We start from the raw sequence: 72,089 nt of genomic DNA on the forward strand, positions 1-72,089 counted from the left end.
GGAGTGCTGGCAGCCCCAGAAGCTGCAAGAGGCCAGGAGGGTTCTTTCCTAGTGCCTCCAGGCCGGCTGAAACCTTGACTTCAGACATCCGGGCTCTGGAGCTGTGAGAGAATACATTCCCATTCGTTGAAGCCACCCAGTTTGTGGCCATTTTTTCACGCAGTCTCAGGAAACTAGTACAAGTGCCTGCATCTGAAATTTATGGTCAGGATGCAAATTCGTTGGTCCCACGTCTGACATGGAGTAAGTGCTCAGTCTAGTTGAGCTGTCATTGTTCTTTCAACGATGGCCTTCTGTAGTGAGGTGTGCTCTCTTTGTGCCCGACATTCACGCTTGTAACTTTTTAACATCACCTTGACCTTCCTTGGGGGAACTTCTGATTTTTAATCTTGAATGAATGACACATGGGCACAAAATGATTGATACCAATTCCTCTAGGTGTCCTAAAGGGACCGTTCCTTTTCTCCTGACATCAGGCCTTGAGATGCCCCATTTCTTGGCCTTTTATTCCAGTTGGTGGGCTGCATGGTAGCCTGTTTTCCTCTTAAGTTATACCTGTGTACAGTATATAGGTAATCTCTGGAAAGTACTTAACCAGTTATCGGCACATGCTAACAGCTAAATAAAATAAGATCTATTAGTATTACTTCCAATCTTGCTCTCCAATTTTGAGTCTCTTTTTGAATTTCTTGTTGGGTATTTCGACTTGGTTGTTTTGAGATGATTTCACTCCCAGTATGTGTAAAATAAAACTGTTTATCTTCCTCAAAAGCTCTATTTTTAGATTCCCCTTTCTCTGAGAATTACATTATTTTCTTATTCAGGCTTCATTTGACTCATCTTTAACTTACTTCTTTTGTTTGTTTTCAGTGTTATTTGAGTACACTACTTCTCTTGTTATTAAGCCTTCCTTATATATTTCCTTGGCTTTCTCAGCATTAATACCTGTTGATGCCCATATGGTAATCTGCATATCTTTTTTTTAATTGTTTTTTTTAATTGAGGTATAGTTTTTGTTGTTGTTTTGTTTCCTTTTTTTGTTTTGTTTTTTGTTTTTTGGCTGGGTCATGCGGCTTGCAGGATCTTAGTTCCCCGACCAGGGATTGAACCTGGGCTCTGGCAGTGAAAGCCCAGAGTCCTAACCACTGGATCACTAGGGAATTCCCCAAAGTTGAGGTATAGTAGACTTACGATATTATATTGATTTCAGGTGATCTTTAACTTATTTCTATCTATCATGACTAATAACCTACTAAAGCCATGTAATATTATTCAGAACTCCTCAACAGTTTTTCTTTTTTTTCCCAATACTCAGCCTAGTTCCAACTCACAATTGTTCATACTGAGATTATTGACAAATATTAGCTGAATCTAAGATTTTTCTCCACCTCATATTTAGAATTCAGACTCCTGAAGATAAGCCTTTCTTAAATACAGTTTTTATTCACAATATTTTCCACTAAAAATTATAATTCCACTTATCTAACAATAGAAAAATCCACAAAAGCACATGTAAAATAATTTGTCAAAATTATGGTACAAATTAGAAATAGTTTAAATTTTATGCAAGTCTTCAAACTCCTTCTCCAGTGTTTTATTTAAGCCTTAATACTTGTTGCCAAATTCAAAGAAACTATTATTAAATGATAAATACTAGAAAGTTTTTCATGTTCAATTTCTGTTTTTTAATAGGTAATCTTTTGAAAAGATTAACATATCAAAAATTACTATATTATCACCTATAATCGTCATAGAATAATATTGGTTTTGGGGCGTCACATTTACATCTGTGCACTTACCACAATATCAAGAAACATTTGGGATGAGATAGAAAACCCAGGAATTTGTGGTCTAAAATGAGCTTATTGGAAAAGAAATTCTCTCTCAGAAATAATAAAGATCGCTTTTAACTGGACAAAGTTCAATTTCCATATTTTAACTTCTATGCTGTTGTCTTTCCTCTTTTTTTCTTTCAGTGTTAGCATGATACTAGAGACTCCATATTGATGAATTCTTGGTTTAGATCTTTTTTATTTTCTGTGACAGCCAAGTCCTGAGGGATACAGTGTAACTGACAAAAAAAAAAAAAAAAAAAAAGAAGGGATGCTGGATGGTGCAGCATCCCTGCCAGGCAGAGCGTGGTTGAGACCAGAGGCCCCAGCAGGAAAGCAGGGTCTCCAAAGCAGGATGAAACAATTCTCAGCGGATCTTATTCTGGACTGCAGAGACTATTTGGCCAGCAAGTTCCTCTTTTAGACTTAAAAAACCCCAAGATTGATTAAATCCATTAACATACAGCTCTTATCAGCTGTAACATAGGACTATGGATGGACATTTTGCAGCAGGAGTGCAAGTCTGAGAATATAGAAAATTTTATCACCACCTGGGGTACTTGGTGTGCTGGGAACCTGGGAGTGAAAGCATCCAGAGGATGGAGGTCTCGAAAAAGAGGGGAAGGGGCAGGAATTCCCTGGCGGTCCAGTGGTTAGGACTCTGCGCTTTCACTGCTGAGGGCATGGGTTAAGTCCCTGGTCAGGGAACTAACATCCTGCAAGATGCACCAAAAAATAAATAAATAAATAAAAGAAAAGAAAAAAAGAAAAAGAAAAAAAAAATGAGAAAGTAGGGAAGGAGCAACAGCCCAGGGGAGGAATTGGGGCAGCCCCTAGTAGCTGATTATAGGTAACTTTCCAGGTAAGAAAAGGATGAGCTCTGCCTTGTATAGGGTGAGTGAGGGAGGTGATCATCCTTGGGTTGCTGTGCTGTCAGGGGTTCTTGGGTATAAGGGGAACAGGACATCACAGAGTCCCGGGTCAAAGTGACACTGCTTTTAACCTTTATGGTGAAGAAGGATGCATTTCCCCATAGCTTGTTATCCTAAAAGGGATTCAGAAACAGCTGTGCCTTCTTCAGGGTCTGGGATGAAAGGGTAGAAAATACTGGAGCAAGTCCTATCCACCCACCTGAATGCACGGAGCTCCCGGGGCTGTGATGGGGAAAGAAAGCACAGGAAGAAGAAGCTTTGTGCGGTGAAGGAGGAAAATGGTATAGAATCTGGCTGGAGTGGGAAAGCAAAGAGAAGCAGACACAATAGCGGAGGGTAAATAAGAGGTTGCTCCCCGAGAGCAGCGAGGAAAAGAGAGATGGAGAGCCCTTCAGGAGATGGAGCTTTTTGTCTGAGGGCAGGACGCAAGCACAGGGGAGGCATCATTGTTGTAGGACTGAACTGAGAAGAGCAAAGCAAGTGGGAATAATAGGTCTGTAGATGGGACCTAGGCACGGGCAGAGAGCGAGGGAGTGGGTGCACCTCCCCTCAACCCGGGGAGAGCTTCATGCCTAAGAAGTAGAAAGGAAATGAGCCTTCAAAGAATTGGACCCAACATTTTATCAATATGGAGCTAGGAGAGCATAAAGTAGAAATATAATCTAATACTTCAGAAGATGGCAACCAGTGAAACAGCCTCTGAAATTCGGGAAGCAGAAAATGTAATATCTTAATGTAATATCAATCCAAAGGCTGGATACGAGGAGTAAGATTTATTTTAAACTGAGGTCTTGATTTAGGATTTCTAAGTGGCCAAAATATAGGAGGTCCCTTCTGGTCAGGATTACCAGCTGAAGAAGGATTTTTCAGACTCTGCACGCAGAAGACATTTAAGGGCTGGTGGAGTGGACATCCTGGTGTCCAACACTGAATCCTCCCAGCTGTGGTAGCAGGAGGGAAGAGTCTCTAGTTGTTCCAGTTTTTTCTAAAGGAGAAAAGTGAAATTGCAAGGTCATGGAGCCGTTTTGGTGATGTTTTGCAGAATTACACACATTCAGGCTTGCATCCCAGTTACTGGCTCTGTGACTTTGAACAAACTGCTCAACCTCTCTGAGGTTTAGTTTTGTCACCTCTATAATGGGGAGACTGGCACTTTCGAGCTATGTTTGTGACAAAGACTGAAAATACTGATGTGTAGAAAGAACCCGCTTCTGTGGCTGCAAATGCTCAGTGCTGCGTGGGAGGGTGACATTTTTGTTGCTGCTGCTTTATGTGTTGTTGAGAATGTGAGGTCGGTCAGTCCAGGACCGGAACCCGACTCCACTCCAGAGGGCTTCCTTCCACACCGGGCAGTTAAATATGAGAGTGGGATTGAAAATGCATTTATGAGTGTGACTTAGATGAGCAGACACAGGACTCTGGGATGTGGGACGTAGTGTTTGGAAAAGTGTGGGAAGGTTTTTCAACTGGACACAGGAGACAGTGATAGGAAGAGTCCAGAAGTAGTCAAAGGTGATCCGTGGATTTAAATATTTCCAAGGGTATGAAGCAGGGTTGGTCACTACTTATTTACACACAATCTGGTGCTGTAATTGTTCCAAATCATTCAGCCTATTTCATGTTTGTGTTTACTAAAACAAGCCAAGGTTGTGTGTGTGTGTGTGTGTGTGTGTGTGTGTGTGTCTGTGTGTGTTGTGTGTCTCTGTGTGTGTTGGTGGGGACATTTGCAAAGTACAACCTAATTGTTATAAATAGGCAATGCCGTTTTGCCCAGATTGTCAAAATTTTAAGAACAAAGCAAAACCCAACCACTATTTAAGATGTGAGCAGTTATGACAGGGTAGATGTAGATTTTTAACCTCTAAGCACCTCCACATGTCAGGAAGTTAATAATATTAATTTTGTTTTAACACTCGGAGTATTTGGAACCTCCAGCATTTTTCTAATTCATCTCAACTTTCTTCTGGACAAGCTTCACATTTTCAAAATGCGTCTTTTAATCCTGAATCTAAACATCCCTAATTCATCTTTTTAGTTATGTTTGTAGGAAGACCTAAAAGACAAGACAACCTCTGACACCTCTGTGTCCCAGATCATAGAAATCACAGTTGAACACTCAAAGCCAAACTTGTGATGCATCATGGGACTTCCCTGGTGGCCCAGTGGTAAAGAATTCACTTTCCAATTCAGGGGATGTGGGTTTGACCCCTGGTCGGGGAACTAAGATCCCACATATGGTGGGGCAAATAAGCCCGTGCGCCTCAACTAGAGAAGAGCAAATCCGCATGCCACAACAAGAGAGAAGCCCTCGCGCCCCAATGAAAAGCCCGCACATCGCACCAAAAGATCCCACGTGCTTCAGCGAAGATCCTGTGTGTGGCAACTAAGACCCGAGTCAGCGAACAAAATACAAAAATAAATAATAAATATTAAAAAGAAAACAAACTTGTGATGCATCAGATGTACACAGCACCACCCATGTTATTAGTTTCATTGTGACTCACGAGAGACTTTAAGGGAATGTTTAGGTTAAACCATTGCACAAAAATGAAACCATATTTCAGGACATTTTGAATAAAATATTATTTTATTTTATTTTTTAACATCTTTATTGGAGTATAATTACTTTACAATGGTGTGTTAGTTTCTGCTGTATAACAAAGTGAATCAGCTATACATATACATATATCCCCATATCTCTTCCCTCTTGTGTCTCCCTCCCACCCTCCCTATCCCACCCCTCTAGGTGGTCACAAAGCACAGAGCTGATTTCCCTGTGCTATGCAGCTGCTTCCCACTAGCTATCTGTTTTACATCTGGTAGTGTATATATGTCCATGCCACTCTCTCACTTCATCCTAACTTACCCTTCCCCCTGCCCGGGTCCTCAAGTCCATTCTCTATTAAACCATTATTTTAAAGTGAAATGTTCAGATTAAAGGAAAACTTGACATGATGGTGTCCTGAAGAAATATACCATATCTTCTTTATCCATTCATCTGTCGATGGACATTTAGGTTGTTTTCTTGTCTTGGCTATTGTGAATAGTGTTGCTATGAACATAGGGGTGCATGTATATTTTCAAATTATGGTTTTCTCAGGAGATATGCCCAGGAGTGGAATTGTAGGAACATATGGTAGATCTATTTTTAGTTTTCAAGGAACCTCCATACTGTTTTCCATGTGGCTGTATCAATTTACATTCCCACCAACACGGCAGGAGGGTTCCCTTTTCTCCACACCCTGTGAAGTAAGACAGACAGAGAAAGACAAATATCATATGATATTGCTTATATGTGGAATATAAAAAAAAGGTACAAATGAACCTATTTCCAAAACAGAAAGAGACTCACAGACATAGAAAACAAACTTATGGTTACTAAAGAGGACAGGGGAGGAAGAGGGATAAATTAGGAGTTTGGAATTAACATATACACACTACTATATGTAAAACAGATAATCAACATGAACCTACTGTATAGCACAGGGAACTATACTTGATACTTTGTAATAACCTATAAAGGAAAGGAATCTGAAAAGAATATGTATATATATATATATTTATATATAACTGAATCACTGCGCTGTACACCTGAAACTAACATGGTATTGTAAATCAACTATACTTCAATTTTAAAAAATATATTGCTTTAAAAAAAAAAAGAAAAAGAAAAGTATCCTGGCTCTCAGACTGAACTCAGTAAATGAATGACCTCTAAGATAAGGTGAAGGGCACTCTTCCCTGTGCCACAGACCTTAGGAACTCTCCTGGGAGCAGCTTCCTCTTTCTTGCACCCCAGGCTTGCTGCAGGTGGAGCTCCATGTCTGAAGCTGTCTGCATCATGGGTACTGAGTTATGAAATCAATAGGTGTGCATTTAAATTCTTGCTCTGCAAATCGAACAGTTATGCAACCTTGTGGGCAATATTTAATCTTTTGGAGCCTCAATTTTTTCATCTGTAAAATAGAGAGACTAATAACTTCCTGAATAAAAGATGGCATTTCTTCAGCAAAAATAGGGGATGAGGAACAAACATGTAAAGTTGTCAAGGGGAATACAAATTCAGGAAAAGTATAAAAAAGTGAAATGAATGATGAAAAATGAAATATTATTAAAGTTATGCTTGGTTATTAAAGTTATCTATTACATTATTACAGCCATAAAAATGAGAAGAAATAGAAGTATGATGCTATTAGATAAATCAGTAGAGGCTTTTAGTGAGACTGTTCAAATTAGGGAGGAATAAGATGCAAAAGGAAATTAGGAAATTAACATAAGGGAAGAATATATTACTTTTGTAACAGAGATTTAAGAACAATATCGGATGAATACAGTAAAAAAAAGAAGAAGAAATAAAAAGAAAACAAGATGAACCAAAAACAGAGACTTTCATTTATCATAAGAAACTAAAATGAGTGTTCTTTTTTTAAAAAACAAATTTCCCTGCACATTTCTTTGTAGCTGGCTTCTGCTATTTTTCCGTATTTTGTACTGACGGGGACATTTTGGTGGTCCAACAGGGCACATGTGTGGTAGGGATGCTGAGAGTTACTAATATACAACTGCTTTATAGTGTAATGGGATTCTTCTCTAAGAAAAGAGAGACTCCCACAAACCAAGGTCAAGTTTTGCATTCCATTTCCTACATAATCAGATGTTGGAAATCGAATACTCTGCTCAGAAGAAAAGAATGTTTTGAAAAGAAAAGGGCACTTGGCGACCCAAGAAAAGGACATGGCAAAGAAGATGGCAGAGTGGAGGATAGAAGTCAACAACTTGAAAAAGAAGACCTGGATTGCTACAGAGAATGATCAAGGAACTTGATACTGTAAAAATAAAATGTATGTAAGACTTGAGGATAAGGACATTTAGAAGAGATTTGAAAGGTTTGCAGAAGTAGAACTCAGAGAAAGCAGAGATGTCATGTGGGACATTCTACATAAACTGCTGGTTAAAACCAGCAGAGCCCTGAGGTAGGAGAGGGGCTGCCCCCTTTCTCCCACAACAGAAGGTGAGATCCAGGGGCGTCATCTCTCCTTGGAGCTTCTACTGTGAACCAGGTTCTGGAGGAGGATCTTTATTCCCTTTTCACTTTAATGTTTACAGCAAATTTGTGAGTTGGGCATCATGCGTTCTTAAGATGAGCACACTGAGTCTTGGAGAACTTGCAGAGGGCTAATCTGGTGGGACAAAGCTGGGTTTCAACTAAGAAGTGTCCAACTTAGTGTCTACTTTGCTGCCTGGTCCTTGGTCACGCCCTGTCAGAGACCACAGCAAAGGCTACTGGAGCCACTGGGAATGGAAAGAAAAACTATTGGCAAATATATCCCAAGGAAAGATGTAAAGGATCTGTGAAAGAGGAAAAAATGAGAAAGACTGAGAATATTAACAATAAAGTCATGGAAAAAAAGAAAAATACACATACATCCTCACATACAAATGAATAACAGACAAAAGAATAAAAACTTACTGTGGAAGAAGAAGAGAAATCAAAAAGTAGGCAAGTCCTGTGAAAATTTTATTGGTTTTGTTTGGTGAGGAAAGAAACACATATTAATATATTTTATAATAAATCTTGGCAGGACATTTTTTAATAATAGAAAGAGTTCAAGCCCTAAAAAATCAACATGTGCTAGGTATTTTATAATTAATAATTCAGTACATTAATAAAGAATATACAACCAAGCATCATCTCAATTTCTTCCTTATTCAATTTTCCCTTCTCAATGTCCCACATTTAACACACTCACACCTGGACTGAATCACATGTACTTTTTTTCTCTCTCTAAATCTACCAAAAGTATCATCCTTCACAAAAGTGTCTTAGGTTGTTGTTTTTTTATTGTGGTAAAAATACACATAACATGAAATCTATCCTCAGCAAAAATTTAAGTGTATAGTATTGTTACCTACATGCACATTGGTGTACAGCAAAGCTCTAGAACATTTTCAGCTTAACGACTGACACTCTACCCATTAAACAATAACACCCACTTACTTCCACCCCAGCTGCTGGCAGCCATGATTCTACTTCCTGCTTTCAAGTTTGACTGCTTCAGATGCCTCACATAAGCAAAATCACACAGTGTCTGTCCTGTGACTGGCTTATTTCATTTAGCATAGTTTTCTCAAGGTTCATCCATGTTGCAGCATATGACAGGATTTTCTTCTTTTTTAAGACTGAATAATATTTCGTTGTATGTATATATCACACTTTCTTTATTCATTTATCTATCTTTGGACATTTGGTTGTTTCTATGTCTTGGATATTGTGAATAATCCTGCAATGAACATGAGAGTGCAGATATCTCTTTGAGATACTGTTGAATACCTTAAGATAAATACCCAGAAGTTGTGTTGTGGGATCATGTGGTAGTTCATATTTTATTTTTTTGAGGAACCTCTATACTATTTTTCATATCAACTGCACCATTTTACATTCCTATTAACAATGTATAAAGCTTCCAATTTCTCCACATCCTTGCCGACACTGTTTTTCTTTCTTTCTTTCTTTCTTTTTTTTAAATTAATGGCCATCCTAGTAAGTGTGAGATAAAAACTCATTGTGGATTTGATTTTTATTTCCCTAATGATTGGTGATGTTGAACATCTTTTTCATATATTTGTTGACCATTTGTATATCTTCTTGGGAGAAGTATCTATTCAAGTTTTTTGCCCATTTTTGAATTGGGTTCTTTGTGTTTCTGTTGTTGAGCTTTAGAAATTTTCTATATATTTTGGATATTAATCCTTATCACATATATGATTTACAAATATTTTCTCCCATTCTGTGGACTGACTTTTTACTTCTTTGATAGTGTCTTTTGATGCACTAATTTTTCTAATTTTCATGAAGACCAATTAGTCTAATTTTTCTTTTGTTAATAGAGAAAGCCCATGTATTAGAGTCCATATATTCTATTGATCTAAAATGATACAGGATCCAAATATTCCATTGGTCTATATATCTGTCTTTATGCCAGTACCACACTGTTTTGATAACTGTAATTTGGTATTTAGTTTTGAGAGCAGAAATTGGGAGTCCTCTGATTTTATTCTTTTTCAGCATTGTTTTGGCTATTTGAGGTCCCTTGAGATCTCATATACATTTTAATATGGGTTTTTCTATTTCTGCAAAAACCATCATTGGGCTTTTAATAAGAATTGAATAAATTTGTAGATCTTTCGGTAGAATTGACATCTTAACAATATTAAGTCTTCCAATTCATGCACATGAGATGTCTTTCCACTTATTTATATCTTTAATTTTTTTCATAAATGTTTGTTTCCATTGCACAAGCCTCTTTCACCTCATTGGTTAAGGCAATTCCTAAGTATTTTATTCTCTTTGATGCTATTGTAAATGAGACTGTTTCCTTAACTTCCTTTTTGGACTGTTCATTTTTAGTGTATAGAAAGACAATTTATTTTTGTATGTTGATTTCATGTCTTGCAACTTTACTGAATTTGCTTATTAGTTCCAAGTTTTTTATCGGTGGGGTCTTTAGGGTTTGCTTACATATGAGACCATCTACAAACAGAGATAATTTTACTTCTTTCTTTCAGATTTGGATGACTTATATTCATTTTTCTTGCCTAATTTCTGTATCTAGGACTTCCAGTACTATGTTGAATAGAAGTGGTAAGAGTGGACATCTTTGCCTTGTTCCTGATCATAGAGAAAATGCTTTCAGTTTACAACATTAAGTATGATTTAGCTGTGGGCTTGTTACATATGGCCTTTATTAAACTGAGGTAATTTCCTTCTATTCCTAGTTTATTGAGTGTTTTTATCGTAAAAGGAAACTGAATTTGGTTGAATGATTTTTCTGTACAGTATCTGTTGAGATGATTATATGATTTCTGTTCTTCACTTTGTTAATGTGGTGTGTCACTTTTATTGATTTGCATATGTGGAACAATCCTTGCATTCCAAAGAAATCCCAATTGATCATGTTGTATGATCCTTTTTGTGTGCTATTGAATTCAGTTTGAAACTATTTTGTTGAGAATTTTTGCATCTATATTCATCAGGGATATTAGCCTATATTTTTCTTGCAGTATCCTTGTCTGACTTCAGTATCAGGGTGATGCTGGCTTCATAAAATGAGTTTGGGAATGTTCCCTTCCTCTAATTTTTTGGAAGCATTTGAGAAGGATTGGCATTAATTCTTCTTTAAATATTTGGTGGAATTCATGTGTGAAGCCATCTGGTCCTGGGATTTTTGTTGTTGTTGGCAGGATTTTGATTACTGGTTCAATCTCCTTATTATCTATAGGTTAATTAAGATTTTCTGTTTCTTCATGACTCAGGTGAATAGGTTGTATGTTTCTAGGAATTTATCCATTTCTTCTATGTTGTCCAATTTGTTGGTATATAATTGTTTATAGTAGTCTCTTAGGATCCTTTGTATTTCTGTGGTATCAGTTGTAATGATTCCTCTTTCATTTATAATTTTATGTATTTCAGTCCTTTCTCTTTTTGTCTTGTTAAGTCTAGCTAAAGATTTGTCAATTTATTTGTCTTTTCAAAAAAACAGCTTTTAGTTCAATATCAAAAAATCAAACAACCCAATCTAAAAATGGGCAGAAGACCTAAATAGACATTTCTCCAAAGAAGATATACAGATTGCCAACAAACACATGAAAGGATGCTCAACATCATTAATCATTAGAGAAATGCAAATCAAAACTACAATGAGGTATCACCTCACACCAGTCAGAATGGCCATCATCAAAAAATCTACAAACAATAAATGCTGGAGAGGGTGTGGAGAAAAGGGAACCCTCTTGTACTGTTGGTGGGAATGTAAATTGATACAGCTACTATGGAGAACAATAAGGATGTTCCTTAAAAAACCAAAAATAGAACTACCATACGACCCAGCAATCCCACTACTGGGCATATACACAGAGAAAACCATAATTCAAAAAGAATCATGTACCACAATGTTCATTGCAGCTCTATTTACAATAGCCAGGACATGGAAGCAACCTAAGTGTCCATTAACAGATGAAAGGGTAAAGAAGATGTGGCACATATATACAATGGAATATTACTCAGTCATAAAAAGAAACTAAATTGAGTTATTTGTAGTGAGGTGGATGGACCTAGAGTCTGTCATACAGAGTGAAGTAAGTCAGAAAGACAAAAATAAATACTGTATGCTAACACAAATATATGGAATCTAAAAAAAAAGAAAAAAGGTTCTGCAGAACTTAGGGGCAGGACAGGAATAAAGATGCAGATGTAGAGAATGGACTTGAGGACATGGAGAAGGGGAAGTGTAAGATGGGACAAAGTGAGAGAGTGGCATGGACATATATACACTACCAAATATAAAATAGATAGCTAGTGGGAAGCAGCCACATAGCACAGGGTGATCAGCTCGGTGCTTTGTGACCACCTAGAGCAGTGGGATAGAGAGGGTGGGAGGGAGACGTAGAGGGAGGATATATATATATATATATATATATATATATATATATATATATATAGCTGATTCAGTTTGTTATAAAGCAGAAACTAACACACAATTGTAAAGCAATTATACTTCAATAAAGATGTTAAAAAAGTAAACAAAATATAAAAAATTAATAAAGTTTGAAATAAAAATAAAGCAGATCTAATTTTTAAAAAACAGCTTTTAGTTTTGTTGGTCTTTTCTGTTGTTTTTTATTCTCTATTTCATTTATTTCTGCTTTGATCTTTGTTATTTCTTTCCTTCTGCTAATTTTGGGCTTAGTTTGTTCTTTTTATAGTTCCTTGAGATGTAAAGTTAGGTTGTTTATTTGAAATCTTTCTCTTTTTTAAAAAATGTAAGCATTTATTTCTGTAAACTTCTCTCTTAAGACTTCTTTTGCTGCATCTTATAAGTTTTGGTATCTTGTGTTTCCATTTTCATTTATTTCAAGGTATTTTTAAATTTCCCTTTTGGTTTCTTCTTTGAACCATTGGATGTTCAGGAGTGTGTTGTTTAATTTCCACATATTTGTGAATTTTCCAGATTTTCTTCTGCTCTTGATTTCTAGTTTCATTCTGTTGTGGTCAGAAAGGATAGTTGGTATGATTTCAGTCTTACATATTTTAGGGCTTGTTTTGTGACCTAACATGTGATCTATCCTAGAGAATGTTTTATGTGCACTTGAGAAGGATGTGCATTCTACTGCTATTGGGTGGAATGTTCTGTATATGTTAGGTCCATTTGATCTATAGTGTTGCTCAAGTTTTCTGTTGCCTTATTGATCTTCTTTTTGGATGTTCTGTGCATTATTGAAATTGGGTATTGAAATTTCCTGTTAATTTTTGTTGCTGTCCATTTCCCCCTTCAATTCCATGAATGTTTGCTTCATATATTTGGGTGCTTTGATCATGGGTGCATATGTATTTATATTTGTTACATATTCCTGATGAATTTACTCTTTTATCATTATAGAATATTTTTCTTTGTTTCTTGTGATCATTTTTGACCTAAAGTCTATTTTGTCTGATATAAGTATGGCCACCTCTGCTCTCTTTTGACTACTATTTGCATGGAATATGTTTTTTCCATCCTTTTATTCTCAACCTGTGTGTGTCCTTTTGTCTAAAGTCAATCTCTTGGAGACAGTGCAGCATCAGAACTACCAAGTGTGCCTGTTAAACAAGCAGATTCTTGGAGTTCATCCCAGACCTACTGAATTAAACTCTCTATGATGGTATTGCCATATTCACATTTTTAAGAAGATAAATTTAAAACCCAGTATTCCCATTTCTTCCTGGAATTTAAGATTAGCTGTGTCCACCAGAAGGAGTTTTGTGGATTATCTGGGAAATTGTTTACTGTAACTAATTTAAGATTGGAGTTTGTTATTTAAACTTTCCCATTGCCTTATTAGAGGTTGGATTCCAGTAGCTGGATGATTCTTTGTTTGCCAAGCAAAGTGACGGATGTGGGAATATCCATTTTGGGGATAGAAGCTGATGCTGGATTTAGTTATTCTTTTTTTCCCCCCAGTGATTATATAAGGGAGTGTGCAGGGAAAGAGAGAAAGGAAGACAACGTAAGAAAGAAAACTTCACGAGGAAAGAGACTAGGTGGCTGGTTTCCATGTTTTTGAGGTTGGCGAAGCATGACTGCTTGAAAGAATGGCTGGAGAGACCTTGGGGGAGAGGCAGGAGCAAAAGAAAATTTTCAAGTGAAATGCTACATGCTAGGGCATGAACAATCCCTTTGACCCCATCAATGTTCAGGAAAAGTATAAAACCCATAATATGCTTGGAGAGATGAGCTTGGAGAGATGAGCTCTCTTGAGAAAGCCTATGATGACATGAGATGGACTCCAGGTCATTGCGACTCAGAATAGAGTGCACTTGCCTGCATGAACAGCTGTACATCCTGCACAATGATGAGTGTAGAGTAGCTCCTAGGATATTTCACACACCCACCAATCCTCCCAGATCTCCAGGCCCTCTATATTGTTTTGTGTTGTTACTGGATGGGAGGAGAAGGAGGCAATGGTGGGGGTTGGATGATATAAGGGGATTGAGATGGAGAGAGCGGGACAAAATCTGAGAGTCAAGATTCTGGTGGGGAGAAGGGGTGTCAGTAGTGGCAGGTAGATGTAGAGAAATGTAGAACTCAACAGGATTTCAGGTATGTTATTTTGATTTAACCTCGGTTTCTGCATAAGATGACAACTGTGAGAATGAAAGAGGGAGCTCTCAGTAGTCTACCAGGAAAACAGGTATAAACTGAGTCTGTGTGTCTGGCAGGAACTAGCCAGGATATGTGCTCAGTCTCCTTCTGCAGGACTGTTAACATCTGGGTCTCCCCTTTGTCCTCAGAGGACTGTTTCTTCTCAGTGTCCGCAGTCTTTATGTCCCTTGAATTCTCCTTAAGTTTCTTTTTTTTTTTTTTAAGAACTCTATCATGTTTCCTTTTCATATCCATTGAGTTCTCAGGTCAGTTCTACCTCTTTATTGTCTCTCTTTCTATCCTCTTGTCTCTTTTCCTGCTATAGACAAGGACCTACTTATCACCCACTTGGATTCCAACAATAGCCTCCTAACAGATGCCTTGGTGTCCAGTCCGGTCCCCCTTTCTAATCCACTGGAGGCACTCTGATCAATACATGTGCAGTTCTCATTATTTCACTTTACTGCTTACAGCTGCTCAATGGCTCCTGATCCATTTCAGGTAAAGAACAAACTTCTTAGCACGGCCTCGAAGCCCTTCATAAGCCACCCTTCTAGCCTCTCCAACAGCAATTTAAGCCTTCTCCCAAATGCAATTCTCTAGCTTTCTACATCTCCTTGTCTTTGTGGGTGCTCTTTTTCTAGCAGAAAAATAGATTCTAAGAAATATTCTAAGTTCTAATTCTGTGAAATTCCTGTTGAAGTGTTCATGAGGATCTATTATCATATCATAATAAGAACAATTGATTACTGTGAACTTTAAATTTATTAATTAATCACTAACCAATCCAGGGCCAAACACTGAGTTAGGCCTTAGGAGATGAAGATTAGTAAGACATAGCTTTTGACCTGGACGAATCACAGTTAGGGGATGGGGAGAGACCAATAGACTATGTCCTACAACATGGGAAGTGTTATAATAGAGCTATAAAATCACCAATGTGGTAATGGCCACCTTTCCTAGGGGAGTTGAGTAAGACTTCACAAATGAAACAAACCTTTAACCCTAGTGAAACCGAGCTGAACCCTGTGGAGCTCCTGGGCATGGAAGCCTTTCTGTACCCCATTTTCTTGTTTGTAAGGAACGGACCCCAGATTCCATGACCTTCCCTGAGTTCCAAAGGGCATATTCGAAGAGTTGCTAATCAGGGAAGGGAGGGGATGCAAAGACAAGGGAGTAGCAGCCAAGAAACCACCTGAGGCTACATTAAAGGAACCAAGAAGACCATCGAGAAGATTACCTGAGACCAGATTAAAGGAATGCAGGCCCTGCATGCACCCTAATCTTATCAGCAACCCCACCCTTGAACTATTGCTATAAAACTCCTCATCAAGTCCTCTCAGTTGGGACACATAGTTTTTCAGGGCAGGAGCCCACTGAGTCCCCCTTCACCTGGCAAAGCAATAAAGCTATTCTTTCCTACTTCACCCAAAACTCTGTCTCTGAGATTCTATTCGGCACAGGTGCACAGAGACCAAGTTTTCGGCATCATTGCCTTGAAAAACCAGTAGAATTTGCCAGATAGAGAAAGAAACTCTAGGCAAAGAGAATGGCAAGTTATTATAATAACTGGTCTTAATATTTTTCATTTGCTAATATTGCTGCTAAGACTTGTTTTGACTGTCTCACCATTAGCAAGGCCTTAACTTGAATGAAAGAGAGAGGTGTAGGTTACTATCGATGCAATTATTTCACAGCTGGGGCGGTGAGTGGTATTGTGTCTGTGTATATATATTGCCTGAGGGTTTCTCTTTCCCTTCTGTGTGATCACAGATGATTTTGAAACTTTTTTTACGAATGGTGGGCCATCCAATGTTCAATCAGCAAAATCACAGCACTTTCAAACTTTGCTGACTCTGATAGGGTCAGTGTGGGAAACTTCTTGCCTCTTGTGTAGACTGATAAGTACATCACATTCGGTGCTGGTGGTTTTATTTGGGGTGTTTGGGCATATTTACACTTTTGCTTAGGAAAGCATCTTTCTGAACTGTGACTACAAACTGTGAATTCACTAGGAAACAGGTCTTTAGAATATTGGCAAGGTTCTCATATTCTCTGTAAGCTCTATTTAAATATCTCTGGGGTTGGTCTGTGGAACACACATGTTCTTATTAATTGATTACACATTAATAAGAATGATAACAAGTTAACACTTGTGGATGCTTTTTCAGTGGAAGTGTTAGCATGATAAAACAGGCTCCATTAAACTTCTGTTCTACTGGATTCCACTTCACCGAAGATAAACAGCTTACTCTAAAAATGAGATAATTTCATAATAGTCTATTTAAGCTGGCTGCAGAAGTAAATTACAATGGTTTTCTGCCATTCCCCACCTCACCAGTCCATACCACAATCATTCTGTCCTTAAATCAGTTGATTTGGCTTAGTTCTTTTTCTACTATAATAATAATGATAATTATTATTATAAACGTTTATATATCACACATAATGTGCCAGGTAACATGCTGAGCATTTTCTGGGTATCTAATTATTTAATATTTACAAGAACTCTCTGTGGTAACACCATTACTCTTTTGTTCGAGGAATGAGGGAGCTAAAACACAGAGAGGTTAGTAACATGCTCAAGGTCACAGAGTCAGTAACTGATGGTGTTGGGATATGAGTCCACACAGTCTAGCTGCAGGCATGCTGCCCTTTAATACTGTGCTACACAATCTCTCTAGCCACAGTCATAGTCAATATGCTTCTCTTCACAGTGTCATAGCAGGAGTTTAATTGACTTGAGGACATAGGGACCCCCATGCCATCCAAGTACCCCCTCTTACACTGGAAGTGAGCACTTGGGTGACTGGAGGTGGGAGGAGTAAGAACATGGACTTGTCAATGGCCGTAATGGCCCTGGATATATTTCCCATCTCCAATGTGTGATTTAATGGAATTCAGAAACCTTGGTTGAATAAATGAATGAGGGGATGAATGATTACTATTGCACAGGATGTAAGATCTCCATTATGTCATTGGCAAGAAGCTCCTTCAGGCACTCTGTGAAGTGAGTGAAGAAATTCCCTACACCAGTAACTCCCTGCAATGCCAGGATCCCACGGTCCTGGGAGGATGGAGATGGGAGAATGGGAAACAGGACAACCAGCTAGAAACAGCAGCAGTTGCGTTCCCTCTCGCCGATAAAATAGAGTCACAACATTTTCCAGGACCTCTAGAATCCTGCCTTTAGGGAATTCCCAGGCCATCCAGTGGTCAGGACTCATCACTTTCACTGCCATGGCTTGGGTTCAATCCCTGGTGGGGGAACTAAGATCCCACAAGCCACATGGCGTGGCAAAAAAAAAAAGAATATATTCTTATCTTTATTTTTAGTGATTTTCTTTCAGTGATCTTGTTTTCTTTAGGTCTAGGGCTACAATAACCATTTGGAGGAGAATTTTCCCAGTGCAACTTTTGAGCTGAAGGAAGCAGGACAAGAGAGCTGATCTCAGGTCTTTGTTGATGAATCTAGAGGTGGAACGAGACCATCTGCCCACCCTCTGCCCACTCCTGAATCCCGCTATCACCAGAGAAAAGCACATGACTGACGTCATCTCATTCTAAAAGGATGGCAACGTACTATATCTCATTTTGACACTCAACGCTGTTGGCAATCCTATTACACTTGCCTAGCATAGCCATCTTCATACTTTCTAAAATGATCATTTCCCCCCTTGTTTTGTCTTGCTATGTCTCCTAAAATTTCTCATTCAGCCAATCATTTTCCTCCTATTTATTAAAACAAACAACAGCAGCGGCAGTAAATCAGACAGGAACTTTCTCATCTTCCTAGCACTAAATCTGCCCACCCATTTGTATGTCAGTCCCACTGCCATCTTCCTGTTCATGCAAGAGTCCCTACTTTTATCTAAGGCCAACTCTTCTGCTTTAATCAGAATCCTATGCTTTTTGCCCTCTCAGGGACTTGGCTTCTGCAATAGTTTTCTTCTATCCTGCATCACAATCTTTTCCTCTTCAGTGGAATTTCAGTCAGTGTATGAATATGCTCTAACATGTCCTGTCCCAAGCAAAGAACACATGTTTGATACACACTGAAACCAAGCGGGACCCTGTGGGGCTCCTGGGCATGGAAGCCTGTCTGTGTCCCCCATTTCTTGTTTGTAGGAAATAGGCTTCAACCTCCATGACCTGCCCCAAATTCCAAAGGGCAGGTTCAAACAGTTGCTAATCAGGGAAGGGAGGGAATGCAGAGACAGGTGTAGCAGCCAAAAAACATTAGTGCAGCCTTGGGGCAGGGTCCTGGTTCCACCTCAAGGGATATGCATAACAATATCTTTGAGCTCTTCTGCAAAACTAAAACCCCCAACAAATGGAAGATATTAGCTGCTTGATGAAGCATTCTTCATTCCAGAGAGAAGATCACAGTTTGATAACTTTGAGAACCACAGAAGCTCATCAAGAGACAGCCTGGGGCCAGATTAAAGAAATGTAGGCCCTACACACACCCTGATCCTTATCAGCAGCCCCAACTTTGAACCATTGTTATAAAACCCCTCACCAAATCCCCCCAGGTTGGGACACACAGTTTTTGAGGGCACAAGCCTTCTGTGTGCCCCTTTTCCTGACAAAGCAATAAAGCTATTCTTTCCTGCTTTACCCAAAACTCTGTCTCCAAGATATGATTAGGCACCAGTGCATAGATGTGAGTTTTCCACATCAACGTCTCCCTCAAGCTGCATTTCCATGTCTCTGGTAGTGTTTGCAGTCTTAGGGTTATCTGGAGCTGGTATCTCTCCCTTGTTCACCACACATTCTCCCCTTAAACTCCTCCTCCTCATGCCTGAATCTAACAGTCCCACCTCTGTATTATTTCACTGGAACTCCCAGCAGCGTTCAAGACAGGTGATTACCCTCTCCTTTTTAAAAGCAATACCGAATGGGTCTATCTGTTAGCTAGTGCTTCCCAAGGCATCACACCAAAACTCAGTGGCTTAAAATAACAATTTACTGTTGCTCATGAGTCTATGGGTCTTCTGGGCAGTTTATATGGTCTCTTATTTTCTCACTCAAGTGTGATGGTCAAGTGCAGGTAACGTGGTTCTGCTGATCTAGGCTAGGTTCTTACATGCTGTGGGTTGGCTGGTTCTAGGATGGCCTCAGGTGCAAATTTCAACATTGGCAGCTTTGCATACTATGGCCAGCTCTGTTCTAGCTCAGTCCCTCTGTAAGGTAATAAGGCTGATTTACTGGTGGCAATTTTTGATTCTGTGTGTGTCTGTGTGCTAATATAGAGGAAAAGAATCTGAAATACTTTTATCCCTGTACATTTCTGTGAATGGCATGGTTTTGTTTTCAGATACAATGGAAATGAGTAAGAACTTAATGGAATCATTTTTCATGTTGCAAAGGAGCAAAACAAAAATAAAGGAGGATTCAAAGCATCCTTAGGTTATTCCATTTCTGTGAGAACAGAAAAGCATTTTAGGATAAGGGCATGTGCAAAAAGGTCAACTTTTTTTGTGACTGAGAAAGCTATCAGAGATAATCGAGTCATCTCTGAAATATGTAAAACCTTCTTCATATGTAAAAAAAATAAACCCTGGTGGCTCTACCTTCTGTGAGAGTGGAGAGCTCTTGAACAATGACTCATTCAGTTAGGCAAAGACATGAAACCATATTTGAATGTAAAACTATATGAGTTACAGAGAATCTAGGAAGCTGGGTATCAGTACACACTACTGCCAATATAGCATGCAGGGTAGATATGGGGTCAAGGAGAAGTTAACAAATACTACAGAGGTAGATGAGAAAATGCCAAGTAGTGGGTACTGCTCTTTGAAATTGGTTTGATTTGACTGGTGGATTAAATGTTGAAGGCCTATAGGGATCATTTATTTCAACACCATTTTGTCTATTAAGCCATTAGAAAAGAATCTGAAGCCCAACAGGACATAGAGAGGACATAGACAGGACATAGACATAGACAGGACATAGAGAGCTTGGGGCACAGCCAGGACCAGACTCACCCAATCTTCATCCTTGTCTTCTGGCTGTGGGCGCTACTTTACTGCTGAGAAAACTCTTGTACTGATTTTAGTGTGTTTCCGTCGTGCTTAAGGTTTAAAAAATTATCCTATCTCCTCTGCAGGAATTTATTAACATGGGTGTTCTGGACACTATATGAGCTTTTTACATGCAGAAAATTGACATCTTGATGGTTTTCATGGGACAGGGTATTTAAGATATTTTTCATGAGATTAGATCTTCAAGGCAAATCACAAGTCTGTGTTTTTCAAAGTGATCTTTTCACATGAATGACTTTTCAAATACGCTGTTTTACTCATTGTTTTACATGTCTTGATCTGTAGGATAGAGTAATTGAATTCTCCAAATCTGTGTTGAGCTGGAACTCCTCCATGGCTACCCTCATTTTATGGAGGTAACTTTACTTGATGCCTTCACCTCCTCCTCCAATCTTCTCCTCCCCCTGAAAAAATGAGGGGCAGTGTCCTAGGAAAGGTTGATACCTTTCCTAATTAACTGGGGAATCAGTTGTCTTTCCGGTAAATGGAGAGATCTACCACATGAAACCAGTAAGCTAACCTGTTTGGTTTTCTTGGCCCCCAAAATTGGGAAAACAAATGGAATTCAAATTTTCTTCTATTAACCTAATGTGAATGTACGATTGAATATTTCTGAGATCTAAAACTATGGTAAAATTTTAACTTTGTCTGTTAAAAGGAAACAGTGATGCTAGTAATCTAAAACAATGATCAGTTAGAATCATTACAGTTTGTATTTGGAATTGAGTATACAAATAATTTGGTAACAATGAAAATTTCCTAATTAAATTTTGTTTACAGTGGAATTAAAATTTGTCTGTATATATTATTGGAAGATCAGAGTACCCAGGATTCTTAATGATATAAATGTAGAAACTTTTCAGAGAGGCAGCAGGGTCAGTACTGAAGCCTGGGGACATTGGAGTCATATTTCCAGATTGAAGCCCCAAATTGTCAGAGTTTCTCAAGCAACTCTAGGCAAGTTTCCTAATCTCTGTTTCGCATTTTGTAAAATGGGGATGCTAATATTACCCACCACAATGGGATCAAGATAATTTATACATTGCACTTGAAGTACCTGGTACTTAACAAGAAATTAGCTGTGACTCTTTAGGCAATTGGGCTAATGGCACACTGTTTTAGTCCATTCAAGTTGGTGGGGGGGGGCTCCTGTAACAAAGTACCACAGACTGGGTGGCTTATAAATAACAGAAACTTATTTTTCATAGTCCTAGAGGCTAGAAGTCTGAGATGAAGGTGCCAATGTGGTCAGGTTTTGATGCAGACCCTCTTCCAAGCACGGGCAGAGGGCTTATTGGATCCTAACCTGGCAGAAAGAGGGTGAGCGCCCTCTGGCCTCCTTCAATAGGGCACTAATGAATCCCATTCACAAGGGTGCCACCCTCATGACTTAATTATCTCCCAAAGGCCCTACCTCCAAATACCATGACATTGGGAATTAGATTTCAGCCTATGGATTTTGGGGCAATACAAACATTCAGGTTATAATACATACTAACCTACTATGTCTCCTGGGAGGTTTTGTTGTTGTTATTTTGTTTTTTGTTTGTTTGTTTGGTTTTGTTTTTTTTAGCCTAAACATGTATGCTGGCAACTCATTTAATTGTCATTTAATTTTTTTTAACATTTCTGCTAGAAAGAGAAGAATATTTGTTTTGTTGAGGTTAGGCAGAGAGGATGGTTATGTAACCCATTACTCTTTAAGTACCTATGTATCTATCTGTCTATCTATCATCTCTCTTTCTATGAAGTTCTTATTCTTCTTTGAACTAGTGATAACATCTTACTGGTTTCCTCAATGATTATTGAATTAAATAAAATCCTTAACATATATTCATTTTATATCTGGATCAGAGTCATGATTATATCTCCCTTAAAAATGATCTTTTAACAACTGCAACTAAGAACACATTTTCTATACTGATAAAAAGGAGAGGAAGTTAAAAAAAAACACCTACACCCACTAAAAAATGGTCAAGTCCATTTTTTATTTCAAGTTCAAAAAATATGTTGCCCTACATTCCTGACTTACTCTGAGTTAAAAGACAAGGTCATAGCTATTACCAGGAAAGCTGTAACAACTTTTTTGTTGGTTTGCTTTTAAATTCAGTATTCATGTATGAATTATGTCACATTATAATCTGTAGATGTCTAGTAAATTTAAGATGTACAGTTCAAATCTCTTAATATAAACATGAAACCATAAGCAACCAGGGGGCATGCAGACACCATTTATTGAACAATGGGGTGCACATTTAGTTGGCAATTCTGTAGTTTGCGTGGATTTCTGGTTTCACGTCACAGACGATGCTCAAAAGCTGGTTGATCACACTTTCCATGGACTTGTTGTAGCTTCCATTCAGTTCTTTTATCTTCTCTAGCATTTGCGCTTCTATTTCTTCTGAGATATTACTCTGAGAGCCCATTATCTGCCAAAATAAAACAGACAATTCACTGCATTATACATCATATTAAAATTTAGTTGTTTTTTAAGAGTAGCATCGACATATATACACTACGGAATGTAAAATAGTTGGCTGGTGGGAAGCAGCAGTGTAGCACAGGGAAATCGGCTTGGTGCTTTGCAATGACCTAGAGGGGTGGGATAGGGAGGGTGGGAGGGAGGCTCAAGAGGGAGGGGATACGGGGGCAGGTGTATGCATATGGCCGATTCACTTTGTTGTACAACAGAAACTAACACCGTATTGTGAAGCAATTATACTCCAATAAAGATCTATTAAAAAAACTTAATTGTTTTGTAAGTTAAATGCATTTTGGCTTGTTTGTCATTTACATTATGCATTATTTTTCCAGAACTTTTTCGGAGAATGGGTAAGATCACCAGTATTATGAGTGGGATGGATACACTTTTCTAAAAGAATATTATCTGCAAAAAAAAAGTCAAACCTGAATCACTATGCTGTGCACCTGAAACTATATTGTAAATCAACTATTAAAAAAAAAAGGAAGCTGGCCACAACAGGTGACTTCTACTTCTAAATTGACCTTCACACAGTACAAATCGAATGCAAGTTCACAGTCATTATACCATGCTCAGAAATATTTTCATGTATTGATATTTATAAGAGTTTCCATTGAATTCCTGTATCTTACCTATTGCTTACTTTCTGCATTAAAAGTCCGGAAAATAAAGTTGAAAGACATCATTAAACCCATTTTACTGGTCTTTAAAGAGCAAATACCTGGTTTGTCAATTTTTAAAATACATTATCTGAACTCATTAAATCTTTTTTTTTTTTTTTTTTTTTTTGCTGTACGCAGGCCTCTCACTGTTGTATCCTCTCCCATTGCGGAGCACAGACTCCGGACACGCAGGCTCAGCGGCTATGGCTCACAGGCCCAGCCACTCCGCGGCATGTGGGATCTTCCCGGACTGGGGCACGAACCTGTGTCCCCTGCATCAGCAGGCGGGCTCTCAACCACTGCGCCACCAGGGAAGCCCTTTTTTTTTTTTTTTTTTTTAGAAAGATACAGCCACAGTATGCTCAATAAGATACTTTCACACGCACAGGTGTACCTTTTTTTAGGTATTAGATATAATCTTGAAAATTTTGGTATAAATTGGGATATACAGATATTTGGTCCCTAATTTTTATGGCTCGAGTTACAATTTTTTGATGGTGTGAAAGTGATACAAATTCAGTAGAAACTGTACTTTGAATTTTGATCTTTTCCCGGGCTAGTGATATTCTACATGATACTCTCTTGTGTTGCTGAGAAGTGGAGGCCACAGCTCCCAGTGGGCCCAGTGATCTCAAGGGTCAACAACCCTTATACTCACACCCATTCTGTACCCAAACAACCATTTGGTTTTTCACTTTGGGTACTGTATTCAATCAATTACATGAGATGTTCAACACTTTATTACAAGATCAGCTGTGTTAGATGACTTTGCCTAACTGTAGGCTAATGACAGTGTTCCAATCACGTTTAAGGCAGGCTGGGCTAAGCTATGATATGGGTAGATTAGGTGTATTTAATGCATTTTCGACTTTGATAGTTTCAACCTACCATGGGTTTATCAGGAGGTAACCCCACCATAAGCTGAGGAATATCTGTACTCGTCCATCTAGTTCCATTGTAATTTTAGACTTCTGTTTAACTTATCTTTCTGATTGGTCTTTCATGGGCAGTGATTCCCACTATTTCCCAGTACCTCCTCTATCTCTTAGCCTCTCTGTCAAGTAATGATAGGACTGAAATATAATTTTACCAGGGGAGTTACCAGTTTAAAGGGATTCTGCAGAGAAACCCTTTGTAAGGTTATCTTTGCTAAAGCAAACAGACAACTCCTAATTTTATATCCTTTGTAAACTCAGCCTTTCTTGAACAGGACATTGTGAAGGCAACACAGCTGGTTTTTCCCTTCCATGAGTGTTTATGGAAAGTATGCATTTAATTTAGTCCAAGAGACCTCACTAATGATTGATTTTTTACTTCAAGGTAAAGAAGGCTATTCTAAATTCTAGAATCCACATGATCTTTCTGGGTCCCAAACTTGAAATCAAATGCAATTGAGGTGATCAGGTTCAAGTTCTTTTCTGTTTATAGTCCAGGCAATTGGGGCCTCCTAGTTCAAAGAAAGTCATTTTGGGGTGATATAGCTTCTAAGACATCAAATGACTTTAATAAAATAACATTTTGATAAGTGAGTATACAAGAAGCACAGACATGTGGACGAAATTTCCCTTGCTATGAAGATACTGAAAAATAGAAGAGAACTACTTACCAAAAGAGTTCTACCAGAATAAAATTTTTCCTCTAAATCCAATATTGGATTTTTTTTTGAGTTTGATAGAGTCTACCAAACTCAAAAAAAAATTATTGTTTCTAAATTCAATGTCTTAACCGATGAAAAATTTAAAAGACACACAGTTATGAAACTATTGTCTACTTTTCTTTGGAGTAGTGTTAAAAATAGTTATTATTAGGCTAAGTTATTGCAACTGTCCTGAAGGACTTTGGAAAAGTTCACCTCAATCTTAGGCTTTTTATTTTTATTGGAGTGTATTTGCTTAACAATGATGTGTTAGTTTCCGCTGTACCACAAAATGAATCAGCTATAGGTATACATATATCCCCTCCCTCTTAAACCTCCCTCCCACCACCCCCATCCCAGCCATCTAGGTCATCACAGAGCCCCGAGCTGAGCTCCCTGTGCTATACAAGAGCTTCCCACTACCTATTTATTTTACACATGGTAGTGTATATATGTCAATGCTACTCTCTCAACCTTAGGCTCTTTATTTTTTAAATGGGGATAACATCACCCATTTGATGCGATCGTTTTAAAAATTCAGCCAGATTCATGAATGCAAAGTGGTGCTGTCCAACAGAAATGTAATAGCCCCAAAGTGAGCCATGTAAGTAATTTTAACTTTTCTAGAGTTGTATTTTAAAAATTGGTAAAATTAACTTGAATAATATTTTTATTTAACCCAATATAATCATACTACTCTTTTAATATACAGTGTAATATTATTGCATTATTGTTTGTCATACTAAGTCTTTGTAATCTGGTATGTATTTTACCTTTATAGAATGTCTTAATTTGGACTAGCTACATTTCAAGTGCTTGGTAGCTATATGAGAATTACCATAATTTTTGACAGTGCAGGTCTAGGGCGGCAGATGACAGCCACTAGTATTAGTTATATTCTTAAGGTGCTTTGTTAAGGCAGCATGATAATTTTCTGAAGATATTTATTATGAAGACGGTGTTTAGCACAGAAGCTTAGCACTGAGCAAATAATCAGTAAATGTTAGTAATGATTATTATGATTTCTCACTGTGTTGCTTGTACTTTAAAATTTGTATAATCCATCTTAAACTTTCAGAAACATTGGAATACCCTTGTCAACAACCCATACTCCTATGTCTCATCCTGCATAATTATTATTTCTGAGTTTATTTGACCTGCAATAATTTGAGTTTCTGCACTGTTTCCTAGATGGTACGATAGCGTGACTCACCATACACCACTTTAAATGGTCTTCCTTGGGAAGAATTGCATTTGTATCTGAAGACAGTGTTACTTTAAGCCATGTAGGAGTTTAAATGAATGAATGTAAGCTCCACAAAGGGAGGGATAAGTGTCATCTCGTCCACTGATGAGTTATAACTGCCTCAAACATTGCCAGGCACATAGTAGATGCTCAATACATATTTGTTGAACAGAATAGAATGAGCAGATCACCAGGTGTTACAGAGAACTTATCACCTGTTCTACTGTTCTTCTTGGCCAAAGCCTGCTGCTTGAATATTTGGGACACTGTATAAATTAGAAGTTGATAATTAAGTGACAACTAATGGTACATTTGGTTGAAGGGCACAATTTAAAGACTTCTCTATGTGTATTTTCAAACCTTCAGTGTTGAGACTGATGTGTATAGCTTTACAGCTTAATGACCGATGGTGTTGGTGAAATCTTTCAGCATTCAATAAGTTTCTTTTTAAGTTGTTTACATGTCCCAGTTTAAGGGCAATCAGAGGTTCAGGTCCCACACACAGTTTTGCGTTCTCAATTTGTGGTTGCTTCAAGGAAACAAAAATGTTTTCATGATATGAATTTAGGAAGAAAGATTAAAGACAAAAATCTTCAATATGCCCAGGGCAACCATTTTCGGGTCTTTGGTTTACATGAACGGTGCATCTAACTTTTACTTGCATTGACGGTAGATTAAATTTTTCCACTGTAGTAGTCCAGATTTCTTTTTATCTTCTTCGGTAGAAGATGTTATTTTGTAGGACTTTTCCAAAGTTCTACAGGATGGTTGCAGTAACTCCATCACTATAGTGTTGTCTTTTTGAGAATATTGTATAAATGGAATCACACAGTATATATTTCGTATCCAATATAAACGAAATCAAACAGTATAAATGACGACCTTCTCTCACTCAGCATAGCAACTTTTTTAGAGTCACCCAAGCTGTTGCATATATTTTTAGTTTGGTCTTTTTCATTGCTGAGTGGTATGAAATTCTAGCAAGGGATAAAGTGAAACAAGGAATAAGTAAATATGCAAGGGATCAGTAAATCTTTGTTATAAAAATATTCGTTGATATACAGCCCACATTGGGATACTTGCTTCTATTGACAAGTCAGGGGAGTTGGAAAAACCCAGACATTAACAAGAGCTAAAAAGCAACCCAAAAAGTAGCATCAAGGAGCAACCCCCACAGCAGGCAGAAAACTGGTTTCTTGGGTCTCCTCCCAGACCTCCCACATGCCCTGGGTTAACGATGATGAGCTTTAACTGGAATAGCTCTGTGTCTGACATATGGAGGTCACGCCAGGAAAGAAGATCTGTGCTCATGGTTGACAATATGCTTGAGGTAGCAGAGGCTTAAACATGCTGAACTTTTTATGTAAGCTTCTGATCAACTAGCTGTAAGATTGGCTTAGAGCTCTAATTATGAGGGTAGTGAGGAATTTTAATTATTCTCTGACGCAGAGAACAAATATCCTGAACCAGTTTTACATTTTAGGAGATTCTTCTGGAGAAATAATATTTCAAGAGATTAAACCCAGCCACTTTCTAAAATGATGGTCAGTTTTGTAATTACTTAAAAATGCATATATTAGAAATATCCAACACAGGATCAAAAGAGCTGATTGGTGTGAAGAATGATTATTTTTTCAGGTCCTAATATGGCATGGTTATGACAGAACTCAGTAGGAAAGGTAAAGGCATGGAAGAGATGTTTAGCTCTTCATTCTTACTGGATACTGATTGGATACTTACTGTGGAGCAGACTCCATACCAATGTCAAGGAAAGCAACAGAGAACAAAACAAAGAACCTGCATTTTGGTGCTTATAGTCCAGAAGGAAAGATAAACAATAAGCAAAATATGTATATATATAATATATCCAGTAGTGATAAATGCTATGAGTACAATGGGTACTTACTTTCTTTTTTTATGAGAGACACAATTTTAGATGAGGTGATCAGGAAGAAGAGCTAACAACTAAACAGAGATCAAGGAGAGATGAAAGTGTGTAAAAGAAGAAGATCCTTGGAATGGATAGAGCATAGGCAAAGGCCCTGTGGCAGCAGCCTGTTTAGTTCTTCTGGGGTAAAACAGGGAGACACATGGTGAGAACAGAACAAGTAGGGACAAAAGTAGTAAAAAATGTTACAAATGACCAAAGTAGATATTGTTGTCTATTGCTGAAAAGTCTTCTGGTATTTCCTGATGATTTCCTTTTCAATTAGCTGGCTTCATTCCATAAATCCTTCATGAAAATATAAAGCAATGCTGTTTCCTACCCTAACATTTAAAAAATATCTGCGGTTCAGAGTAAAAGGTAAGTGCATGACATTTTCAGAGCTGACAGTTTAGAGAGATAGCCAAGGGCCAATCATAGAGGGCATATATGCATGTGTGGACTTGGGACTTTACGATTCCTTTTTCCAAATATCGATAAGAAGAATTTATTTTCGCTGAGTGGTCCGCTTTGTTCTAGAAATGGCTTTTTATTTTAAGAAACAGCCCATTGGAAAAGTTTTTCCTACCGTGTAATCCAATTTACCTGATCCCACCTGAGCTCCGCACCTACTGCCACTAAAATCAAAGCTGTAAACAGAAAGATTTACAAACTGCTTGTAGTTCATCTTGCAATGTCAGGCTTCTGCACAGAGCTTTATTTGTATTTTTGCTGACGCAAAAAGAAAATACATAAACTTTAGTTATGGCACATGGAATTTAAGCCATATTGCAATCAGCTCTGAAAAATTCATGCGCTTATATATATATATATATTTATATATATATATATATATATATATATACACATCTTTATTGGAGTATAATTGCTTTACAAAGGTGTGTTAGTTTCTGCTTTATAACAAAGTGAATCAGTTATACATATACATATGTTCCCATATCTCTTCCCTCTTGCGTCTCCCTCCCTCCCTCCCACCTTCCCTATCCCATCCCTCCAGGCAATCACAAAGCACCAAGCTGATCTCCCTGTGCTCTGCGGCTGCTTCCCACTAGCTATCTTCCCACTAGCTATCTACCTTACGTTTGGTAATGTATATATGTCCATGCCTCTCTCGCGCTGCTTATATATTTTTTTTACTGTAAACTGCAGATATTTTTTTAAGTGCTAGTGTAGGAAAAAGTATTTCTTTATATTTTCCTAAAAGATTTGTTGAATGAAGCCAGCCTGTTGAAAAGGAAATCATAAGGAAATACCAGAAGACTTTTCAGCAATAGATAACAACATGTACTTGGGTCATTCCTAAATCTTGAAACCACCAAAGGAAATCTGGCCTAACAAGTTCATTGTAGAACATTGTACAACACTTTTTATTGGTTCTATTAGTAAACGTTAACAGACAATAGCAACCAAAATGTTCTCTGATGTTTCTTTCTTTCTAAAATGTGTTAGTCAATAATCTGTTGTAGTTGTGGTTCGGGGGCTCTAGAGCGCAGGCTCAGTAGTTGTGGAGCACGGGCTTAGTTGCTCCGCAGCATGTGGGATCTTCCCAGAGCAGGGCTCCAACCGGAGCCCCCGGCATTGGCAGGCCACAACTACTGAAGCCCGCGCACCTAGAGCCCGTGCTCTGCAACAAGAGGAGCCACCGCAATGTGAAGCCTGTGCACCGCAGTGAAGAGTAGCTCCCGCTCGCCGCAACTAGAGAAAGCCCACGTGCAGCAACGCAGCCAAAAATAAATGAATAAATACATTAATTAATTATAAAAAAGAATCTGTCGTAGGAATAATACTTTAACCAATTCCATCCACTTGTATATTTAAGAATACGATTTTTAATCTACAGTGTGTTAGAGAATAACTATAGATTGACACTTTCTATGACAAATCAAAAAGCCTTGGAAGTGAAAATGTAAAATCAGTAATTCTGAAACGTTTAAGATTTTGCTTGATGTTCAGCCTTGGTTGAACTATATTCGCTCCATCCAGGGTATTTTTCTCTCCTGGTAGTGTGCATGACACCTTATGAGGATTAATATCATTATTAGTGAATATTCATACCTTAGAGTCTATGCTGCAAAAAATCAGTGCTGACTTTCTTACTTACCTTAGCGTGTTTCTGTCGAAATTCCTGATCTCTCTGCATTCTGTACTGGTCAATTTCTGCCATTGCTTCCTCCTTGGCTTGACGCAAACGCTTGGCTTTTCCTGAAAATTAACAGTGGCATAGAAGGAGCACTATTTCTTTTCAACCCATCTGGAATTGACAACTTGATTTTTAAAAATATGGGTGAGGTCTTACATTATTTTTATTTTATTTTATTTTATTTTTGCGGTACGCAGGCCTCTCACTGTTGTGGCCTCTCCCGTTGCGGAGCACAGGCTCCGGATGCGCAGGCTCAGCGGCCATGGCTCACGGGCCCAGCTGCTCCGCGGCATGTGGGATATTCCTGGACCAGGGCACGAACCCATGTCCCCTGCATCGGCAGGCGGACTCTCAACCACTGCGCCACCAGGGAAGCCCTCTTACATTATTTTTTGACGCTTTTTTTTTTTTTGTCTAGAATGACATCCTGCATTGAAACATGATAAATATTGAAAAATTCCTGGTTTTTTCAATTGGATTCTTTAGAACATGGAAATGACAACATTCTTTCACACCTCCATGTTTCAATAAAATATCTGCCCATTTACTCACAGCAGTACCAGCCAGAGAACAGATTTTAGCTGTCACTGAGTCAAAAAGACATTATTTGGTCAGACTTTCTGTCCTGATTTGCTGCCAGGAATCCTTCAGTCCATACCAACTGGATTCTATTGAATACTGGCAGATCTCCAAATGCACAAACATGCAGCTCAGACTCTATCAAACCAACTAACAATTTTTTAAAGCATTTTATTGGGTTTTTTCCTTGCCATTTGTTGACTCTAGAAAGTCTGATTAAGCCCCAGAGCACATCAAAGTAGATACTTTTTGTAGTAGCTTTCTCTGAGGGGGACTTGAAAGTGATTGTAAAACCAACCGTTTTTAATGGTTATGAGATTTAGTTAAGTAGCTCTCTTTTCTTTTATTAAGAGCAAAGGTGTAAGCCTTAAGCCAGCAGACAGCAATGCAGATGAAAGTTTCAGACAAACACAAAGCTGTGGAGATCATTAGGTGAGCACATGACTTTTTTTGACAACCAGAGTAAGTTTGGGGGGTTATAGAGTGATAGTCATCGCTGCTAGGCACTCACCACCCACCACCTTCAGATACTAATGCTTTGTGATCATTAAAACTTTAAAGAAATTCCCAACTGTATTAAAATTAATTTGTCTCAGAATCTATCGTCTCTTTATTTTAGTTAAATGCCTTTATTCTTTTGCCCTTCTCTCTGATAAGGCCTCAAGCTTTTGTTTTTAATTGTTGTCAAGGGTTTGTTATATGGTGTAGACTTTGAACTAAATAAGTGTATTTTCAGACATAGGAAACAAACTTATGGTTACCAAAGGGGAAAGGGGGGAAGAGGGATAAATTAGGAGTTTGAGGTTGACATATACACAGTACTATATATAAACATAAATTAGATAAAATAGATAACCAGCAAGGACTATATAGCTTGGGAAACTATATTGAATATTTTGTAATAACCTGTAAGGGAAAATAATCTGAAAAAGAATATATATATACATACACAGATATATATATATACATACACAGATATATATATATACACACAGATATATATGTATATACACAGATATATATATATATAAAACAGAATCACTTTGCTGTACACCTGAAGCTAACACAACATTGTAAATCAACTATACTTCAATAAAAATAATGAATAAATAAATAAATAAATAAATGTGTTCTCTTTAAGTAGCATTAAAAAAATCTTAAACTTTTATCTATGTGTCAATCTAGATACAGGCTTTTACATGGTTTCGTCTTTCTGTACCTTTGTTGTATTTGAGTGTAGATGGTGTCTAAATTTCTCTCCCTGCTGCGTATGAGTTGCTTTGCTAGTCGCTGTATATAGATGGGATAAAGAGAGTCGTTGAGTTATAAATTGAGATGTGTCTCTTTGAATATGTATTACCCTTGAATGGGACTGAGCTGACCTCATTCAGAACAGAATCTGTCTACACTGTCTGTAAAATCCGAGGTCTCATATAAATTAATGGTCTTCTGATGCTTGAGGCTTAATGGAACATTCACAGCAATGCTTACCTTTTTCCTACTTAATTAATGCTCCTTACCATTTTGCATATACAGATTTCTTTATTCTCTATAGTTCTAACCATTTTGTGGCAACCAAACACATGCTATCTGCAGAACAATTAGATATGTTGGCAAGGAAAGCTGTTGCTGGATCCCCAGCCTACTTTCTTATCACGGCTTATCATTCACATTAGGACAAAAATATGTTTAAGATGTATTAACATTTTCTTAGTTATAATGGGTTCTAGGATACATAATGATGGGTTGTAGGATATGATTTTATCCAATCAACCACATAAAACATCTTGACTTTCCACCTTAATTGCAAATTATGTTAAATATACTGGTTTCAAAGTCTCGACTCTAGCACATAAAAATAATAATAGAAAGAAGAAAATCTCCATGTGCCCTGCCGCCGGGAAGAATCCAGTACTCCACTTAAGAGGCTGCATATTAGCTCCATCGTGCAGTGACAAGCTCAGAGTGTGTCTGATCCCCTCCTCATGGCACCAGTCACCCGCTGGTTCTCATTCAGTTAAAGAGGAGAGCCACAGGGAAGTCGCTGCTGGCACAGCAATTTTCTGGAAGGACTGGGCAGCTGCCGCCTGTGAGAGCTTGCATATCTTCCACCTGATTTCATCCAGGGCAAGAAGCTAGAGCCTCACGCTGACTGTCTCGCTGGAGGTGAAGCAAAACGCATGCATCAAATCCACTTGTATTAACCTCTAGCTGGCTTCTCTGTCTCTGCGGGAGATTTCCAAATTTTTAAATTACACCCCTTTCGGAAAGACAGGTACCATTTGATTTGCTTATATGCGGAATCTAAAAAAAAATGATGCAAATGAACTTATTTACAAAACAGAAACACAGTCTTAGAGAATGAACTTATGGTTACCAGGGGCAACGTGTCGGGGTGTCGAGGGATAGATTGGGAGTTTGAGATTGGCATGTACACACTGCTATATTTTAAATAGATAACCAACAAGGACCTACTGTATAGCACAGGGCACTCTGCTCAATACTCTGTAATAACCTAAATGGGAAAAGAATTTGAAAAAGAATGGACATATGTATATGCATAACTCAATCACTCTGCTGTACACCTGTAACTAACACATCACTGTTAATCAACTATCCTCCAATATAAAATAAAAATTTAAAAAAAACAGCATAAAAAAATTACACCTCTTTCTTCTTAAGCATTAAAAATATGGCTGCTGTGAACCAAAAGGGGTTCATTTTCTTATTTCTCAATACTTTCTCTGTCAAACACAAGGGCGACCCTATGACAGATTTCAAATACAACAGTCAAATTTTTGTCCCAAATTTCCTCCAAGATCACACAGGCTTATTAGGCTGAATGCTCTAACTTTTGTTTTAGAGAATGTGGTAATCTCACACGTCACGATTTTAAATACTGCTAAATCAGGTGCTTCAGGGTGGTGCAGGAAAGGATGGATTTCATTTATTCATTCAATATTTATTAAACACTTATTACTACTTATTACACTTATTACTACACTTAATACTACTTATTATGCACAGGACTAGAGCCAGAAAAATATATGATATGGTCCTTGCCTCTAGCTGAGGTACATATGGTGTATTTTTGTTTTTTTGGCTGCGATGCGAGGCATGCAGGGTCTTAGTTCCCTAACCAATCAGGGATCCAACCCTCACCCCTTGCATTGGGAGCACAGAGTCTTAACCATTGGACAGCCAGAGAAATCCCAATATGGTGTATTTTGGAAACATGTACATGCTGCTTCAACGTCCAAGAGGAAATTAGAAAATGCATAAAATTGTGAAAGATACACAAAATCAACTGTGAAAGCAATGAAACAGAAATCTTGGTTCTATTTGTTTTGTGACAGTTAAAGATGACAGCATTTATGGAAACTTCTACTATGAAAATTCTAGAGCCTGTGCTTCCCCTTCATCCCAAGAGTCATGTTGCATCTTCTGGTAACAGAGGAAGTGAAAAATACAAACAGACCCACACATGTAGAGTAAGGGGCTCAGAAAAGGCTTCTAGGGGAGGTCAGGGAAGACTTCTGAGGAGGAAACGTTAAGCTGAATAGACTTAGCCAGGACAGAAATGGGAATGAATTGTCTACTTTTGAGATTAGAAAAAATACAAGACCATCTTTTCTGAGATATTTTTGGGAAAATTGGACTACCAGGGAATTCCCTTATTTTATTAAATTATTTTATTGAAGTATAGCTGGTTTACAATGTTGTGTTAATTTCGGCTGTAGAGCAAAATGATTCAGTTATACGTATAGATACATTCCTTTTTTCATATTTTTTCATTATGGTTTATCACAGGATACTGAATACAGTTCCCCTTGCTATACAGTAGGACCTTGTGGTTTATCCATCCTCTATATGATAGATTGCATCTGCTAATCCCAAACTCCAAATCCATCCTTCCCCCAACCCTCCTCCCCCTTGGCAACCACAAGTCTGTTCTCCATCTCTGAAGTCACTCATTTTTAGACATTTGGTTGGTTACACAGAAATGTCCTACATTCAACAAGCCATTATTGGGATCTATTCCATAGGATGTTTTGTGGGAGGAAAAGTAGGAGAGAAAGATGTTTGGATTGATTTTTACGTGATTTGTGGGGAAAGGACTAAGAAATTGGGCAGGTTACACTTGAACTCTACGTGGGGACAGAGGGCAAGGCTCACAGCTGCATCCTGCCTGGTTTCTTGGCTAGAAGAGGCCAAGGGACTGTCCCAAGATGCTGATGGGTCCTTGAGACACTCTGTTGGTTGTATGGCTAAACTGGTTCTGGAACGTGTTCTGGTGGGAAGACAAGATGACATTGATCATTTCCGAAGGAAATCAGAATGATACAGTAGGCACTGATACAATAAGATGTTAGAAGCTTTGTAACCTTAAGCCAGTTATTTAGAGTTTCTGAACCTGAGTATTCTCATCTATAAAACAGATTTAAGAATCTACTGCAAAGAGTCTTTGGAAGGATTTTTTAAATTGTATATGAAGTGATTGTAAGAATATGCAACAATTTCTAATCATTGTTAGGAAAACAGATTTCAATTCCTGGGACCCTTTTGCTAAGAAGGAAGGCAGCGAGTAAAGCATGAGCTGGAGGAAAGGTCCCTAGGATGTCACCAAAAAAGAAGCCTCTGTAGGCTTTCCTGAGGACACCTACGTGGGTATATCCAGAGGGCGGCTGGACAGACATCTTTGGAATTCAGGAGAAAGGTCTAAAATGGAGACAGAGATTTGCTTGTTAGTCATCTGAGTTTGTGTGTGTACTAGTCCTAGCAGCGGGTTTGCACTGAAATCAACGCCAGGGGACGGGGTGGGGGGGTGTGGAATGAGAAGAAAAAGGGCTAAGGTCTCAACCTAGGGATCACCAACATTGGGGGATGAGGAAAGGAAGAGGAACCTTAGGAGGATCTGAGAGTAGTCATCAGAGAAGTAGGGGAAACCAAGAGAGAGGACAGAACTGTGCAAGGACGAGGTGGCCAACACACGTTCCATGGAGTGGAAATAAGAGACATCTAACCGACCAATACTCCTGTCTATCTACTATGTCCCCCACTCTTCTAGGTCCATTGATACAGCAGTGAAAACCACAACAGACAAAATTTCTGCTCTCGTGGAGCTCTGAATGTAAGAGGGGGAAGCAGAGATAGGAAACAGGTAGTAAGGATATGATACGGCAGGGATCATGAACGGTATGCAGGGGAATCAAGGCACCTAAGGGACAGAGAGACAGCAGTGGGTGCTGACACAGATAGGGCAAGCCTTTCAGAGGATGGGGTATATGAGCAGAGACTTCAAGGAATGAAACAACTAGCCATGCAAATGCCTGAAAGGGAAGAGCATTCCAGGCAGAGGGAACAGCAGAGGCAAAGACCCTGAGGGGGAAGAGTATTTGACCGGTTCAAGGAACAATAAAAGCATCCGCCTGGCTGGGTCACAGGTCAAAGAGAGCAGAACGGTTGAATGTTAGGAAATGATATCAGAGAGGCAGCAGTGGGACCATGTCACGGAGACCTCTTGGGGTTGATAAAGACTGGGATCCCTGAGGTGCTAAAGCCATGAAGGGTTTTTAGCCACAATGTGGCATTATACTACTTCTGGTTTAAAAGGATTTCTTGGGACTTCCCTCGTGGTCCAATGGTTAAGACTCTAAGCTTCCAATGCAGGGGGCACAGGTTCGATCCCCAGTCAGGGAACTAAGATCTCACATGCTGCGCATAGTGACCAGAAAAGAAAAAAAAAAATATACAGGAAAAGATTTCTTTGGCTAGTGTGGTGAAAATAGATTGTAAGGGCTAGGGAGAAGCAGGAAGATCGATTTGAAATCTATTGTGATAGGTCAGACAAGTGTTAATGATGGTTAGAAATAGTAAAGCAGCAGTGGAATTGACAAGAAGTTCTATATACTTTGAAGACAGAGTTGATGGAGAAACAGAGATAGATGAGTCAGTGCTGGCTCCATCATTTTATTTTGGGGCAGAGTCAAGAGAGCAGTTTAATTGAGATGGCCATTAAACATCTAGTGGTGTGGGGAGAATGCTGGTGTTTATATAAATTTGGAGATCAGGGAAGCAATTCGGGCTGGAAATATTAAGTTTGGGAATCATCAACCTGGAGCCAGGATTTAAAGTCATGGAATTAGATGTAATCACTTAGGAAGTATCTGTGGATACAGAAGAGAGCAAGTCTCACCTGGGCCCCCAACCGTAGAGATTGGGAAGATGAGAGAAAGCCAAGCATGAGAGCAGGGCTGTATAGTCCAGTGAGGGAAGAGTTTCAGAGATGAAAGAGGAGTTCAGTTGGGACTGAGATAGTCAATTAATTGGATTTAGCAACTTTGCTGTCTTGACAAGGGGGGCTTTGGTGGAGTTGGAGGGACAAACGTCTGATTAGAATGGGTTCAGGAGAAAATGGAGTTTAAAAAAATGTAGACACGGGCAATACAGACAACTTCTTTGAGACGTTTTCACTAACAAAAACAGACTAAGAAGGTAAGGACTCAGGACAGCCAAGTGAATCTGACAATTAGAGGATGTTGGATTGTGTCCTTCAAAATATGTTTACATCTGGTACATGTGAATGTGACCTTACTTGGAAAGAAGGTCTTCGCAGATGTAATCAAGTTAAAATGAGGTCATGCTAGGGCTTCCCTGGTGGCGCAGTGGTTGAGAGTCCGCCTGCCGATGCAGGGGACACGGGTTCGTGCCCCTGTCCGGGAAGATCCCACATGCCGCGGAGCGGCTAGGCCCGTGAGCCATGGCCGCTGAGCCTGCACGTCCGGAGCCTGTGCTCCACAACGGGAGAGGCCACAACAGTGAGAGGCCTGTGTACTGCAAAAAAAAAAACAAAAAAAAACCAAGCAAACAAAATAAAATGAGGTCATGCTGGATTGAGATGGGCCCTACATCTGATGACTGGTGCCCTTCTAAGGAGAGGCAGATCTGGAGACAGAAGCATAGGGGCACAGAGTAGACACACAGGGAAGAAGACCTTGTGATTACAGAGACAGAGATTAGAAGGATGCAGCTCCAAGCCAAGGAAAGCCAAGGATTGCCGGCGATCAGCAGAGGTTAGGAGAGAGGCACGGGACAGATTCTCCCTGAGGGTCTCCTGGAGGAAGCAACCCTGCCAGCACCTTGTGTCTGGACTTCTGGCCGCCAGAGCTGGAGGTTAATACATTTCTGATGTTGTAAGCCACCCTGTGTGTGGTGATTGGTTACAGTAGCCCTAGGAAGCTAATATAGTGGCTTAGAGAATCAGAGAAACAATGTTAGTTGAGCTTTGGAAACCAAGTCAGATACTTGAGTGTGGTACAAATGGTAGGTATACAAGTGAAAAAAAAAAAGCATAAACGGAGCAGAGGTCACCTTGATTTGGTATAAACACAAAGTGCACTTGAGGAATGCTTGGAGATTTCTATCTGTTGCTAATAACATTTTTATTCTGCTCTACCACATAGAAAAAAAAAAGAAAAAAGCTTTCTTGGCTTTGGGGGGTTGTTAATATTATGATATAACCAACCTAGTTTGAAGAATGCTTTTATTTGGTTCACCTACCACAAACATTGGAAACAGTGAAGTCGCCAAGGAAACAAAGAAGCTCCTCTCTTTTGGTGCCTATCCTCATCTCTCCTTTCATTACTCTACCTCCTTGTAATTACTTTGCTTTTTCTTTTACTTGTTCTTTCCTTGTTTAAAAAAAAAAAATATATATATATATATATATATATATATATATATATGTATATATATCATAAGTAGTTTTGTGTAGATCCTGGATTGAATATAACCAAATGTTATTAAGAGATGAAAATGTCATGTGGTTATTATTTTAACATGACCCACTCAAAGAAATGAAAGTCCAATATACCTACAAATACCCCATTAGTCTGTGGGCTATAAAGAAAAAGGAAGAATTTACAAGCCTACAAAACATACAAAACAGGGCCATGAATTTTTACTGGGGACAATTTTTATTTTATTAGTTCAGTAGAAGTCGTATCTTCATGAATCAGAACACACACTTGCATAGGGAAAATTGATGAAATCAAGGTGCTTGTTTAAATAAACTTGGAATATCTGTATACTGGGAAACAGACAATTACAAATGTTGATTTACAAAACTATTGTTGGTAGGCCTCCTAGAGAGCCAGACAAATCTGCATTATTGTTTTCACTGATGTGTTATCTAAGTAAGAAGTAGAAATATTTCAATTATTTATTTTGCACTAAAGTATAATTCAATGGGGACTTCATCAAAGACGCTGAGGAGGTCAGGGGAACTCAGCTAAACTCAGAATCCTCGTTATTAAGTAGCGGAAGAATACTCATAGCTAATTCTCGTGCAGCCCCTTCTGGGTACCAACGGGTGTTTTAAGTCCTTTATAAGTATTCGCTCAAGTTGATTATGACATCAACTCCACGAGGTAGATACTGTTCCTCCAATTTGAGGCTAAGGAGGTCAAAGCATCAGGATCCTAAGAGACGACCTGCCCAGTGCCACCCAGCCAGTTGGAGGCTCAGCCCACACTGTCTGGTTGCAACCCCTGCGGGTGTGTCCCTTTCCAAGATAAGTGAAAAAAATACTGCTCTCATAAAAGGTCATAACTTAAAGTAAAAAATCATATTCCAAAGAAACACAAGTCCTTATTCCTCCTGTTGATAATGGTACCTTGAATTTCTATTCCAATTCTGATCAAAGATGCAGTTCAATTCCCCAAACCTGGGCTCCAGGATAGGTCCCAGTTCTGTTGCAAAAATGTGTTTGTCTTCGGCCAGCACACCCACTTTGATGCTTTGATTGATGAACAACTTTTAGGCAAAAGGTATTAACTTCAAGTAAGATTATTTAAAATAGTGTCAACCTACTGTGATTCCATCTGAATTCAACCAAACAGTGTCTCAAATAAAAATTTAGGTGAAGGTAATAACTAATAAATACAAAGGAATGCATAATCGGTGAATAGAGGCAAATATCTGAGTTCTTCAAATAAAAATTTAGGTAAGGATCTTAACTAAAAAATACAATGGAATCCATAATCAGTGAATAGAGGCAAACATCTAGAAGCAGACCCAGTCTCCCCCATTATAAGAAAAATTGACCCAGAAGCTGCAGCAGTTGTAAAAAAGAATGAAATTAGACTGTGTATTCTATTCTTCTATTTCATTCTTCTATTGTTATTACTTATAGTAATATACAATATATATAGTATAAGTTAAAAACAACAATAACTATTTAGTTTGTACTCTACTGCCTTAAGCATCATTTTCTGATCCTTAAAAATATTTGGCCATATACGTATTAAATATTTATATAAAATATAATATTTATATTTAATATTATAAACATAATATAAATATTATATATATTTTATTCTTATATATTTTTATATTTTAAAAACTATAAAAGATATTTATATATTTTAGAAAAGAAAAAATTGAAACTCAGAAATTCTCAATAACTTGCAAAAGAAACATAAGAAAAAGCCAATGGTTTTTCTATTTTGTTGCCTCACTTTTTAAGTCTGTTTACTCACCCCCAACTCCGCACTCCCGCTCCTTCAAAACAAAACGAAAAACAAACTCATCTGTCTCAGCAGCTGGTAAGTGGGGACCTGTGATCCTTATACAACGGGGCCTCCAACCCCTAATCTGTACCCCTTTAGGCAAAACCTTTATTTTTTTAACATTTATTTATACCATCTACTGGATTATGTAACAGCTTCACCGGGATCTGAGGCAGCCTCCTTAATGGAATAAATCAATATTTTTGCAACATAATATTAAACGTGTCCACCTTATTAATCTTATATTTTTCTAAAAGGATTAACATGTAAATTGCTGTATTTTCTCTCTCTCTCCCTCCCTCTCTTTCTCCCTTTTAAAATGAATATTCCCAAGTCTCTTTCTAGCAGAGACTCTATGTGTAAGTTTCTGAGGGACTTTCCAATAAATGGATTTAAGAAAGAGATGGTGATTCTAGACCTTCTACAATGGTGTTCACTATTGTGATCTGTTGGTTCTCATTCTGAATCTCTATTCTGCCTTCGTTATGTCAGGTTTTCAAATAAATCTCTTTATGGAAAAAGATGAAGTGAAACATATGGGTTTATAAAAATGATGGCCATCTGTACCTCTCATGTCATTTACATATTTACGTCATTGGGGAATTCTTTAAGGAAAGTTCTAGGTCTACTCATCAAGCATATGTATTAGAGTGGCTTGGAAATGGTGGGTGCCCGATAAGTACTTACTGAATTAAATAAATGAATGAAATAAAACATAGTGAAATATGAGAGAAGCTACAAAATACCAGGTAGCAAAGGTATTATTTTATTTTGCCTCATGCATGCTTAAGAAGTGAGTATGATGCCCAGTTACAGCTGGACAAGAAAACAGCTTCTATCCAGTGAAAATGCTTCTCAAAGCTGTTTGAGGCAGAGGAGAGACATTCTCTGTAAAATTGAGTGCAGAAGTTATTGGTTGAAATAACATTTGGAAACATATTTTCCAAAATGTTTTTAAGGTCTGGGTATTTACTATTACTGATCGATATTTGCTTGAATATTTAAGAACAAAGACGAAGAAAAAGAAAAGTACACAAGTACTTTCAGTGACCAGCAAACAAAATGAACATTTTGTATACGAATAATACAGTATGGATTTTCTAGTACTGACTTCTGAGGAAAGATTGCCCAAGGACAGCATACGTACTTGAGGAAAGGAAAAGAAGTTTGGCTTTTATCTTTATTATGAAATCTGAGCTTAGACTGTTCTGACTGGTTCCCAATTTCAAACAGCTTGCATGATTTACAGTACTTCTCTAACGATGTTGAAAAAGGAGAAGTAGTTGGTAAGAATCATTTGGATCCTATAATAATAGTGATTCTTTTTTTTTCTTTTTTTGGTTTCTCATTTGTTGTTTACTTATTTTTTTTATTGAAGTATAGTTGATTTACAATGCTGTGTTAATTTCTGCTGTATAAGCAAAGTGATTCAGATATATATATATATATATATATATATATATATATATACACACACACACACACACACATTCTTTTTTTAAATATTCTTTTCCATTATGGTTTATTATAGGATACTGAATATAGTTCTCTGTGCTGTATAGTAGGACCTTGCTGTTTACTGATAACATCGATCCTGTATGTGCTTTATCATTGTTTCACTTCTTCCATAATGGAAAATAAAGGTAACATAATGATCACATCTTAAAATAAGTTGGTTTTCTGTTCTGGATATTTTAAATGTGGTAAAGAAATCTGAATAAAAAATAAGGGAGTTTTCTACACTGTTTCAGCTGGCAGGTACTGGACTGCTTTGTTTCCTGTACAAGTACGCTGCATTCAAACCATTTTGCCAACCTTGGCGTGGTTTCTTGTAGAAAAAGAAATGGAGAAAGAGGTAAAGTTTTCTTTTTCATTATCTTTCGCCATCCTGTTCTCCTCTAGCTCCTCCACATGGGGTCTTTTTCTTTTTTGTTGTTGGTGCCCACCTTGCTGAGTGTTCAGGAAATCAATTTATCTTAAGAAAGGAAAATGATTTTGCCTGTGGTAGAAAACCCCAGGGGACAGAGCAGTGCCTCAGCCCGACTTCCTCTCTCACATTGTAATGTCTTGTGCCTGCATTTCATGTGATATACTGAAACTAGCTTCTGCCAGTATCACCCGATCCCTATCACTCCATGCATCCAACTACTTACATAAGCAACGATTTTAAGACATGATCCCTATCTCACAGGGCTTTGAATCTAATTGCAGAGACAGGGCATGTGATTAGGGAGAAGGTAAATAACATACCTTCCTATAGATTAAGTCATCATGTGATATGAAATGGGACAGTGGGAAGAACAGAGGTCTTGGCCCAGGGAACATGAATTTGGGTTGCAGATCTGCGATCTTAGTTTATTCATTATAAAAATCATGTACGTTTTGTACCATGCAGTTGTTAAGATCATGGCTGGGTAATCAGACTCCATCCAAATCCAGTCTCTACCATTTACCCTCTGTGCGACCTTGGGAAAGGGGCAGAATTTCTCTAAGCATCACTTTCCCCTTTTTGCAAAATATATTTGTGTGAGGAGTAAATAAGATAAACTTTGAACATGGTGCTTAGGTGATATTTTCTATTTTTAAAAAAATATTATGGCAAATTATGGACTCAGTTTCTAGATACGTGAAATGGAAATAATAGTAATACCTAATTCATATGGTTGTTGTAAGTATCAAGGAGAACAGGAAGGGGGTTGAGGTTTATTGAGAACATCTTACCTGTTAAGTCAGTAGATGCAGGGCCAAATAGCAAGAGTATTAGAAAATGAGAATAAAATGGAAATATTTTTAAAAATTAGAAATTAAAAGCTATCCAGAGAGGGAGGAGAATGAGCCATTAACTGTTATGATCACAATTTTATAGAAACAGAAACCGATGCTTACAGAGCTTAAGTCACTTGCTTATGTTCACTCCTTAGTAAATAGATTCAATCTGGAAGTTGTCTATCTCTCTCTCTTTTTTTTTTTTTCTTGGCCACACTGCATGGCTTGTGGGATCTTAGTTCCCCAACCAGGGATTGAACCCAGCCCTGGCAGTGAAAGCACCAAGTCCTAACCACTGGACAGCCGGGGAATTCCCAGTGGTCTATCTCTGAACCATGTCACAATATTGAGACACTGAGGCTGGGCAATGTGAAGGAACTTGCAGAGGCAGAGCTTAAGCCTGTGTTTCCATAACTTCAATGTCCATTATCATTTCACTTAGCAGGTAGCCTGTCCAAAAGATCTGAGCTGGCAAAATCTATCTCCACTACAGTGATGGGGGATAGACAACTGGGTAGTTTCTATGAACTGGCCAAGGTCTACCAGGGAGTGTGGTGGAACCAGGATTTTTTTTTTTTTTAAAGAAGATGCTGGGGGTAGGAGTTTTATTAATTAATTAATTTATTTTTGCTGTGTTGGGTCTTCGTTTCTGTGGGCGGGCTTTTTCTAGTTGTGGCAAGCGGGGGCCACTCTTCATCGCGGTGCGCGGGCCTCTCACTATCGCGGCCTCTCTTGTTGCGGGGCACAGGCTCCAGACGCGCAGGCTCAGTAGTTGTGGCTCACGGGCCTAGTTGTTCCGTGGCATGTGGGATCCTCCCAGACCAGGGCTTGAACCCATGTCCCCTGCATTAGCAGGTAGATTCTCAACCACTGCGCCACCAGGGAAGCCCCATGGAACCAGGATTTAACCAGAGTCTGCCTGCCCCTGAGATCCGTGCTCATCCTACTGCACCCCCCCCCCCCCCCCCGTCCCTTTTTGTGACAAAACTCTCACAGATCAGACAGAATGGAGACTTACTCTTCTTAGCCTCCTCGAGCTTGTCCTTGGCCCTTTTCTCTGCTTGGAGGAGCTGGTGGATCCCTTGAGACTGGCTGGTCATGGCGGCGGCTCCAGCCAGGCGGCTTCTGTGACTCTGGGAAGTGATGGATCTATTTATCCTTAGAGAAATCACCACATAGCTCAAATTGTTGTGTCAACAGTGAGTTCTAAGCACAGCTGTTGGTTCCAAAATGGCCTGAGTGAGTAGGGTAGCTGGACTCCAAGGAGAGCCCAAGGGTGGAATCCAGAAAAACAAGTTAAGTCAAGGAAGTTGAGGACTTATTTCTGCCAACTTTAGCTCTTTTCTATGAAATGGGTGTTGCATTTACTTACAAAGAGTGAGTAAGACGTCTTAAGGGAGATCAGCGAACCTATCCCTCCTAGGAATACTGACTTATTTACTGAATTTTTCTTTCAAGTTACAAGATCTTTCTTTGTTCTTTGTCCTGGTGCTTCTAGTTTTAGGTCTTTATTTGTTTCTAGTGATTCAATTATAACCTCAGGACAAATTTATTAACATTTTGGGAGGAAAGGGGATTTCCTGGGTTTATGATAGACATCTATTCTGTTCTCTCCCTAGGCCTCAGGTGATAGGAAAGAAAAGGATTCTTTGGGGCTTGGTGTTGTTCTGTAGCAGGGCTGTTTGCTAGAGTTCGATCTTAGTACAGTGACTAAATCAGCATTAAGGGAAATATTACTGAAGCTTTTGAGTTTAAATTAAAATCATCTAAACATGCATTTTATGTTAATTGCTTTGTGCTTGCATTGGGGGTTGTCCTAAGACAGTCCAATAAAATCCATCATATTTGATTTGATTCAATCCACTAGTGATTGGACAGATTGGAACATTCATCACAGTAGAGGATCATAAAATATCATTCACACGTACCGAAAAGTTAATCTTTTGAGATATGGCCAAGGCTTTATAATCAGCAGAGTGGAGTATCATGTACATTACTTTCATAAACTACACCTCTGTTGCCTCATCTGTAAATATCAGGTGCAATTTCTTTCAATAGATGAATGAATTTAAAGATAAGTAGAATACATTCTGAGAGCTAAATCTTTTAAGATTTTAGTTTCCTCCTAACAGTTTAAAAATATCTCATCGTCCATACCTGTATCAAAGAACCAGGTGTACATCATGTGTACAAATCTTTCCAAAAAAAAAAAAATCTCTTTTTCACAAGGGCACTTTCTTTCTTTTTACATTCATATTTAATCATTTTATAAAATTTAATTTTTTTTATTGCATAATTACAATCCAACTGGGATAAACAGATATGTGAACAAACACAGCTCTTGTTAAACGCAGATTTCAATTGTAAGAGCAGAAGACTGAAGGCGAACTAGAAACTCGTTCATTGGCTTCATGTTTGGCCTGTCTTAGGCATCAGTTAGTACTTTTTTACTAACTGAGAGAATGGAGATCATCAGTGATTTCAGTGAATGGTTAGGTGGAGGTCATTGTAAGAAACTTGCTTTAATTTTATACCAACAGTGTTTATTGACTATCTCCTGAATGCATTGCACCAAATGAGGCCAGTTCAGGAGAATCAGATCTTGAATTACAGCGAAAGGGTGATTCTAGAGGGAGATTACAGAAGAGGAATTAGGTAAGAAAGATGATTTTTTTATACTAGCATAGAAAAATACTAAAAGCTTGAAGGGACAGGTCTGACTTTGTCATCATTTGAACAAGGTACTTAGCTAAATTCTCACCAGCAAAGGCATCTCTAGTCTGCAACAAACACCTTCCTGGCTTGATTCTAAGACTCCTTTCCTGGGTGTTTCATTTTTTTTTTCATTCAAATCAGTTTGCCTAAATAATATAATATTAATGTGTGTGTGTGTTTTAAATCAACTTGGAGAACATTTTACTTTCAGACACTTAGTACAGAAAATATGTATTATGTGAAATACAAAAGGTGTTCAACACCACTTTCTGCCACTAACACGAAGTGATGCCCAACAGTGATTTACACTGGGACTAATTGTACAAATTCAAGCACTCAGAACTCATCAATGCCCTGATTGAATTTTGGTCTACAAAGTGCTCAAACACTTATCAGAATTCTGTATGTAAACTCTGATAGCAATAATGATAACTTCTTTTTAAAATTTTTATTGAAGTATAGTTGATTTACAATGTTGTGTTAGTTTCTGCTGTACAGCAAAGTGATCCGGTTATACATATATATATTCTTTTTCATATTCTTTTCCATTATGGTTTATCACAGGATATTGAATATAGTTCCCTGTGCTATACAGTAGGACTTTGCCGTTTATCCACCCCTTATGTAATAGTTTGCATCTGCTAATCTCAACTCCAAACCCATCCCCCCATTCTTTGGCAACCACAAGTCTGTCCTCTATGTCTGTGATGCTGCTTCATAGAGAAGTTCATTTGTGTCATATTTTAGATTCCATGTATAGGTGAAATCATACGGTATTTGTCTTTTTCTTTCTGACTTACTTCACTTAGTACGATCATCTCCAAGTCCATCTACATTGCTGCGAATGGCATTACTTCATTCTTTACTGTGGCTGAGTAATATTCCGTTGTATACACGTACCACATCTTCTTTATCCATTCCTCTGTCTATAGACATTTATGTAGCTTCCATGTCTTGGCTATTGTAAACAGTGCTGCTATAAACATAGGGGTGGATGTATCTTTTGAATTATAGTTTTGTCTGGGTATGTGCCCAGGAGTGGGATTGCTGGATCATACGGCAACTGTATTTTGTAGTAATGACAAGTTTTGAATAACCTAGATGTTCAGTTGGAACAGAGGAATCACCCATTGTTAGATGCTACTAACACAATAATATTGTCAGGTACTTGCGAAATACCTGTAACTTACAGTGAACATATCCTTGGCAGAAAATTGTAATCATATTTCCTTTAAGATCTCACTCATAATTTTAAATTTTATGACAGAAGTTTTCCTTCTCTTCATTTAATTAATAGAGGAGTCTTTCTTGGGACCAGAAATACCAACAGAACATTGCAGGATCCTTCTTGACAAAAAGATGCAAAGTGGAATATTGGAAGAGGTGTCCACTTACACAGGAGAAAAGGGCTTTGAGTGTAACTCAAAGTAGGGAGTTAGAATGATTCCATCTTGTCTTCCCCTGACTCTCAAAGGATCACAGTCCCAGTTAGAAGGAGGGATAGAAAAATCTACCCATAAGCAGAGAAAGATCTCATCTCAGCCTGGGCTCTGGGTAAAAATAAAAGTAACTACAGGCCTACACTTGTGTAGAGTTAACGGTATATTAACAGGATCTTCTGTAGAAATAAAACCATGTTGGACAGGAGCTTACAATCTAAACTGCAGAACAACTGGGAAGGTAAAGTACAGGGGAAGTGGGCAGAGTGGGTGTGGGTAGCGCCGGAAGCCTGGGAGGGGAATCTGAACTTTGTCATAAATGGAGGGGATTAGTTTTTATCATAATAATGGGTTACTTTAACTGTGTTAGTCCCTTTTAAAATCAAAGCGAATTCCAGATGTGACTTTTCATTTATAAAATTTAACATTTTGAGGATAATCATACTTTTAAAATTTTATCTGTTAATAACCCAGATTTGAGTTCTTCTTTAAATATTTTGTGTTGTTGAGGCATTAATGGACAAGCATTTCTTTTTCTGTTCACCAGCAAAATACCAACAAAACTGTCTCTGAGACTTCACAATTCCAGTGCATATTTCCTTACATTCACCCATTTGATTCTCCCGGTTGTCCTGGAAATGGATACTGTTGCCACATATCACATCGATTTAATCAGTAAAGAGACTGGGGCACCTATAAAATAAGCAAGACTAGTGTCAGGAAACTGTGGCTCAGAAAACCTGAGAAGCAGCTCCAAGGTCAGGGGCTCCTAAGTGGAAGGACTGAACTCATCTCAAGGTCAGCTATCTCCCTCCCACCCCACCCCCCAATCCTCTCTCTTCCCAGGGACAATTTCCTTCCATATTTCTTTTTTCTTCATGAAAAAGATGAACAGAAAATAAGCCTATCAATTGGCATTTCCCTCTGTATAAAAGCATGATCAAAATATGGATCAAACAAAATGCTAGGTGCTCAAACAATTGAAAACAAAAATATCAAATCAAAATGAGATTTGGCTTAATTTAGATCTCCTTGATTAGTGAAAATTCCTCCTCAGAAATACTTGTTTTAGGTAACTAGAGTTCTTCCTATCCTATTTATTTGGGACCACTTGTTCTGGTCTTACTGTTTATTCTGTTCTATTTTATATTTCCTTTTATACCTAAAAATTAAACCAAATAATACAGTTTTCTTTAATTTGAGTGGTACGAATCATTTTTGGTTTCTGTGTTAATGTTGATTTCTATATGTAACCATATAAGAAACACAATTTACTGATACTATTACTTATTATTATGTATATGATTTATTATATATGATGTTATTTTATGCTTATTTATTATTTTCAATAATAAATTGAATATTTAAGTTATATATTTTTATACAAATTCCAAAAAGTAGAAGTGATTTGGTTTCTCAGATGAGATAGAGAAATAAGACATAGCACTCATAGTAACTTTGTAAAAAGGAAGTGTAAGAATTAGTATAGTATAGATTTAGGTCTTTGTTCTTTGATTCTCTTTTCTAAATACTTTCATATTTCTTTTTCATTAGTGCAGAATGCAAAAAAAAAGTTTCAAAAAATGACAAACTCTTAGAAAGAAAACCTGTGTCCTTTGAAAATGTTTCACTCTTGAATGCTGAAGGATTCCAGTGAAATACCTCTTAGTTTTGCTTGTACTTAGCTTGAAAAAAATGTAGCATTGAAAGTTTTGAATAGCTAACTTATACATTTAGTGAGCATTCAGTCTATATTTTTTGGTTTCTCTCGTTTGAAGTTTCATTTCTGCTCAGACTTCCTCTCACCATCCATCCATCTCCTGCGTATTTCAGCTAATCATATGATCCTTCCTCCTTTTGCCCACGTTGGTTTAGTCCCTGAGTCTGAATAATAGCGAAAAGTAGCTTAATTCCTGGTTTCCTGAAGGCCTGGAGCTTCTAGGTATTTCAAAACTGTAAGCAGTAAGTTTTTAGGCAAAGCGCCAAGACTTGGTCTGGAGGCTTCTACAGAGCCCAGAATCATTATTCACATCACGTATTCATTATAGCTGAGCAGGGATACATAAAACAAATACCAATCCAATATGATCCTCTTCTCTTTATCTGTCACTCGATAGGGAGGCAGCCCTCCTGACTCCTGTCTCCCCTCCTCTGACCGTCTTCTTCCTCTAGCTCGTTCACCCTACTACTCATCCTCTCTCCCACCCACAGAAACCTTCCTCCACGCCTTTAGGCAGACTCTTCCTGGAATAGCCTTCTTGTATTGCCTGGAAAGCAAAGCCTTCAAGGCCGGTTTCCAAGGTCAACTTGAAAGAACGAAACTTTCTGGATCGTCTCAGACGTCACCGATCCCTTCTCCACCTTGCAGGACCTTGTGCTGACCTGTCAGAGGGCATTTCTCAAGCTTTACTTGCCCTCACATATATATTTTCACTCCACATATATATATATATATTTTTTTTTTTTATTACATTGACACTTTCCTTCATATGCAGTACAACAAATAACCCTATTTCCTGTGAGAAACTTACAATGCTGTCACTCAGGTCTTTCTATGTCTTTTGCAGTATTTAATGGCTTCCCCATCCCCTGTGAAGCTGATGTTGCTTCTTGGGATGGATTCTGTGAAAAATCTTGACGGTTCTAGTCTAAGGAAGTTATCCTGAGACAGTTGTGTAACTGTCTACCACCGCCTCTACCCCCTGTTCTGCCAACCGTTGTTACTGAAGTATCTGTTCATTCAAAAGGATGGAGGATACAGTCTTCAGTGCACCATGTTGCTTTGAAGGGTAGGCATGGGCATCTCTGGCCATGACTCCTGGTTGAATCACTTGAAAGCCTCCTTCTACATACCTTGAAGGACACCAACAATCTTGACCTTCCTTCCACCTCTCTGGCTGCTCCCTATTTCTCTGGTTCCTTCCTATTTCTTGTAAATTTTGGAGCTGCCCAGGATTTGATCTTTGGACCACTTCCCTTTTTATTTATATTCCCTCCCTGTGTGATCTCATCCTGTCTCACGGGTTTAAATGCCATCTACATGCTGATGACTCATAAATGAAATCTCCACTTTGCACCTCTGCCATGAATACCACCCTCGTATTCACTTGGGTGTTTAAAAGTCATCTTGGATTTAACAAGTCCTAATCAGAGTTCCTGAAACCCAGAGAACTTGCTCCTCCTATATTTTCCCCCATTTAAGAAAATGGTCTTTCCCTTCACATATTTGATCAAAGCAGAGTCATTCTTTCTTTCCTTACCCATATCTAGTTCTTCAGCAAATCTGTTGACACGCCTTTCAAAATAAATTCAGAATCTGACTGCTCACCTGCTTCTCATCATCGTCTTGGGCAAAGCCGCCATCATCTCAGATGATAGGCCTTAGTCTAGGAATCGTTCTTCTATTTCTGTCCTTGCTCCACTTAAATCTGTTTTCATTACAGCAGTGAGAGTGATCCTATTAAAACAGCCAGAACAATGTCACTCCTCTGCTCAAGGCCTTATAGCGACTGCCCTTAGGGGAAAAGTCAGATCGTTGGGACTTCCCTGGTGGTGCAGTGGTTAAGAATCCGCCTGCCAACACGGGGGACAGGGGTTCGATCCTTGGTCTGGGAAGATCCCACATGCCGTGGAGCAACTAAACCTGTACTCCAGAGTCTGAGAGCCACAACTACTGAGCCCACACGTGCTGCAACTACTGAAGCCCGCGCACCTAGAGCACGCGCTCGGCAACAAGAGAAGCCACCGCAATGAGAAGCCCGCGCAGCGCAACGAAAAGTAGCCCCCGATCGCCACAACTAGAGAAAGCCCGCGCTCAGCAACGAAGACCCAAAGCAGCCAAAAAATAAATAAATGATTGTTTTATAAAAGGACATATTTTGAAAAATAAAAAATCAGATCCTTAACCAAGGTATCTGAAGGCTCCCACTCCGGGCACGCTGCTGTCTCAGAACCCGTGCCCTTGCCCTTTCCTCTGTCTGCAGTGCTTCCCCTAGTATCTGCTAGCTTGGGTCCTCCCACTTCCTGTCCTGGCTCACAGAGGGCTTCTCTGACCTCCCATCTGAATTTGCAGGCCCTGCTTCCTCCCTTTCCCATACACTCACTACTTTACTTCTCTGTTTATTTTACGCCATAGCTATTAGCACCGTCTCACCTTTTGTTTTTCTATTTCTCTTATTATCCATCTCCTCCCTCTAGAATAATACATTCCATGAAGGCACAGATCTTACCTGTTTAATTCATTCCTTTACACTTAGCTTCTATAAGAGTGCAGTAAGTCCCCTATATACACACCTTCAAGTTGTGAACTTTCAAAGATGCGAATGTGCATTTGCATGTCCAGTCACGTAAGTTAGTTCACGGGTCTGGCGTATGTTGTCACGTGCGTGTATCCTCTACAAGTGGTTGTGCTTTTGTGTACTTTACTGTACAGTACTGTATAGAGTGCAGTAGTACAGTGTCTTTATTTCAAGCTCAGGATGTCCAGAAGGAAGTGTAAAAGCAGCAGTGAAGTAGCTGGTACTACTGTACTTTTCAAGGTACTGTATTGTAAGATTAAAAATGTTTACTTCTTGTGTTTGTCTTTTATGTATTATTTTTTTGAAAAGTATTATAAACCTATTACAGCACAGTACTGTATAGCTGATTGTGTTAGTTGGGTACCTAGGCTAACTTTGCTGGACTTACAAACAAATTGGACTTATGAATGCACTCTTGGAACAGAGAGTGTATGTAGGAGACTTACTGTATCTGCTAAACAGTATGTCCTCAAATATGGCTACAGGAGCAAAGGTATATGGGGCTTCCAGGGAGAGTATGTTGACTGCAACTGGTCTATCCCATAGTAAGTGTGAATGTTTCTGTGTAAGAGGTCTGTTCATAAAGTACATTCACCACCACGTTACCTCTTTGCTCCCTGTCCTGTACATATTAATCAACCACAGACCTAAAGCACAATGAGGCAGAAAAGAGTGAGGGAAAGAGAGAAGGAAGAGAGAGAAAAGGAAAGAGAGAGGAGACGTTCCTTTTAATAAACTAGGTAGATCAAGGTTTCTATTACCAGGAGGAAAAGTAATGTTTTAAAAATTTTCTGTACAATCTCTTCTTTGAGAGGACATTCAGCTAGATTTAACCTGTACTATAATATATTCCAAAATTGTTGGTCAGGGCGTTAAGTGACTATATCTTAGTTTCCACGCCCTCACTGTCTAGTTAGGAGTATGCATCACCACTAATAAAATAGCGTAAAGCTGGTTAAGAACAGGGACTTGGGAGCAGAGAGCTTAGTCTGGGTCCCAGCTCAGCTCTTCCTCTCGCTGTGCCTCAGTTTCTTCAACTGGAAAATGAGAGATAAAGCCAGTACCTACCTTACAGGGCTGTTGTGAAGATTAAACTAATCAATATTTATAAAGCACTTAGAATAGTATCTAGCACAAGTTACTGCTACATTTTAAAAAAATGAATAATTAAATAAAAAGTGTTCAAAACCTTATATTTAGTCCCTTTATCTCATCACCCTCATGGCTCACATCCTTATGATTTTTCTATCTGCCCACCAAGAGAACTCACTTCCCTACTCTGTCAGGACCTACTCTATTTATTTTTTAATCACATTTATTATTTCAAGTAGAATCTTTGTTCTCAAGACAAACTTCTGTGGCTAAAAGGAATTGTCTGTGGAATAATGATCTAGAAACAGTGCTTCATTTTGTGACTTATAGCAGTAAAAACTCCTATCTTTTGGCCTAATTTTGTTGTGAGAACCTCTATCGATTTCCAATTATGAAAAACTATCCAAACTTAGCTTTGGATTAGCTAAGATACATTGTTAAACTCTGTTTTCAAGCAAGAATTCTCACTATCAGATAGACAATTTAGAGATAAGATAAAAGGATTTAAATGGGAATCCAGGGAAGGGCTGAAAGAAAAGCAAGACAGTTTTATTAAAGATATTTTCTAGTCCTCAACGTTTGAAATGTATCCCCACTAAAATGGCAGATTTCAGTGGAGTTCTTCTTCAAAGATACGCTACACGCTTTTTGCTTCAGAATCCCTTGCTCCAAAGGCTGAACCCCTGGCAGCTGGACCCTGGCTTCTTAGGGTGTAAGGTGGCTCAGAAATGGCACCCAAAGCTCAAGACACTAGGGCCACACCCCTGTCACTGATAAGGGTGGTGATCTTGGGCAAGTTATTTAGCCTGATCCATGAAACGTTAGATAAATCAGTACCTGTGCCATGAGTATATCTTGAAGATTAAATTGGATCAAGTGTGAGAAATGCCTGTCATGGAGAAAGCACTCCGTAAGTGCTGCTATTATTGGTAGCCATTGGATAAAGCAGAAATAATGTGTAACCTCCCTGACTTTTACATGGCATGGGTTATCACAGTGACTGTCTAGCAGACTTCTGAACTGTGCAGTCCTTTTCAGGTGATCATTTTTTTTTTTTTTTTTCGGTACGCGGGCCTCTCACTGTTGTGGCCTCTCCCGTTGCGGAGCAACAGGCTCCGGACGCGCAGGCTCAGCGGCCATGGCTCACGGGCCCAGCCGCTCCGCGGCATGTGGGATCTTCCCAGACCGGGGCACGAACCTGCGTCCCCTGCATCGGCAGGCGGACTCTCAATCACTGCGCCACCAGGGAAGCCCGCTGCCTTACTCTTAAGAGGTTTAGGAATAAAGTATGCCTGGGTTTGCATGGAAGAGACTGGGTATTCTGCAGATAAACTGGATTGTTTGTATGTAGCATGAGGTGGCTGGAGGTGGGCACGGGATCCAAAATTTTGTGGACGTCCATCATCGACAACCACTGGAGTTATCTTCTCCCTGTGCTTTTTGCCACCGTCAGCAAAGTGAAGAAAGCAGCAAGGAACAGGCTTCCCTGGTGGTGCTGTGGTTAAGAATCCACCTGCCAATGCGGAGGGCATGGGTTCGAGCCCTGGTCCGGGACGATCCCACAAGACTTGGAGCATCTAAGCCTGTGCGGCACAGCTACTGAGCCTGCGCTCCAGAGCCCGCGAGCCACAACTACTGAGCCTGTGTGCCACAACTACTGAAGCCCACGCGCCTAGAGCCCATGCTCCGCAACAAGAGAAGCCACTGCAAGGAAGAGTAGCCCCCCGCTCACTGCAACTAGAGAAAGCCCACGTCCAGCACCAAAGACACAACTCAGCCAAAAAAAAAAAAAAGGAAAAGGAAGCTTGAGCTGAAATCTGAAGATGCAGAACCTTGAGGTAGAATGGAGTTGAGCCACCCCTGGGCTGGAACCATGGTAAAGAAATTGATGAGGCAGCCCTTGGGGACCCCACGGTCTTGGATCAACCCCATGGTCGGGGTAAAAATTGCCCCTGGGTGACTTAGGACATCACACGACTGGGGAGAAGAGGGTGTTTCCCAGCTTGTTTTATAGAGAACTGAGACTACACAGCAGCATCTTCACATGACCTCCTCACCAGAAACTCCACAGGGAGGCAAAGAGGGGTGCGACCTCCCTCTTGCCTTTCACTCTCGTCCCAGGCTGCCCTTTTAAGGAGCTTTTCATCTTCTAAGACTGTCTAAATGCTCCTTTAACCTAGTTCCTGCTTTACGGGTACATGGGAGAGGGAAACAAGGAGCAACCACCGAGCTACACTTTGGTGACCCTGAAGAATGTTCAGGAAACCTCAGCAAAAGGGAGGTAAGGTGTCAGAGAGAAAGTGCCCAGGAGTAACCCTATTATAAATGGAATTATTACTGGAAGAATTATTACTGACAAAACCAAACTGGTATTTGATGTGAGTCCATAGGAGTTTAAGTAATCACATTAAAATAAAGGTTCCATATTGCTTGGTGGTCAATAATAATAATAATAATAATAATAATAATATTAATGCCTAGGAGTAGACCTAGAGAAAGGGCTGCCTGGTGCAGCCTTTCCCCTGGAATAGGTGCTGTCCCCATGCGCACAGTCTGGGTCCTGGGACACTCCCAGTTCTGCAACTTTGGCTCCCAGGACACCATGTCCCCTTGGCCAGCGAAGCACCCGACCATAGAGGATGGAAGAGAGCATCAGGAAGGAGAGTTCAAGATTAGGGAGCTCGAGAAGTTCTTCTGCATTGGGAACTCACACAAAGAAAGAAGGGTCGGTTGGAAGAAGGGCCCCAGGCAGAAGGAGCTGTACACCCATCAGAAGGAAATGGGTAGCTGTGGGGGAAGGAGGGGGAGGGGCTGCTGATGCGCAGGGGAACTGAAGCTTGTGGGGTGGATGGGAGCAGTGAGGGGAAGCCTGGGCTCATCTGCATGAAATAGGTTCCTATTCTCATAAAAGGTAGGTGGTCCCTAACACTCAGCTATGCGCATCAGGCACCCTCTGAGGTCAAGACAGACATAAAGTACTTGGATTATTATCTAGAACTGATGTTATGTACATGTAAGTTAAGTCCACTAACCCAGTGGAAAGGTTCATCATTTTCAAAGGTTCATCATTTGACGTTGATCAATGTCAAACATCAAAAGAAAAAAAAAAGAAAAAAAAGCCCAGACTCTACTCTAGAGCTGCTTTGTGCAAAATGGTAGCCATCTGCCGTACCCACCCATTGAGATCACATATGTGGCTGGCTAGTCCACAGGGAGATGCGCTATAAACGCAAATACCTACTGGACTTTGAGAATGTAGTGTGCATAAGAGAATGTAAAAACACCTCTTTGTAAAATTAATTGCATGCTGAAATAATATCTTGGACGTCCTGGGTGAAATAAACTGTATGAGAATTAATTTAATCCATCTCTTTACTGTTTTTGATGTGACTACTAGAAAGTTTAAAATTACATATGTGGCTCATATTATATTTGTATTGGACTGTGTTGCTCTTGAACCCAGTTCTGACATTCATTTGCTGTGTATCCTTGGGGAAGTAGGTTAACTTCTCTGTACCTGCAGTTCCTCGACTATAAAGTAATTGAGTTGTGAAGATGAAATGATTTGATATACGAAAAGCACTTAGAAAAATATTTGCAATGTAGAAAATTTAGCTATTATCACAGTTTTCTTTCTTTCACTCTCTCCTGCTTCCTCCTTCCTTCCTTGCTCCCTCCCTCCCTTCCTTCCTTGCTTCCTTTCTTTCATAAAAGAGTTTCAGTGAGCTACAGTTACAAATCAGAGATGAACCGTTAGAAAGGGGTTGAATTGGAACGCATTTCTGTATTTCCAGCCAACTGTTGTAGCTATGGAAAGCATCTAAAGTATATTGCTGATAATGGAATAATAATAATTCAATTAGCTCTCAAAAGAGTTTCACAATCTTTTAAAAATGTGAACTCCCATAGAGCCTTCTTGTTTTGTGTCTGCAATGACAATAAACACACAAAGCAGGTCCAGCAGGTCCAGCACGCATTGCATTGTAGTATAAACAGACAAATGTTTCTGGTTGTTTACTGTAAATAAGAAAAAATTACACTGGAATTTGTGAGTTGTTTAATTAGAATCTGCAACTTATTTGTGTGTTTCCTTTTGCTAGTTTCTTCTCCTAAACTAGTTTTAATTTGCTTAGAAGTGAGCCTAAAACCTATAACATGTGGACACTTCTAAGGACGGAAAATCCGAAAGCTCTGGTTGGGTTGGAGGAGGGCGATTAAAAGAAAAAGGGGAAATAGAAAAATTGCAGTTACTGTAATTTAAGGGACATGATAGGATATCAAGAATATGATATGTCATTCAAGAATTGCTTGCACACGTAGGAATCTATCCACACGCCCTGGGATATATAAACAGGAGTAGAATCATAGGAGAGTTTCTCTTTTATGTGATTTGTATCATTGCTCCAGTGCTTTTTAGGGGGGACTGATTTTAATTTTTGACTCCATAATTTAAAACGAATATGATGGATATAGAGAAAAACAGCAAAAATGATGAAAGGATTAGCCAATAAAATACCTGAAAACAAAGCATTTTAACACAACAGTTTTTTAACCCTTAACATGAAAACCCACAGAGTTTTTAAACTGGGAAAGGGATGAGTGACAATTTAACAAAATTGGAAATGACAAATGAGACTGAGGCCGTGAGTCTAACAAGTGAACATGGGCATTGTTACATGACTGTCCCAGGTGCATCCCTGCCACCACCTACGTGCTGTCAAGCTCATGCTTCTTATTTCTTCTCATGCATTTGACATTTTTGGAGGAAGCGGGGCACAGATCTCCTTCTTCCATGTGCCCTAATACCCTGTACCTCTCTCTAACGTGGTGCTCAACCCTCTGTATTGTGATTTTCCACTTTTGTGTGAGTCTCTCTAGATCTCCAAGGACAGGAACTCAAGCCTTCTTTTTCCATTTTCCCAGAACCTGGCAGCGTCCTCGTATGTTGCCTGAATGCATGAAAAAGCATAGGGACGTTACATTTTCTGGAAAGGGTATTTTAGAATAATTTGAGATAATTAGTTTGTTGCCGTTAGGACCATTACAAATAGTTCCTTAATAATCCTTGATTTTAAGACTGAGGATGAGGTGAGTTGATGGTGCGTTGTTACAGGGGTTTTAGAATCAAACGGCTCTTTTTCTAGGTTGGACAAGTTGCTTAACCTTTCTGAGGCTTATCTCCTTATCTGTAAAATTGGAACAGTCATACCTAATGCCCTGTAGGGTGAGTGTGAGCTTGTAATTACAATGCAATTATGCACAAAAAGTAGTTAAGTGTCTGTCATCATATAAGCACTACATCATTCATTCATTCAGCAAGTATCTATTACTATGTGACAAGCACTAAGAATATAGCAGGTGTTAAGAATATAACAAGGTGATTATCATTATTATAAGAGATGAAAGCTTTAGGTAAAATTACCTGTCCATGATGCTCTGTCTCCCATTGCCAGGAGGCCAATGCCAGGGTTACTGTTACGGACCAGTAAACCCCATCTAAAGCAGAATGTTGGGAACACAGGTAACCCTGTCCACCGGTAATCTGCAATCTGAAGGATTCATGAGAACAGGCTGGTCTCGAGACTGACTCTCCCTGTTGGCCCAAAGCTTCCAGTGTTGAAAATCCCATCTGACTCCAAAGACCTTCCCGACGACTCAGTCTGAGATTACTAGCATTAGATCTGGCAAAGAAACACTCAGAAAGCTTTACCTTAGCCCTTCCTGGAATCTACTGTGGCTTTCTAGAATTTAGATTTATTAAGGAAAGTTAAATATTTACTGAAAGGAAAGCAGACTTCTTTCTTGACCGTGGCACGTGCATTGAAGGTTTCGCTTTCACAGCCCTAGTTCCTTCACAACCGCTTGCTGGGTCTGTTGCCAGAATGGACCCCAATTTCTTTTTCCTCTTCCGTGCGTTTCCTGTGATCTCAGTAGGAACAAGGAGATAAACACATGATACCCCTCATCACTCAATCTGGAAAATTCAGCGTGCTCCAATTCAAAAGCCAAGTCCTGAAAGAAACTGGGACATCCTCTAAACCAGCAAGTGAGAAAATGTAGCAGATCCAAAGACAAGATGATTATACTCTTAGTTAATTTTGATATCCCTCCTTGATTTCTTATTCAGAAGAGTCTATCTGGAGGGCTATTTCCGAGAGTATCTCCTCTGGCAGAGGCTTTCCTTTCTTAATTTAGGGAAAAGAAGAGTTGGAGAGAGAAATGGGCACTGATGGAGAAGAGAGAGAGGTTACACTAAAAAAAATATGATCAAAGGCAGATTCTGATTTTTTAGGTCAATTAGAAAAGCTGATCACTTTGGAATACTATTGAAGTCTAAATGAAGTCGTAGAAATGATTTATTTTGTCAGAGAGACCTGTGTCTCTACAGGTTAATGGTTTCATTGGATGTGTAAAACAGGATTACAGGGGTCCAGGAGGTGAACAGTAACAGAGTGATTGTTTTTCTCTCTCCTCTAAGGAATTCAACTAATTCTGCTTTCTCTTTTTCATTTCTCTGTCTCCCACATCCTCTTCCCCTTAGAACCAATTGGTTGTTCGAATCTGCCCTTGAATAGGCCTTAGATTGTTCCCAAGAAATTGTGGTTCTGCTGGAATGCTGGCCATTCTCATTTAAATTCTTAGGCAGGACAATATTTCTCTCTCAGAAACGTTTGGTCCTGGGGCATGTTCTTTTGAACTTAAGTTAAAGATGTGCTAATATTACGGCTGACGTCAGACAGATGAAAAGACAATCAGTCCCCGATAGAAGGCAAGTAAATGTCTGTGCATCGTTGCCAGTCTCTGTGCTGGGAGCTGTGTGACCCATCATAAGCCCCTTAAAACTTCAGAATGACTGCATTAGATGATTAGAACCCCAGTTTTAGTTGAGGAAACGAGTGTTCAAATACTTGATTTTCTAAAGGTTGTACAGCTAAAAGTGACTAGAAGAATTTGGACACAGTCTGAGTCAGTGCAGATCATTCCTGTTCATGCAGACACCTCCTCAGCTACCAGGACTCCCTGTACGCACTCCCTGTATACACCTTGGCTTCCTTTAAGGTCACAAGTGCTTCTTGAATTCACGTATCCTGCGTTTTCCAGAATGAATAATGCAGGTCAGCACAGAATGAGAGCTGAAGGGTTTGAGAAAGAAAACCAACATTGTGTCAGGAAACTTCTGTGCCACAAACCTACAAGATCCCATCTGGTTGAGGATAAGATACACCCTGCTCACATGAAATGGAAAATGGGACCTGCTCCTTCAACCAAGGAATTCTGCCTTTCCAAGGACCAACGTGGGACTAAAGCAAAATCGTAGCCCTTGGATGAGGAGAAATAAACCAGCCCAAAAGGAATGGAATTCAAAGTGGAAGATTCGAAGAGGCAAAGGAGATACCAAAAAAGAGTTCATAAAGAAGATGGAGTTGATGTACACATGGTTTACATCTATTACTACTTGTGTGAGTTGAATTGAACATAAAAATGTTTAAGTAGCCAATCTCACGTGCTGTACTGCAGTGGACATGGCCCTAGAATCACGGGTAGCAGGGATTGCCAGAGTGTAAGGGAAAAGTCCATGGATTTCACCAGGATGATCTTTTGGAAAGAAACCTCCAGTTGCCCAGATCGTGGCGCTGACAAATTACTCAGGGAAACAGGGAAGACAGGTGTGGAAAGATGGAGACAGGAGAGGGAAACAGCTTTACTTAATTTTCTTTACTTCAATTTTCCCGACTTACATCAACCTTCCCCCTACATGAACCTGTCCCAAAGCCTACCATGTGACACCAAAGGGCACAGTCGAAACCATCCAGAGCTGCGCAGAGAAGTGCAGAGATGCTCTGGGCATGGTCGCCTGCGTGAATGGTATTTCCGGCTTCCTGTCATCTTAAGAAAAAGGAAGTGCAGGAGTGAGTCTGTGTGTGTGTGTGTGTGTGTGTGTGTGTGTGTGTGTGTGTGCGTGAGTGTAGGCTTGTGAGTTTCTCACTGTGTGTGTGAGATTTCATGTGTGTTTCCGGGTGAGTGAGGTGAGGCTGGCTGCCGGGCAGAGACAGTCAATGTGGCACATCTGTCCACCTTGGAGTCAGCCTGAGTGCCCAGTGACACTTTCCATTTCCTCTGGTCTGGGAATGATTCTTTTTGATTACCTGTTTGGTTTTACTCCCATATTTCTGTGCTACGACATCTACTTTTTATTTTCTCTCAATTACAGAAGCAATATAGACTCGATGAAGACACTTTGGAAAATAAAAAAGACAGGGAAAATCACACTGGCCCCTAATTCTGTCACCCTGCAGTAGCTATTCACATTTGGTCGTGCATCCTTCTGAGCATTTAGTTTTACAAAAATGGGTTGATGCCCTACACACAGTTAAGTCCCCTACACATCAACAAGTTCCATTCCCAGAGTGCATTTGTAAGTCCAATTTGTTCGTTAAGTTCAACAAATTAGCCTAGGGACCCAACTAACACAATCGGTTATAGAGTACTGTACCGTATGTAATAGTTTTATAATACTCTTCACAAAAATAATACATAAAAAACAAATACAAAAAAATAAACATTTTTAATCTTACAGTCCAGTACCTTGAAAAGTACAGTAGTACCAGCTACATCACGGCTGCTTTTACGCTTGCTTCCGGACATCCTGGGCTTGAAATAAAGATACTGTACTACTGCAGTCTACACAGTTCTGTACAGTAAAGTACACAGAAGCACAACCACTTATAGAGGATGCACGCACGTGACAACCTATGCCAGACCCGTGAGCTAACTTATGTGACTGGACATGTGAACGCATGTTTGCATCTTTGAAAGTTCGCGACCTGAAGGTTCATAGGTAGGGGACTTACCATGTTGCTTTGTAACCTGTGTTTCCCTCTTGACTTTGAGCTTTTTTTTTTTTTTTTTTTTTTTTGCGGTACGCGGGCCTCTCACTGTCATGGCCTCTCCCGTTGTGGAGCACAGGCTCCGGACGTGCAGGCTCAGCGGCCATGGCTCATGGGCCCAGCTGCTCCGCAGCACGTGGGATCTTCCCGGACCGGGGCACGAACCCGTGTCCCCTGCATCGGCAGGCGGACTCTCAACCACTGTGCCACCAGGGAAGCCCTTAATTATCTTTTGTTTCCTTGGATTTTGATATCTGAAAACCGGATTCCTCTCTGGAGGAAGTACTATACACACTGCCAAGTTGAAAGGGCATACAGAACTCCAAAAGTGTAGAGTATAAAAAATAAAATAAAATCAGCAAGCCAAATATTTAAAATTTAATAAATCGATCTTTGGGTCTCTAACCCTTTATGCTTAGGATGGACACATGGGGTGATTCAAGATTTCAAGCAAGAGTTTCATATCAGAATTGTCCTCTCTAGACTCAAACAATATTCCAAGAGTCTGAAATGTATAGCTTTCTATTTAAGAATTTTAAGAATGTATTAAGGAATACATTTAAGAATCTTAAATGTATAGCTTTCTTTTAAAATGCTGATTGTTAGCAAGGTATACAAATACACAGACCCTGGGGAGGCAAAAAGCATTCACTCCCTCGATCCGTCGCGTATCAGCTCTGTTTCCATCACTCCGCCCTGGTGGCTGCAAGCCAATCCCTGTGGTAAGGCATTTAAAAACAACCGTGTGGCTCCATGAAGTCTGGAAAATGCTGCTGTTACCTGCCCGGCTTCAATGTATCTTTGTTTGCTTCCCACAGAAAAAACAATTTAATCACGGGCGGTTTACAGCCTTGATTAGAGTGGAAGGTTCAGTACTTGAAGCGCTGGCAAAACTCAGCCAACAGATTCATGGTTTTATTTATTTATATTTTATAAAGTCAGCTTTTAATGTCTCACGGGTGATTGAATCCAGAATTTCATAGTCTATACTACTGACCTCTGTTAGAGCTGGGGACCCTTGATTTTGCCAAGAATCTCTGGCTGTGTATATAAGATACCAACAGAACCAAGATGGAAAAGGCAATAGACTAGCTATTTTGTCTGTATGACAATTCTGTTGCTAATTTTTTAAGCGATCCAACCAATATAACACAACTAGGGAGGGGACAGGCATGCAGCATGCAAGTGGAATTTTGCCCCAGGAAACATGCCCTTGTGAGTCTTTTTATACAGATTTTACTGAGAAAAATTAGTTGTTTGTGTTAACTTGTAAGCTGTGTAACAGAGTAGAGTATTCATCTCACTTACTTGAAATCCACGTATTAAATTTAGTTGGAATAAGCAGGTTTTTTAATGATTATTGTAATATATAGGTCATGATGATTGAAAATAGTTTAAGATTGTCCTTGAGTATTAGGCTTTTCCTGCTGCCTTGGGTTCTTGTTATTTATGTTCGTATATTTCTATGAAATTCAGGCTGTGGCTGACTGTCATTTTGTGAGGGTGATAATATGGAGAAGTGTTGGCTTTAATTTTGGGGGGACTTTGCAAGAAATCAGCATCATCCATTTATTTTAATCCATTTTATTTCTTTAGTTTGATCATTTTTCATCCTAGTCAAAAGAGATAACTGCTACTTCTGACTCAGTGAAAAGCAAATAGTCTAATTTGTAGCGGGATTTAGGAGCATTTATGACACCATAATAGAAAATAAAATAGAAGCAAAACGTAAAACATAGGGACATTCAAAACCCGAATCCTCGGTCTCCAAGTGTTTCATTTCCCAGCCCTGCCTGCCTTTCTGCCTGCACCTCTGTGAAGCACCTGGCTTGTCTTGCTTTCTGCCATGTTCTCGTTCTTTCTTTCACACCAGTAGCACCCACATGTTAACACGAGTCTCTGGTACTACTTACAGTTTTCTGTCTTTTAAATGCCTTTTCATATTAAAAAAAAAAAAAAGGAAAAATAAAAGAAGAAAGGTTGAGAGAGATTGAATTATCTTCTGCCTTTTTCTCCCTTTCTCCCTCCTCCTCCCCCTCCCAGGAAAAGACAGCTTCAGATGCTAGGGATCAATATGCTTTTTTAAAAGTTAATTTCTTTTTTTAATGAATAAGTTGAATTTAAGGTGGGTTATTTTTAACTTCTATTTTTTAAATTAATTTTTATTGGAGTAGAGTTGATTTACAATGTTGTGTTAGTTACAGGTGTACTGCAAAGTGAATTAGTTATACATATACGTATATCCGCACTTTTTTAGATTCTTCTCCTGTATAGATTATTACAGAGTACTGAGTAGAGTTCCCTGTGCTATATAGTAAGTTCTTATTAGTTATCTATTTTATATATAGTAGTGTGTATATGTCAATCCCAATCTCCCAATTTATCCGCCCCCCTGTAACCATAAGTTTGTTTTCTACATTTGTGACTCTATTTCTCTTTTGTAAATAGGTCCATTTGTACCATAATTTTAGATTCCACATATAAGCAATAACATATGATATTTGTCTTTCTCTGTCTGACTTACTTCACTTAGTATGATAATCTCTAGGTCCATTCATGTTGCTACAAATGGTATGATTTCATTCTTTTTTATGGCTGAGTAATATTCCATTATATGTATGTACCACATCTTCTTTATCCATTCCTCTGTTGATGAACATTTAGGTTGCTTCCATGTACTGTCTATTGTAAATAGTTCTGCAATGAACATTGGGGTGCATGTATCTTTTTGAATTATGGTTTTCTCTGGATATATGCCCAGGAGTGGGATTGCTGGATCATATGGTAGCTCTATTTTTAGTTTTTTAAGGAACCTCCATACTGTTCTCCATAGTGGCTTTATCAGTTTACAGTCCCACCAACAGTGTAGGAGGGTTCCCTTTCTCCACACACTCTCCAGCATTTATTGTTTGTAGATTTTTTGACAATGGCCATTCTGACCAGTGTGAGGTGATACCTCATTATAGTTTTTTGTTTTTTTTTTTAACATCTTTATTGGGGCTCGTTGTAGTTTTGATTGGCATTTCTCTATTAATTACTGATGTTGAGTATCTTTTCATGTGCTTTTTAACTATCTGTATGTATTCTTTGGAGAAATGTCTATTTAGATCTTCCACCCATTTTTTGATTGGGTTGTTTGTTCTTTTGATATTGAGCTGCATGTGCTATTTGTACATTTGGGAGAAAAATCACTTGTCAGTTACTTCACTTGCAAATATTTTCTCCCATTCTGAGAGTTGTCTTTTCATTTTGTTTATGGTTTCCTTTGCTGTGCAAAAGCTTTTAAATTGAATTAGGTCCCATTTGTTTATTTTCATTACTCTAGAAGGTGGATCAGGAAAGATCCTGCTGAGATTTTTGTCAGAGAGTGCTCTGCCTATGTTTTCCTCTAAGAGTTTTATAGTATCTAGCCTTACACTTAGGTCTTTATTCCATTTTGAGTTTATTTTTGTGTATGGTGTTAGCATGTATTCTAATTTCATTCTTTTACATGTAGCTGTCCAGTTTTCCCAGCACCACTTATTGAAGAGACTGTCTTTTCGCCATTGCATATTCATGCCTCTTTTATCATAGATTAGGTGGCCATAGGTGTGTGGGTTTATCTCTGACTTTCCTGTTCCATTAAACTATATTTCTGTTTTTGTTCTAGTACCATACTGTTTTGATGAATGTAGCTTTGTAGTATAGTCTGAAGTCAGGGAGCCTGATTCCTCTAGCTTAATTTTTTTAATTTTATTTTTTTAATGAAGTATAGTTGACTTACAATGTTGTTTTAGTTTCAGGTGTACAGCATAGTGATTCAGTTTTATATATATATATATATATATATTATATATATATATTATATATATATTATATATATATATATATATATTCTTTTTCAGATTATTTCCCCTTATAGCTTATTTTAAAAATATCGAGTACTGTTCCCTGTTGTATACATTAGGTTCTTGTTGTTTATCTATTTTATGTTTAGTAGTGTGTAAACTTATAGCTTATAGCTTATTTTAAAAATATCGAATACTGTTCCCTGTTGTATACATTAGGTTCTTGTTGTTTATCTATTTTATGTTTAGTAGTGTGTATATGTTAATCCCAAACTCCTAATTTATACCTCCCCCCTCCCTACTCTGTCTAATTTAAACCCTTTACAATGTGCCCAGCTTTTCTACTTGGTCCCTGTGGGAGTTTTGCTCTATAACCACCTCTGTCTTATTATAGAAGCAAAATCATCATTGCATTTTCTTGATTACTAGTGCAGCTTTTCATTTTGGGGGATATTTGTCTTCTGTTCAGAAATTTTAAATTTTGACCTGGTCTGTTTTAACAACTTTTTCTTTATAATTTGCATCTTTTATTTCATGTGTCAGAAAACTATTTCCAATTTTGATATGCTAAAGATATTCTAACACAATTTATTTTTTAAAGCTTCTTTGCTAGTGAAAGAGCATACTAACCAAATAAGATACCAAGACAACATACATAAATGAGGTTTGGTCTAAGCAACTGATAAACACTGTCACCCTACCCAAGACCAATATATATGTATTTATCTCTTACCTTACCTTATCTGTCCAAATTGAATCAGGGCCTCCTAAAAACAATAGCTAACATTTATTACTGATTACATGTTGGAACTATGCTAAGTGCTTTACAGACATGTTTTATTTGATTTTCACACAAACCCTGCAAGATAGCTATTATTATCATCCCTGGTTTAAAATGAGGGAAGGGTCACATAAAAGTAAGGAGTCTGGTAAGCAACAGAACCAATACATGAATTCAGGAAGCCTCTGTCCTTGGTCACTGTAGAATGCTAAGGACATTTACTAGCACATACAGAATGCTAGTAATTGCTCCCTTTGCCTTTGGGATTTCTCTTGGTTCTGCTTCTTTTCTTCTTCTATCTAGCATTTGTTTCTTCCACTCCTTTGCTTTTGACTTAGATTCCTACTTTTTGCTTAGGCTCTTTGAATTGGAAGCTCTGTTTTAATGATCTGCCCAGCTTTGATTTAATACTAACTTTTATTGCTACCTACTACCTTTGGCTCCACTTCCAAACCTTTGAGCTTTCTTTCCATCCAGTGCTCAGGGCTGAGTCTGCTGATTGCCTAACAGGGAATATGTGCTATTCTCTTCCTGTAACTCTAATAGCAATTTATGACACATCCAATACCTCCTTTACATACCATTTGTTCACTTATTTATCCATTCATTTAATCAATGGTTCCCTTCTTCCCTCCCTCCCTCCTTCCCTTTTCCTTTTTCTTTCTCTCTTTCTTTCTTTCTTTCTTCCTCTTTCTTTCTTTCTTTCTCTTTCTTTCTTTCTTTCTTTCTTTCTTTCTTTCTTTCTTTCTTTCTTTCTTTCTTTCTTTCTTTCTTTCTTTCTTTCTTCTTGAATTTGTCAGACATTTATCCACATCAATTTGGTCTATTCTAAGCATTGGGCATATGGAGCTGAATAAGCTGTGTGTAGAGCTCATATTCTAGGGGCTTAAATTAGAATGCTACATTGCCATATATTCCTTTAAAATTGAATGGAATTAGCCTAAAGGAAAGAGCTTTGATGATCCTGGAAGAGGGGTTTATGATCTCAGAAAGAGGAAGCACATAGTATGTTTATTATGTTAAACTCTTTCCTTTGGGCCTTTACTTTCTTTATTAATTCCCTCCTTTATTTTTCATATCTCTCAGAGTGGTATTGGTAACCACAAAGTTGGTGACGATACATTAGTAACTTGTATTTCAGATCTGTATAGCGCACTGGAGAGGTTTGTGGTTTAGTGAAACCCTAAGAAGCCACAGGGACCCCTCAATATCTGAGAGCATTCAGGTCCAGGGTGCATTTTACTTGCATAAAATGCTGTCAGGGTAGAATAACCCAAAGAGCCATTTAAAATGTTTCTTTCTTCACTTTTTAGGAACTTTTCTTGATAAACTATCAAAGTAGTAGCAAGAATAATTATTTTAGAAAACTCATTTACTTCAGTCAGGTTGAAACAAAGTCAGTCCTTATGTTGTTTTTATATGTGGACATTATTTCTACTGTATATCTCTTACACAGAAAAACGGCATCCAACAATAAACTTAGACTCCTAAAATATTTTCCTTAATTATACTTAGTTTGCCTATAAAATATGGCCCAGCCAAAATATTGAGAATAGGTTTCATTTGTCATAAAGTTGTTAACCTACATCTTTCCTAAGTTAAAGAAGAATTTTAACTTTATATTATGGAGACTGAGCTGCCACTACTAAAAAGTTCACAATTATGCATTTTACTAACTTCATGTGGTTTCTAGTCCAATTATTTCTGTTCAGCCCTCTAAAAATGATAGCAATTTTGAGAAACCCTATGTTATCCATTTTTTGCTCCATCTAATATTTTCTGATTTTTTTGGTTAACTCTTTATTCCCAAACACAAAATAAAATGATTGCTTTTTAAATTTAATTACTTTATAAATGCACTAATTTTTTTTAACTAGGCACATTAACAAAAAAGAGAAAGACGAAAAGAATGGATAGCACTCTCTTCTACCAAATTAAAAGTGACAAAACTATTTTTTTAAAGAAAAGGACCTAGTAACCATTTTCAAGTTCAGAGTTGTAAGTAATTTTGGGAGGTGGTTATAATAAGAGGAAATAGGTGTAATCTGTAATAGAAATGACTAAATTAGATATTAAACAGCACTGCTGAACTATATACTGTAAGAAAAAATGCAGAATTACCCATGTTCCACTAAACTTTGAAGCACAATGCAGTTTAAGAGTAGTTCTGGCCTGGGTCTCTAAATTAAACTTTTTTTGTTTCGCAAAACCAGGAGACTGCCTACCTCTCCAAAAGAAAGGGCAGCTTTACCAGGGATAAGAAAGAAGTTTTAAAAATAATAAATTCAGAGCAGAAGAAAAAAACAACAAAACTTAGAGCTCATTTATAATAAATCCACAACCCAATTTTGGAATGTCTCCTAAATATCTCCATTAGATAATTATGCAGGCTACTAATATATATATATTTTAGTACACAACTTCAATAGAAATTTTTAAGCATTCACTTCTGATTTCTGAATATAATTTATTTATAAATTATATAAATTTTCAAATGTAGTCAAATATAATAAAATATTTATAACATTTAAAAAATAAAAGGATGAGATAAAGATCAAATGAATAATAATTGATAATACCTTTTATTTTATTTATGAATGATTCAAAACATTTTAATTTCCCTGAAATCTTATTAATGTGTAAAGTGAAATATCAAAAAGCTGTTTTGATTTCACAAAGAAGATGTGTAAGAATATGTTCATAAATGATAAATATGGAAACGCTCCACAATTGTCAAAAAACATTTTTTTTTTTTTTTGGCCACGCTGTGTGGCTTGCGGAATCTTAGGTTCCCAACCAGGGATTGAATCCGTGGCCCTTGCAGTGCAAGCACAGAGTCCTAATCTGTGCTTAGGACCACTGGACCACCAGGGAATTCTCCCAAAATTTTATGATAAAGCAATTCTGATAGTTATAATGGTTGTCAGGACTGAAAAATATATACCATGTTGATGTCTAGATCCAAAAACTTATGTATGTAATCACTAAAATTGGCTAAGATGAAATTTTTATCTTTATTTGTTCTTTGTTATGAAATGTCAATTATCGAATATCCTGGCAAGCTAAGTCCTCAGGAGCTTTGTGGAATGAGAACAAAGGTAATAGAAAAAGTGAATTATGGATCTTGAAGATCCAAACCTCCTGTGTCACCAGAGGCAGAAGTACTAAGTGACGTTAAGTGAATTGATTAAGAGCACAAAACAACAGTGGTGAGCTGGACAGACAGGATGTGGTTCCGGACTCCTGGTCAGACAAAGTCTTCTCCACTGCCCACACAATATTCTCCAAGCTTCCTAGTGGGTTAGTGGTCTAAGACAACCACAGTCCCCTTAAGGAAACAGCAGCCCTAGAACACAGCTTGCTGTCGGGGGCTTTGGCACTTGCATTCACTTTCAAAGCAGCTCCCCAAGTGCACTTGTCAACTTGATGCACTGGGAGAAACTCACCTTTAAAGGGCTTTCTCAGTCAGTCGTGGAAAATGCCCCCTGCCATTCTGCTATGTCTTAGCTGTGAGTTGGAGAGAAAAAAAAAAAAAAAAAAGCTCTTTTCAAGTGAAATCATCATTGAAGTACAGCTCTTTTTTCTATGTGACAGATTGGGAGACTGACAAAAGTGGGCTGTAGAGGCAATGTTAAAAAGTTAAGATGCTAATAAAGAAAGTTCCCTAGTTATTGGCATCAGCATGGCAAAGCGTTCTTGAAACCCACGAGTCAAAAGAAACAAAAGAGGCTCCGTTTTGTAAATGGAGCATGCTTCCGGAAGTCCAGCAGCTAACCTAGCCCTGCCAGCTGCCAGACTGGAGTCAGATTTAAGGTTCTCTGGCTTGAGGTGTCGCTCGTCGTCCAGCACTTAGAACAGCTCCTTGGTTTAATGCTCTGGCGTATTGTTTGAGAAGCTTAACAGTTTTGAACAAGAAGTCCCACAGGTTCACTTAGTTTGCAGCGAGTCCCGGAAATTATGTAGCTGGTCATGGATGGAGGTGAGAGTTTTGGGCTGTGGTTTGTGGCCAGAGCGCAGAGGTGTCCTAAGCATTGTATTCTCTGTGGCGGTGGCTCTGTGCTCACAGGGTTCCCCAGCAGTCAGTGGTAGCAGCTGTCCCCCAAGCCGGATCCAAGCTTTGGACCTTCATCATCATGTCCTCACACACCCATTTGGTTACAAAGATCTGTGGTTTCCATCTCCTGCATCTATTTAGAATCGATTCGCTCCTCTCTGTTGCCTCTGCTAAGGGCTTCCTTTAAGTCTCAGCATCTCTTGCCGGCTCAGTTAGTTTAATCATCTCCCTGCAACATCTGATTCTGGTTTGGGTCTTATCTTCTCCAATTCCTCCTCTCTAGCAGGATCAAATTCCGCCGGCTACCGCTGCCTGCCTCTGTGAATAAATTCTTTTTAGAACACAGTCACGCCCAACAGTGCACCTGCAGCGTATGGCCGCTTTTGTCCTATAGCAGCAGCGTGGGAGATACTCTCTTTGTCCTAATAACACCTACAGCTATAGCCTTCTTTTTTTTATTCATTTCTAAATTTCTTGAAAAGTTGTCTGAATTGATTGCCTACACTTCCTAAGCATTCATTCACAGCCCCCTACCATCTGCCTGCTTCCCCACTTCTCTGGTGGAATTACTTTATCAAAAGTCAATGTCAAGTAGGCTTACTGTGATGATCATTTCACAGTACAGCAAATATCAAATCATTATGCTGTACACCTGAAACTAATATAACGTTCTGTGTCCATTATATCTCAAAAAAAAAAAAAGTCAACACAAACTCATTGTCAAAATCCAATGGATCTGTCTTATGTTTGAGCTTCTTTCACAAGGCTGCAGTATTTGATAACATGTTTTTCTCTTGAAAATATTTCCTCTTTTAGCTTCTGTGACCTTGCCTGTTCCTGCCTTCCTCTCACCTCTGTATTATTTCTCAATCATCTTGTCTGCTTCTTCCTCTTCCTCTTCTCTGTTGAGCTCAGATGTCCCCCCAAGGTTCTGTACTGTCTTTGAGGCTTTTCGTCCCCTTCCACAGTTTCAGTTATCAGAGGACTTGCTGCTGTTCTCAGTCATGGGCTCTTTCAGGCTCTGACCAAAGCTACGAACCACCCCCCCAACCACCCACATTTTAACATAAAAATGTAACAGCTAACGTTTATTGAGCACTTACTACGCGATCTAGTAAATCCTCCCAACAATTTCATGAGATTGGAGAAGGAAACTTGCCAAAGATCCACCCCAACTAAATTAACTCGGTTGGGGTTCAAACCCCAGCAATTTGACTATAAATACACAGTAGCACTCAACTTCTGCACACACAGCTAGCAGAATCACTGAATTCCTTTTGAGAGAGTCCTGAACTACCACCATCAAGTTGATGGCTATAACACCACTCTCTAGCTACAACCTGGATTCCCACTTTTCTTTCAAAAACAGATTTTATTGAGGTACAATTGCCATACAATAATCTGCACATATTCAAAGTGTATAATTTAATGTTTTGACTTATGTATAGACCTGTGAAACCATCACCATATTCAAGGTAATA

The 72,089-nt window shown here is 38.8% G+C and overlaps 1 protein-coding gene across 1 annotated transcript; it reads right to left on the reverse strand.

Moving 5' to 3' along the window:
• Positions 1 to 22,744: 22,744 nt before the first annotated feature.
• Positions 22,745 to 44,614, reverse strand: ATP6V1G3 (ATPase H+ transporting V1 subunit G3). The gene is made up of 3 exons (XM_065896004.1): positions 44,533 to 44,614; positions 30,562 to 30,662; positions 22,745 to 22,918 (listed from the first exon to the last, which is right to left on the reverse strand). The coding sequence occupies exons 1-3, from the start codon at positions 44,612 to 44,614 to the stop codon at positions 22,745 to 22,747; spliced, it is 357 nt and encodes a 118-aa protein (XP_065752076.1).
• Positions 44,615 to 72,089: the final 27,475 nt, after the last annotated feature.

This window comes from Phocoena phocoena, chromosome 1 (assembly GCF_963924675.1).
Source record: "Phocoena phocoena chromosome 1, mPhoPho1.1, whole genome shotgun sequence".
Classification (NCBI taxonomy): domain Eukaryota; kingdom Metazoa; phylum Chordata; class Mammalia; order Artiodactyla; family Phocoenidae; genus Phocoena; species Phocoena phocoena.

Coding starts and splice junctions, on each gene's coding strand:
- ATP6V1G3 (XM_065896004.1), bottom strand. CDS start 44,614: ATGACCAGCCAGTCTCAAGGGATCCACCAGCTCCTCCAAGCAGAGAAA. Junction 30,663..44,532: donor GCTCGAGGAGGCTAAGAAGA/GTAAGTCTCCAT, acceptor GTTAATTTTCAG/GAAAAGCCAAGCGTTTGCGT. Junction 22,919..30,561: donor TTCGACAGAAACACGCTAAG/GTAAGTAAGAAA, acceptor TTATTTTGGCAG/ATAATGGGCTCTCAGAGTAA.